This window comes from Alnus glutinosa, chromosome 13 (assembly GCF_958979055.1).
Source record: "Alnus glutinosa chromosome 13, dhAlnGlut1.1, whole genome shotgun sequence".
In the NCBI taxonomy this organism is placed as follows: Eukaryota; Viridiplantae; Streptophyta; class Magnoliopsida; order Fagales; family Betulaceae; genus Alnus; species Alnus glutinosa.
Window position 1 is genome coordinate 12,637,991 of NC_084898.1, and position 64,424 is coordinate 12,702,414.

The following is a 64,424-nucleotide window of genomic DNA, read 5'->3' on the forward strand; positions in this document are numbered from 1 at the left end:
CTAGAATGTTCTATTAATTTCGATGCTAAAGGAGTGGGTTCTAGCCGACTTAGGAGTAAGAAGTTGGGGGTTTGATGTAGATTTTCTTTTTTTCTTTTTTTCTTTTTTTATGGTGTCCTTTTTGTATACTCCATGTATGCTTAGGGGCGCCTTTTACGCTTTTCTAATATATTCTGCCTATTACTTATCAAAAAAAAATATATATTGCAATATATGAAACTAGTTCTTCAGGAACTATCCATGATTCTTCTCTATTATTGTGTGCTTTTACTTACAACTCAATACTCTTTTTTACAAACAGAATCATAATGGAAGGTTAAAGAATATGAAATGATAGTACATAAATTAAAATGCTACATCAATGTATTACATGAATGTTATGAAGTTCTAACCCAATGCATGAATGCATTCATAACATATATCGCCATTGATTTATTAATTTGTTACAATTATCAAGAGAAGGAACATTTGTAACTGCCTGAGTGCCAAAAAAAAAATGCAAATATCATAGGAAGTCGTGTCCGATGATGAGTTCACCATTGGAGGCGTCAAAAGATGCTTCAATCACAGTAGAAAGATAATCACCCATATTTCTTGATTCATGGATCCCAACTGCAACAGGTTGGGCTAGAAGCTTTACTCCTTGCTTCCAATATCTCTTATCTGAAACAACATGTCACGTCAGATATACAAGCAAGAGAGTCGCTTTACTTGCTGAAGGTTGCTTAACAAAGATATAGCGGAAAACGAAGTTGCCATTTAACCACTTCTAAATTGAATTATGCCGTACCTGGCCCCGTAGATAACACAATGGAATTCTTTGAATCCATCACCCAATCAATCCATAATGCAAAGCCATGGCAAATCCCAGGCTCAGTAAATTCAACCTGCAACAAACACTTTCAACAATCAATTAAGCAAGACAATTTGATCCTTCAAATGTAATAAAATATTTATGGCAGCCATATATACATACTCTTACAAAAGCATTAGATTTCAACAGAAATAATAAAATTGATTATTTGTGTAAAGTACCTATTGTAGTTTTATTACTGATGCGCAAAACAAAACTACAGCCATTTTGACTGCCACAAAGTGAATTCAAAATGTAAAAGAATGTTCTAATGGGAAAGCAAGAAAAATTCAGTAGTTTTTAGTCTGGGGATGTTACATAATGACCAAAAGTTTTTGCCGATCTGATGCCATACATGAGCTCAATAACTACTTCAATCAGTAGGCTAGGTCATGGTTATGACTTAAAACCATTAAATTCCAATGACCAGGTTTTACTGAGCACATTAAATTGTTTAATTATTGGTGCCTAGGAAACAGCTATGCATCCGTTCACCATGTCTGATGCCTAAACATGCCATATACCATGGATATGCATTTCACAACCATAGATTAATCTATCATTGGTGCTCAGACATAAGAATGAGGCAATGGTTAGCAATGTCTGATGCCAGACTATAACATGGGAATTTTTTTTAGATGTCTGAGATGCCTCTCACTCTCTCTCCCTATCTCTCTAATGACGACGCGTGTAGGCATGTCCCGTCATTGCTAGTCTTGCTGGTTGGTTTTCCGGATGTGGGTGGGGTTTTTTCTTCGTTGTTAGGCTCCTCTGGTTCTTGGCTGGTTGAGATGGCTTCTTCCAGTGGGTTCCCCGTCGAAGCTAAATCTTTCAAATTTGTTTGGGTGGAGGGAGTACCTGATTTACGAGTCTATAAAAGAAGTAGAGGGCTCATCCGATCAATAGCAATGGGGAAGGCTACTATGTCACGGTTGCTAGACACCATGAAGGCTCTCCTTCATGCAGAGAGTTCTAAGGAGTTTGTGAAGTCATCGTGGGTGGGGGCTAATGCTTTTATTGCTCAACGTGGCCCAAACCGGTGTAGCCGTTTTGTCTCGATAGATGTTACCTTTTTTGAGTTGCAACTATATTTTTTATCCACCCACACTTCGTTTTAGGGAAGAGTCTGAATGAAAAGAAGTTTTCTATGAGTAGTCCTTCACCTATTCCTACTCCAGTGCCAAGCATGACAAACAACAACCGCTTGTTGATGAGTCTCCTACTGATGAGTCGTATGTGCTACCGCCAGTGGATGAGCTGAGAGTTTACTCCAAAAGCCAAAAAAATAAGGCTATTCCTGATGCCACTTGCCGAACATCTGACCCTGACTCAGGTAATAGTACTTCGACCCCTAATTTAAATTCTTCAATACCTTTTGTTGACGGTATGAATCTACCTATTGCTCAACTAAGGAGCTAGATCTTGTACTCAGCATCCTATATCTAACTGAGTATCCAATTAGCATCTTTCACCCTTGTATCGTTTCTTTATATCCAAATTGTCTTCCGTGTTTATTCCTCAAAATTTACAAGAGGCAAATAGCGATCCAAAGTGGAGGGAAGCGATGCAGGAAGAGATGAGAGCCCTACACAAAACTAACACATAGGAGCTAGTCGAGTACCAAGTGGAAAAAATGCAGTTGGATGCAAATGGGTGTTTACAGTGAAGCATAAGGCCGAGGGATAGTGGAAAGATATAAAGCCATATTGGTTGCTTAAGGCTTTACTCAAACGTATGTGATAGACCACGAGGAGACCTTTGTCCCGGTAGCAAAGATGAATTATATTCAAGTCCTACTTTCTTTGGCAACAAATTTAGATTGACCGCTTCAGCAGCTTGATGTGAAGAATGCATTTCTTCATGGAGATCTAGAGGAAGAGGTTTACATGAAACTCCCTCTCCTGGTCCTCAATTCTCCTCAACCAAAGGTAAAGCATGTAAATTGAAAAAGGCCCTATATAGACTGAAAGAGTCTCTGAGGGCTTGGTTTGAGAGATTCTCTTGAGCTATACAAAGATTTGGCTATAACCAAAGTCAAGCAAATCACACATTGTTCATCAAACATTCGTCATAGGGAAAAGTAACTGCCTAGATTGTTTATGTAGGACAATATCGTGTCGAATAATAATTGTCTTGCCACACACTCTCTCTCTACCCGCGGCTCCCAACCCCTCTTTCATTCATTGTCAAGGTGGTTCTCCGCCGATTTTTGTTGGCGACACCTTGGAGAATGGTTATGTGAGCGGTGCGTGGTGGCGCATTTGTTTCGATCCCCTTTGGGGGTTGACACCTGCAGTTGGGTACGTAGAGCTGGTTCTATGTGCAAGCTAAATCTTTTTTGTTCTCAGTGGGGCAAGGGCCTGTAGAGCTCATGGTAGCGGAAAGCTTTCGCAGGGGTAGTCCTTTTGGGCTCACGTTGTACTGCATGGCTGTTGTCTATGGAGGAAGAAGTTTTGCGAAATTCTTGGGGTTGAAGATTTCGTCAAGTCTTTTAAGGAGGGGTCTAAAGTGACCATTGTGCAGAGAGGTGGGAATAGGTCTGGTCATTTCTTGGAGGTGGTGGTCTACGCCATGGGTGGATGGAGAGGTCTGGTTCTATTTCCCAAAGAACATGATGGGCGGGGTTGGAGCCGTGTTTCAGGCAAGCTATCTAAAGTCTTGGCATTTCTTGAAGATGATGAGAAGATGGGTAAGGCAGTTGAGTCTATGTCGTTCGTGGAGGTGGTGCGTACGATGGCTCCTGTCTCTATCAAGGGCTGCAGGAAGAAGCGCGTTGGTGCGTCCGGTGTGTCTGAGATGGAAACGCAGCAGGCAATGGCTTGGGGCATTTTGGAGGAGAATTTTCCAATGGGTCAGGACTGCTCTGCGGTGGTTCGGCAGCCAGTGGATTGTTTTGCTTTGGAGAAGCAATCGTTTTGTCCCCTAGGTAATATCCTTCATGTTTCTGATGACTCCAGGTGCAGTTCGACGAGTTGCCGGGTTACAGAGGGTGATGTTGACCCCTTGGCTAAGGAAAATGATGGAGTTAGCAAGAAGCTTCTTGATCTATTTCGGGAGAGGATCGATTGGGCTTGCATGCTTACGCCGATATTGGGCCTTAAGTGTTTTGGGCTTAAGCGCGCAAGGCGGGCCGGATGCTCAAGAGGGCTAAGGTTGTTTTAAGAAGGGCCCGGTTTCGGGTAGGGTCTAGTAGCTTGGGTTCCAAGTCCATTACCAAGAAGGTTGTTTTGGTGGTTTCTGACACTGTTGTGGATTCAAGCTTGGTGTCTTCATCGAGTTTTGGGTTTTGTGGGCTGGTTCCTGTTGGGATGTTTGGGTTTCCTTCTGTTTTTGGGTTTTGCGGGTGTTTTATCTTTTTCTTTTTAATGTTTTGGTGTCATTTTTGTATACTTCATGTATGCTTAGGGGTGCCTTATATTTTTTATAAATTTATCTACTTACCTATAAAAATAAAAAATAAAATAAAAAAATCATTTTGATTGGTAATGATAATAAGTATAGAGGTTGAAAAAATATCTAGTCAGCGGATTTGAGATAAAAGACATGGGCAATTTGAAATACTTTTTGGGCATTGAGGTAGCAAGATCGAGATATAGTATCTTCCTCTCCTAGCGAAAAATATGTTCTTGATCTACTCAATGAAACAGGGATGCTCGATTGTGAATCCAATAGAGCAAAATAAAAAGTTAAAAGAAAGCGATGAGAGTTCTCTAGTGGATAAAGGTAGATACCAATGATTGGTTGGAAGGTTAATATATTTTTCACACACTTGTCCAGACATTGCCTCTGTAGTAAGTGTAACGAGCTAGTTTATGCATTCACCCCAGGAGTCTCATATGGAAGCAATTTACAGAATACATCAATATTTGAAATCTTCATCAGGGAAAGGGATGTTGTTTGCCTGACATGATCATCTAAAAGTAGAAGGTTATAAAGATGTAGATTTGGTTGGGTCAGTCACCGATTGAAGACCTACTTCGGGATACTACATTATTAGAGGAGTAAATCTAGTTTTCTGGCATAGTAACTAGAAAGAAACAGTCAATGGTTACTAAATCTAGTGCATAAGCTGAATTTCGAGCCATGGTCCAAGGGATACGTGAATTATTATAGTTGAAGGTTCTACTGAAAGAACTTGGATATGATTGTAAGGAGCCTATATTGCGCCAACAAGGCTGCGATTAATATCACTCATAATTCAATTCAACATAATCAAACTAAACACATTGAAATTGATAGACATTTTATCAAGGAAAAATTGCAAGCAGGGTTGATTTTTACTACACCTTATGTGAAGACAGGGAAGCAACTTGCAAATATTTTAGCAAAGGGAGTGTTTAGTAGTGTTGTTCATCTAGCCTCGGGCAAGCTGGGCATGCAAGATATCTTCGCCACAGCTTGAGGGGGAGTGTTGAAGATATACGACTAATATGATTTGATTTTATTCTAGGATTTGATTTCCTTTCCGCACATTTTCTCATTTATTGTAATACCATATTAGTATGTTGCTTCATATATAAACAAGTGTAGATGTATCATTGTATCATCGCGAAATAATAAATTCTTCCTTCTTATCTTTCATCTAAGCAAACATATTTGTTCTGGATGTGAAGGATTTTGGGTTCGCAGGTATGGTTCTTCCTACAAGTAATGGTAGATTTAATTCTTTGTTGGATTCTCGGGTGGATGGTTCAGGTTGTGGGGCTGTTACAAAGAACATGAGTTGGTCGATGAAGAGGGTCCTAGTTTAGACCATCAAGCCTTATTTCCTCCTTCTGTATGAGGGTGGAGGGGTCTGTAGTGCAGGGCAGAAGTAGGATGAGGAGGGATCTGCTCAGCTAGAGGTTGGTGAGGCTTGTTCAGGGTTGATCCGGGGCAACACCAATGCTGCTCCAACCCAGACTCTTCTTCGTTGGGAGGGGAGCAACGATGTGGCTTTTGTTGTGATTTCTTCATTGGCTGAGCAAGAGAGATTAGCAACCCTAGAAAGGAAATGTTTCCTACAATGGAATTGAGGGTTACAGAGGGTTGTGGGCTTGATTGTGAGAAGGAATTACTGGCCTTGGATATCTTTCCTTGGGGTGAGCTTGTTCTTTATGAGCCAAATATTGTTATGGAAGCTCTTCACAGAACGATGTCTACCGCATTGACTGGGGGATTTATCTCTGGCTTTTCTGAGGGGCGAGGAATGATGATACACTTTCTGTCTCTTATCTTCTTTTTGTAGATAATACCCTTTTTTCCATGGGATTGCTTTGGATAATCTTCGGTATTTGTGATGCGTTCTTCTTTGTTTTGAGGTTGTCTCAGGGTTAAAGATTAATTTGGCCAAATCTGAATTGCTTCCTATGGGTGATGCGCTGAATGTGGATGCTTTGGCTCGTATTCTGGGTTGTAGGGTATCATCTTTGCCTTTAAAATATTTGGGCCTTCCTTTAAGGCCAAATTTATATGAGATACAATTATTGAGAAAATGGAGAGAAGATTAGTGGGGTGGAAAAAACTTTATCTATCCAGGGGCGGTCAATTAGCGTTGATAAAGAGCACATTTCCCAATTTGCCTGCTTATTACTTTTTTCTTTTCCCTATCTTGATCAAATAGAAAAGCCGTAGAGGGATTTCTTGTGGGGTGGTTTGGATAACGAGTCTTAGTTCCATCTTGTTAACTGGAAGAAGGTTTGTACTCCCCTTAGTCTAAGAGATTTGACAATTAGGAGTTTGCTCACCTTCAATCAGGCTTTGTTGGGAAAGTGGTTATGGAGGTATGCCATGGAGAGAGGCTTTTTGGCAACAAGTTGTGGATAAAAAATATGGTAGTTTGGCAAGCGGATGGTGATCTAAAGTTGTCACAGGTCCTTACGGAGGTGAGTCTACAGAAATATATTAGGAGGGGCTAGGATGCCTTCTCTAGTTTCATTTCTATCGACGTGGTGATGGCTTTCGAACCAAGTTTTGGCATAAAGGATCATCAATTAAAGTACTCCTTTCCAGAGTTATTTTGCATTGCAAGGAACACGGATGCTCTAGTGGCAGACCATATGTTTACTCACAATGGCGAGATGCATTGGGATATGAATTCTATTAGATTGGTCCATGATTGGGAGGTGGAATTTGTTTCTTCTTTTTTCAATACTCTATATTATGTGATGAGTCAATAAGTGAAAGATAAGTATTGTTGGGTTCCCTCCGAAAGACAATCTTTTGAAGTCAACATTTTACAAAGCTCTCCTCCCCAATGCTGACAACTCTTTTCTTAGGAAGAGCGTCTGGAGGTCAAAGGCTCCTTAAATCTCCGCAAGTATCACATCATAGTGATAGATTGGTGTTGTATGTACAAAAAGAGTGGGGGAAACTTCTGATCACCTCCTTCACTTTGACATTGATCACCTCCTCCATTTAGACATTGAGAGACTTGTGGGTTTTGGTTTTTAAGATGCTTGAAGTAGAGTGGGTTACGCCTAGACAGGTGGTGGAGCTCCTGGCGTGTTGGAAAAGAAGGTTTAATCGAAAGGATTTGAATGTTATTTTGAATGTAATCCCTTCTTGTCTAATGTGGTACGTTTGGCGAGAAAGGAATGCTCGAAGTTTCAATGATTGTGAGAAGACAAGCTCGGATAGCTTTGTTTCCTTAAATCCCTCAATGAGTGGATCTCTATTAACGCCTTTCTTGATGTCTCTAACTTTGTAGATTTTCCTTTCTTGATGTCTCTAACTTTGTAGATTTTTATACTATCTTTCCTTGTTCTTGATCTTACTAGGTATTTTTCTCGTGTACATCATGTGTACTAGGGTTGTATCTCTTGTGCTTTTTAATAAATTTGCTTTACTTGTTAGAAAAAAAAAAAAAAAAAAAAAAAAAAAAAAAAAAAAAATCAAATGCCATAATGCAAAACATGCAATATATCCCAGATGTACTTTTCAAATAAATTAAAGTATATAAACCAGCATAAAACACTTAAAACATGTTTACAGAGCCGAGCAGGAACTATTTGTTACCAAGATTAGCTAACAGATGACCAAATTCTTATAAGTATATATCTAAGACTAATACCACTTTGGTACAAAGTGCAATTGGAATACCTGGGCTTTTCCATAACATGGTCTTATTGGTTTTGAAAAATCAAACTCCATGACTGTAAATATCTCAGTGAGTTCCTGCAACGTTTTTCATGCAGCATCATCAGTGTCAGTGGTAATATTTTCATCCAGAATGAAATTGTACTTCCTTCTGCCTCAGAAATATTCTCTTCGCAAAACATGAATTCTATGTACATTCACTACCTTAATTTCCCCACACTGCCAGATATAAAAAGGCAAACAGGGACCCTCTTCTGGTGCAGGTAATTCACCACATGCCCCTAAGGTAGTATTTACAACTGAATGGTCGAAACCTTCAATCTTACTCAAGCAGCGCCGACTGCTCCAGAGATCCTGAATAAAAGTTTTTCCAATCCCATGCTCTAATAATCAGCTAATGGGTTCAAACAAATAAGATACAATGAAACAAGTACAATACTAACTTACAGGGAGAGACATTGCACAAGCCTTCAGTATTCCTTTACAAGGCATTATTAGTACATCTTCTGAGAGAACAGGACCAAGCACAGTCCTCTCCTTCCTTAAACCAAACCAAAACAAAAAGGAATTAAAAGACCAAAAAACAAAAATAGAAGAAGAAGAAGAAGTAAATATGCAATATCTGAACTATCAATGGACCACCTTCATTTAAACACTTCCAACACTGCACTAAGCTCATTTGGACAAAGCAAATATTTACATACACGAAATATCCCTGAAAACATCTTAATGGTGGATCAAATTCATGTATAGGTGAATCATTCACATAAATTGATGGGCAGTGTGTATTAGTCCGTAGGAATACCAAACATCTAAAGGACACTTTATGTTAAACAGTTCAGACTAATGCACAAAGTAATCAATCTTTAGAACCTTCATAGGCTCACCAGAACTATTAATAGTAATATTTTACAAATCCACCTTTATGAAAATCTTTTATATATATATATAAGTAATTGAAATATCATTAAAAGTGGGAAAAAAAAAAAAAAAAAAAAAAAAAAAAAAAAAAAGAAGTTGGCCAATAACAACTAGTGCTTTTGAGTTGACCACAAAAAATACACCTCTTATGAACCACAATTATATTAGGATCTGATGCTTCAAAGAGAAAGCATATGTTCACATGAAACTTTTTTGATAGGTAATAAACAGAATATAATAAAAACGAAAAAGGCGCCCCTAAGCATACAGGGAGTATACAAAAAGGACACACACAAAAAAAAAAAAAAAAAAAAAAAAAGGAAACATCCGAAAAACCCAAAAAAAGAAAATTACATCAAACCCCCATCTTCTTGCCCCTGTCCCGACTAGAACTCATTCCCCTAGCATCGAAATTGATAGAACATTCTAGATTCTTGACCTCTCTTTTCCCCTTTTTCCTTTTTATCTCCTTATCCTTCTTAGGAGAGGATCAAAGTCAAAGCGCTCATCCTCGATCAAAGCCAAAAAATCTAGAAATCCCTTCTGATCAGATCCCACGAACGAAACCCCCATCGTGCGAAAACACGACTTGCTCTCTTTCACATGAAACTTACACCTCTAATGTTTGAGAGGTAATAGTTGATGCCAGAACTAGACTTATATTCAGGGTATATCTAAACTAAAATTAAACGTTTTGACACACACAAACATGATCATTAAGATCGATGCAAATGGAGGTCAGTATCGCTGATGCTTTAAGGAGAAAGCATATATTCACACTACTAACATTTTTTGGGAGGAAATTGCAGATGGCTACAATCACTTATTGAGTGTCAACAGACATGTGCCTAATCTACATCTTATCAGTGCCAAGTACACAACAACATAATCCCAAACCCACAAGTTCCATGTGGGCATAAGTTTGGCACATCTTAAATATGTCAACTGGCTTATTGAATGCTATTATTTGACACAAACTGTAGATCTTAGCTGTCAGAACAGGTTTTTAGGCTTGTCAATTTTTCAATATCTAGTGTAAAATGAGCCATATATTGATGCCTTGGAAATGCAATTTATCAAAAGGGAAAATTGCACCATTAATCCTTGTGGTGAACCTAATTACATATCATTACATGTGGTATAAAAAATAATTTTAAGCTCCTTGTGGTAGGCTAAAATTACAAACTACTCCCGGAAGTCGTTTTTCGTCTATAAATTTAATAGAGACCGTTAGGTTGCCACGTCAGTCCCCATAAAAACGCGACATGTGTCACTCTTAATAAAAAAAATACATTTAAAAATTAAAAACTTAAAATACTACTAAAAAAAACAAGGGTTTTGGGGGTGGTAGCCACCTCCTTTGGGGAGGGGGCCACCCTCCAAAGGTGGCCGGCGCTACCTCTAGGGTGGCTCACCACTACCACTATGGGCTGGGGGTGGCTGCGGTGACACCGGCCACCCTAAAACCAAACCCTTGTTTTTCTTTTCTTTCTTTTTGTCAAAAAATAATAATATTTTAAGTATTTAATTTTTAATATATTAATATTTTTTTTATTAAGAGTGACATGTGTCGCGTTTTTATTAGGACTGACGTGGCAACCTAATAGTCTTTGTTAAGTTTGTAGACGGAAAACAACTTCAGGGAGTAATTTGTAATTTTTGCCTACCACAAGGACCTTAAAACTATTTTTATACCACAGTGAGTGATTTGTAATTTAGGCCAACCACAAGGACCAGTTGTGCAATTTTCCCTTATAAAAAAGATACATGATGCCGTGCTGCCCATTACAAAAAGTAGAGTTGTAAGGCCTTTGGTCCTTGATTCTTCATGACTGATAATTGTTTGTTAAAAAATGAAGATATTAAATCCATTATAGAATATAACATAGAAATATAGACGGACACATTACTTTACAATGTTCAGGGCCAAATAAAGTAGGCATGTTTACAAGATCCAAAGAAGTGTTGCTAACATGTAGAAACTCTAAGCTATGTTTATAAGTCACACTGGCTGCCACCAGGATCCACATGTTGTCTTGTAGATATTCATTAAAGGATAAAATACTGCAAGATCAAATAACAATTGGATTTACCAAAACCGCAGGTTCTGCCATGGAAGCATGCCATCATTTCCATAATAGAATGGTTCTCCAATCAATAGATCAACCTACGGATGAAGCACACAATAACAAATTGTTTATATTCAAAATGTAATTGGTTAATACTAGCTTGGAGTAATATATTTAATTGAAACAAAATTTATCAAAGAAAAGTGGAAAAATGTCATAATGCTCAACCAAACATCTACTTCTACTATAAATAACATTCAACTGGATATGACCACATGGTTCAGCTACTATAACTTTGGCATCTCAAACCACCTGTTCGGTCCCAAATGTGAGAAAAAAGAAAAAGAAAAAAAAAATTCAAATGCATGTCATAGAGGAATCCTAGCTAAATTAGGACGGAATTACCTTTTTCTGATGCGTATCATGCATAGTCAAATATGTTTTCCTCTTTTCAAGAACTTCTACACGATCCATTGAAAAACCATTTGCATCAGCAACAGCTTGCAAATATTGGGCACCCTTGTCTCGCAGCCCCGGAAACAATGCTATTACATGTGATGTTCTTGAAAGATGTGCAACGAGAAGAGTTAAGAAAAGACTATCATCCGCAACAACGCATAGTGAGTTAACTCTTTCCTGCAACTGTAGAAAGCACCTCTGATTTAAAAGAAGTAAAAGATGTGGACAAATAGAATGAGGATGAGAAAAGGTTTGTGTATAAGAACATGCATGTCAGAGCGAGAGAGGTATCTTACAGCATTTCTCATGGATTTCAACATGGAATCCCTCCATTCACTGTCTCCATAAATTGCTATTCTTTCTGGTGACAGTATGAGCTGCGAATCCCCACTGTTGAAGCTATACTGCATAACCTCAGTTCTTGGGGCTTGGGTCTTAAGATTATAAGAGATGCTAGTTTCAGTATGAACAGCATGCAAATGAATCTCTTCGTCCTTGGAAATGGACATACCTTCGCCTGGAACAAACCAAACACACTGTTTCCAGTGGTCACACCAATGCCTGGCACCTGGAGAAGCATCAAACCAAAGCATGAACTACAAAGTTTTTCTAAGGAACTCATGTGTTAGTTGAAAGCCCCAAGTGTATTTCTGAAATTCTTTAGGGTGAATTTGAAAGCAGCATCAGGCATGAAACAATGCCGTACAATTTAACTAGTGAGAAAAACTTTCTTGAGCATGTTCTAACAGAAAAGCTATGTAGCTTATCATCGACATAGTTACTGAAAGACATGGATGCCACAAACGTTTGGTAAAGATTGGTTAAGAGGTAGCAAAATTTATTTTTCAGGTACTATATTTCACATAAAAATTATAAACTTATATAGGGTAAATATTCATTAACTTCCTCTAGGTCACTTAAAAATACACTTCTTTATCAAGGTGCCTAACTTCCTAAGCACAGTAAGTGCATCACTACAGCGGAAAGTAGAATGAAAATGATTATCACTCACAAGAGAATCCTATATATAACCACCTGAGTCTTTTGTTGAGCTTATCCATGCAGGGGCAGTAGAATAAAAGAAGTTCCCTTCACAATCAAGCTGAAGTATCCACCTGAATAAATACAAAAAGATACACACACGGAGTTGTCAGAACCATCCTGAAAGGATGCATTTGCAGGAAATTAATATTGCAACACAGATGTGATTACCATGAAACTATAGCATTAACTCTTCCATCATTAGTTGCCTTTATGTGCAGCTCAGTTTCTCGATGACTCTCTGGCCGTTTCCAAAAATCAAATTCAAAAATTTTGAAGGGTTCTGACAGCTGGATGAATCTTAATTTGAGTAGGTATTAAAACACTAGTATTTTTCAAGATGGTTTGATGAAGAGTAATTCATATCATTACCAGCTTTATTTCTTTTATTGCATCACAACGCATGGCATATTGCTGGGGTTTCACATGTAAAATACTATCCAACCCACTTGGAATAAGATGGATGCCATCACATGCTTCAGCTTCATTATTTCGTAAATCATGCAGCTTCCACAAAAATGAGCTTTCAACCAGCTGAGGGAGGGCAAGAAGAGAGGGGGAAAAAAGAATCAACCCTGGTTAGCCTGGAAATGATTAAATGAATCCAATCTCAACCTAGAAAAACAATAAATATATAAATAAATAAACTTAACAGATAGCATAATAGTTCACCACCAATTAGTGAAATAAAATTCCATATGTTAAGTAGCTAGTAACACAAAAGTTTAGAGGAAGCACCATAAGACCATTAAGTGCAATTACATAAAAAGAGAGGATAAGAATAGAAAATCGGAAGAAAGACACAAACATAGGGGCGGTCAATTTTCGGAGGAGAAGCAAATTGCATCTCATAACACAAACTTAGGGTTGGCCAGAAAGCATTTTAGAAACATTGGCTTTTGCAAAAGGCTAAGATCACTCTTAAAGGACAAATGCAATACCAGAACATGCATACCATAAGTGCATAACATGTAAACTCTTATTTATTTAGAAGATAAAAAAAAAGTAAAATAAATAAATAAATAACAGAAAGAACAAAAGGTAAAATTATATGCCAAACCAATTTCACAATTGAGAACATAACAAAGAAAAGTAAAAGGGATCTGTGAACACCTGACCATAAGTAGTAGCTCGATAGGGGACCGTTTGTGGATTTTCCACCAACAACGTGTCATGTGCATGTTGTAGAGTTGGTATTAGCCCCTCACCCAGTAATTCAGAATCTAGTATCTCACTAACCTGCAATATAGATTGCAAGACCCAATAAACCAAGGAACCAACCAAAGCAGTCCGTGCTCAAAATGGAAACATTTTAATGAAATCCAAGAATCCATCTTTATACAACCAACTGTGGCTTGTGGTGATGGATCCCATATTCATCAATGGCCTTCATCTCATCTTAAATAATGGATATTTTAAACTTTTCAGCCTAAAAAGCTACATGAAACAGAATAGGAACATTTTCAGTTTTCACTTCCACAAGCCATCCAAAGAGTATTTTAGTTTCTTTATGATTAAAACTACGGGAAAATATACTCTCTTTTTTTTGAATAATTCTGATATTATTGAGGGAAAAAGGGGCAAAACCCTTGTACACTTTTCGTGTACAAGAGGGACTTAACCCTATAAGCTACTACAATGTAAAAAGCAAATCAAATCAACCAGATTTGCTAAGACAAAGTTAGGAACATTTACAAGACCCCATCCCAAGAGAGATCTCAAAAAAGAAAATTTTAGAAAGAGCACGTTGGTCTCACTATCCTCAAAGAGACAACTATTCATTTATCTCCAAATGCTCCACATTAAGAGAGCAGGAATAAGTTTTTTGCACTTAACCCCATGAACTGACAACTTTATTGCACTTACCCCGTCAAACTACCATTTGTGACACTTTGACCCCCTCCAACTACCATATATATATGCAAAGAGCCCCCTTCATTTGTTGAGGGAGTTAAACCCATCGGAAAAGTGAGCACGTGACATGCATGTGCTCATTTTTTACCAAAAATAACAAAAAGTGCTCTCCAAGTAAAAAATATACAAAAAGAACTTTAAAAACTTTAAAAACACACACACACACACTCTTTAAAATCTTACTAAAAAAAAAGTGTCAATATTTGGGGTGGTTCGGTCATTCCTTAATCACTGGGGGTGACTTGGTGTAACAACTCAGAGAAAGCGTTAGCCACATCTACACTATCACTCTAAAAAGACTAATCAATTTGGAGATTCCTTAGAATCACTTATAAAGCTCAGGCTCACCTAATAAGGAACCAATGTGAGACTTAGCACTCATGCATATCTTTATAAATTACTCACTTTATGTGAGCTACTCATCTTCTCAATATGAGATTGGGATGTCACAATCTCCCCCCCCCCCCCCCCCCAAAAAAAAAAACCCACTCACCCCTTAAATCCGTAACATTCTCGTCAGGGCCACATCATGCAATATACTCCCCAGTACCGCATAGTTTTACTAGGTTGCTCTGACAATATTTGTAACGACTCAAGAAAAGAGTCAGCCACATCCACACTATCACTTCAAAAGGACTAGTCAATTTGAAGCTTCTTTAAAATGCTAAAATCACTTATAAGCCAAGTATCAATTAGTAAGGAACCAATATGAAACTTAACACTCATAAGTGTCTCTATAAACCACTTACTCTATGTGAGTTACACATCTTCTCAATATAAGACTAGGGTGTTACACTTAGCCACCTACAGGACATGGTTCGGCCACCCTCGAATTACTTAGGGGTGGTTGAGCACCCCTAAGCAATTTCAAGGGTGGCTTGGCCACCCAACAAGAGATGTTTCAACTACCCCACAAGGGTGTTTTAGCCACTCCCAAACCACCTGGGGGTGGCCAAGCTACCTATACGAGGTTTCAGGGGTAGCTTAGCCATCCCCCTGGGGGTTCGGCCACCCCGAAAGAGGAGTCTTCATCAGAGCAAGTGTATTTTCTCCTTAAAACTATCACATATTAGTTGTTTTAGCATTTATTTGGGTTAACAGTTTCAAAATGTGCAATTTGAACAAAAGTGATTTAAAAATGCAATTTTAATAAACACAGTTAAGCGGTTGTTAAATGCCGTAAAAACCTTTTGTTTCTGTCAATTGAGCCTCCTGTGTTTTCAAAATATGAATTTTTACACATTTTCAAACCGTTATTTTTTTCAAACGAGCTCTCAAACAAACGGGACAATTTTCCCAATTTTTGTTTAAAAACGGACATTTGCCCCACGAACTATTGCAGCATCGTTTTCATCATTATCGCTAGCTTAAGTGAAAATCAAGGATCAAACTCAAAGAAAAAAAGAAATAAAAGGCTACCCACAAGAATATCTGCGAGCGAAGGGATATCCACGCCAACTTTGAGTTCATCAGAGCGCTTGTTGATAACCGTTATCTTGCTTTCCATACCATTGAGGCACAGAACTTTGCGCATCAACTTCACCATTGGCAGGTAAGACTCACATGCCGTTACGATCCCCTCGGTTCCACGACGGGTCGTTGAGTCCCCGGAGCCCATTGCCCGTGCAGCCATCATCGATAGCAGCCCAGTTCCAGCACTGCGCAGTCATTGTATCACAACCATAACGCGCGCGCGCGCACACACACACACATATATATATATATTGAGAGAGAGAGAGAGAGGCTTGGGCCAATGAGAAAATGGTAGGACATACCCGATATCGAGGACGTGACAAGGTTTCGATACGGTCTTGTCGATGGCTTGGCGGAAGGCTGTGTTTCTTGGAGAGTCATTGAGCATGTCTAAATACGACGTCGTAGCCAAGAGGGGTTTCTGGGAACATTCTGGCAATTGTTCTTCTTGGTCTTGTTCGTCGATGACGACCCATTCTGAGTTGCCGGTGAGTGGGTCGAGTTTGAGCTGGAAGATGCGCTGGGTCGACCCGGAGCTCATGGCTCGGGTGCCCGTTCCCTTTAAGCGAGCCAGCGATCGAGGGGTCAGGGACATGACGAGGGCTACTGAACGATGGCGTTTGTAGTGACTCTGGGTTTTCTCTTCCTTTTGTGGTTTGAATCGTTTGATATTAAAATCTGCGTGCTACAAGTTGCTTCTTTTTCTTCTTCTTAGAAATACCTTCAAAAAATAATTTAATAAAAAATATCAATACTAAAAACTTAAAATTAAATTAAAAATTAATTAATTAAAAAAATTAAAAATTAAAAACAAAAACAAAAATTAAAATTAAAACAAAATTAAACTTAAAAAAATGGATAAATGCAAAATTAGCTCATGTGTTTGGCCTAAATTACAAATCGCTTACTACGGTATAGAAAAATAAAAAATAATTCTAATGTCTTCGGGTTAGGCCAAAATAACAATTTGCCAAGTTGGAGTAGATATTAAGACACCCAATTTGCCAAGGGATGGAATAGTATTGTATTAAGAGCATTAGTGAATAGATCGGTAGGTTGCTGATTTGTAGGCACATGAAAAGTTTGGATCAATCTGACTTGGAGTTTTTCTCAAATAAGGTGATAGACAATCCCTATATACTTTCTTCCCTCGTGGAATATTGGATTCGAGGCTATATGGATGGTTGCCTTCTTGTCACAATATAGCTTGACCGGTTGTGGATGTGCCACATTAAGATATGTCAATGCATGTTTTAACCAAGTAATCTCACAACAAGTAGAAGCCATGGTTATATTTTACTTCAGCTGAAGAATGTGACACCGTTGTTTGCTTCTTAGTCTTCCATAAAATAGGTGAATCTCCAAGTAGTATACAACACCTTGTGACTGATCTTCGAGTATCTCTGCATTGTACCTAATCCGCATCACAAAATACATGTAATTGAATATTACTTATGGTTGAAAAGAGAATTCCTTGTCCTGGAGACTGCTTGATGTATCGTACCACTCTATGTGTTGCATCTAAATGGGATGTGTGTGGCTTGTCCATAAACTTACTCAACACATGCACTGCATAGGCCAAGTCTGGTCTAGTGATGGTTAAATCAATCAAGGGGGAACTTCACAAAACCCACTAAACTTCTATGCGTTTTGAAATTACTCCCCAAAGTTCAAAAACTCTCAATTTAAGCCATCAAACTTCTAATTTTTTGCAATGTCCCTCCTCTGTTATGATTTTCTGTTAAATCCTAATGGTTTGGTCAACACGTGCGTTGCACGTGATTTTTTAACCCTTCTCTCCACGTTATACCCCTCACACTCACATGTGAAAAGTTTAAAATGCAACATGTGGCACTAAAGGATAATGAAATGTGTGGCTCTATTTCTTAGTTCACAATAGTTTACTAAAGATGCTTTCTTCTTCTCAACCTCTCGACCAGCAGCAACGGTCGATCTTACTCTGAACTAGCAGCGCACGTGTATCATGAACGATGAAGCCCTTCGACTAGGCCTGTACAAACGAAGCAGTTATAACCACTAACCACATAACTGCTTTTGAAGGCGGTTATAAATAATCGTTAACCACCTATAGCAAGGCGGTTAGTGGTTTTAGGGTAGACGAAGGTGGTTAACAACCGCTAACTACCTACCCTTATATATATAATTAAAATATAAAAAATATGTATGTTTTGTTGTTTACCAGTAGGCATCGTTTTGGTATTAAAAATACCAAAACGACACCGTTTCATTACTTATGTACTTCAATATTTTAGGGTTTCTATCTCAGTATCTCACTCTCTCTGATTCTCTCATTCGACTCATTCTCTCTACCATGCTGCGCCGCAAGTCTCAAGAGTCAAGACTCAAATTCTCAACTCTCAATCTTAGTTGGTCATTCTCACGCCGCTGTTGTCATTGCAATAGTCCATTTGTGACAGGAAATATTTATATGAGAAACTCTAATAGAGGTTCTTGTTCTCGGGATGCAATATTCCAAGTTGTAGCTACAATATTCCATTTGGGTAATGTTGAGTTTGCAAAGGGGAAAGAAATAGATTCTTCTATACCCAAAGATGATAAATCTCGGTTCCATCTCAAAACAGCAGCTGAACTTTTCATGTACGTGATTCTTCATCACTAGTGAGTAGTGGCAATGAAGTTCTTGGTAATTTCTAAGGGGATAATTGTTTCAAGTAATGTCTGGAATGTGAAATGATAATCCTTAATCTGCATTTTTTTGTTTAGAAGTGATGAGAAGTCTCTTGAAGAGTCGCTATGCAAACGTGTGATTGTGACTTGCGATGAGGCCATAACAAAATGGATTGATCTCTGTCAAACTGATTTTATGTTTTTTAATGATTTGGATTTGAAATGTTGTTGGATTAATTTTAGATTTATAATGTGTGATGTACTAATGGTTGGATTTGTATTTAGATTTGTTAGATTTGAACTAATATTTTGGATTTGTATCTAGAAAAATCGGCTCAAAAGGTCCAAAAAGCCTTATTAAATTTTTCTAGAAAAAATTAAAATCGGCCCAAAATGTCCAAAAATCCACTTATAAAAAATGGTTTTCAAATCGCTAGTTATAAGTTTTAATAACCGCTAACCGCCTAAGCGGAGCAGTTGCGATTGTTAAATTCAATAAACTGCTAACCATAACCTCTTGTACAGGCCTACCTCTGACGATGAAGTTAGTGAATCAGGATTGAGCTATCCGATTTGCAGATGTGGAGCAAGACACGAATCAAAACAGCATTCACAAGACCTAATTTCAGTAAAAGGTTTATGCTTGTGTAAATTATGTGGTAAGATGTGTTTGTTAATTTAATTGAATTTAAAGTTATTTGTTTGGAATTTTTCTCAGTGTTGTATAAATCCTTGAAGGATGGGTTAAACCCAATGTTGTTGTTTTTTCTGTTTTTTTTTTATTATTATTATTATTATTTTATTTTATTGTGATTGTCCAAAATGAAAGAAACCATGGTTGTGATAATTTTTTTTTTTAATGACTTGATCCCAAAATTTGTCTATATGGTGATCAAGTGGTGTCAATGTTGAGGGATTGGCACGAGAATCTAAAGTCTAACGGGCACTAATTGAAACAACCATCTTGAATGAAGAATCGAAATGCAAGATTGAAGTTGCTGAATACAAGTCGAAAATGGAAGTTGAAGCTGCTAATTTTGCCTTAAAACTAGAAAGACAGAAGAATAAGTTTCATTCAATGCAGATGAAGAACCGATTTGTACTTGCATGTTCATGGGGTCTTGTTGTTGTGTTAATGTTATATCCATCTTCTAACATACTTGCGTCATGATGTTGCCTTGATCATCTTTTCAAGAGTTTGCAAGATTGATTTGTAACCATTTGTAATGTGAATTTGTTCACATTCACTCAGTTGAAGCTGCAGTGATTCGCTATTTGCAATGTCCACGTATTTTTAACAAAGCATGTTGAAACACAAGCATCAATCACAATCTGGTTAATTTAAAAGGTTGTGGGTTGAAACATAAGCACATCCAAAGCAAGTTGGACCAAACACATCCAGTATACATCCAATATATAATACTCAATATATTTACATTCAGGGGCGGAGCCAGGAATTAGTTTGTGGGGGGGGGGGGGGGGGGGGGGGGGGGCGAACCTAAATAAATAAATATATATATATATATATATAGTCCAATGTGCGCCCACTTGTAAAATAATAATAATAAAAAAAAAAAGTCTTAATAAACAGTTAAACTTAACTTCATAGTAAACCATAAGTTATAACTGTATACAAAAGTTACATGTCTATAAAATCATATTTAAAAATAACTTTTCTTCCGAATACAAAAGCGTTCTAGTTTGCTATAGACATGTACAAAAAAAAAAAAAAATCCAAAAAAGAACTTCATATCTCCTTCGAATTGTGCTCAATGTCGTCGGTCTTTCATGGAATAAAACTCATCCATTATCATCTCTGTAGTGAAATCCTTAGCAATTTCTTTCTCGATATAAACTACCAAATTATCTGCTAGAAACTCATCTTCCATTCTACTACGTAATCTAGTTTTTACAAGTTTCATGGCAGAAAATGCTCGTTCAGTAGTAGCGGTAGAAACAGGGAGAGTCAACACTAGACGAATCAACCTGTCAATCAAATTATAAATCTTCGATTTTCCTGAAATTGCTAATCCTCTACACAACTCAGATAAAGTGGACATATTTTGAAAATCTGAATGTTTTGGCACATCAAGCTTATAATGATCCAATTGAAATCTCAAAATGATTTTCTCTTGCTCGGTAAAATCTTGAGGATAGAACTTCTCAACTAAGCTGCATATATCATCGATCTTAAATGATTTGTATGCATCTTGAGGGCTTAAAGCGGCACTAAGACAAAGAAGTTCCACTGCATGCTCACTAAATCTATTATCCAGTTCTTGCAATTGGAAGTCTATTGCAGCAATAAATACATCAATTCTAAAATGATGCTCCATTGTCATGAAAGATTCTTCATTTTGGCGACATGATCTACCTCGAGCTCTAGTATAACGAGCATTCATATCAGGAACATCAATTTCATTTTTTTTAACAAAATGATTTAACAGTATCAAGGAAATGCTCCCACTTTTCATTTCTCAAATTCTAAAGAAGTGATTTTGTAGTTGAAACCAATTTCATGGCATTTAAAATGTCTTGAGAATTTTGCTGCAAAGCTTGACAAAGACAATTAGTAAATCCCATAATCTCTTTCATCAAATGCAATATCAAAATAAATTCAAATGATGTTAATACCATATAAGCCGCTTCAGCATCACCGCGCTGAGAATAGTTGGTTCCCTCCTTTGAGATAGTGTCGAGAACTGAACAAGTAGCATGAAACATTCTTATCAAACTACAAACAGAATTAAAATGAGAAGACCATCGAGTATCTACAGGTCGTTGCAAAGTACCAATTTGGTTGGCCCCCCTTCCAGTCTCAATTTCATTAGAAGCAATCATACTTTCAATCTCAGCAACTTGAGCAGATTGCAATTCATCATTGCGTTTTGAAGAACCAACAACAATGTTGATAATAAAATTCAAATTCTCAAAGAATTGATGAACAGATTTTGCTTCTCTAGATGTTGCAACCAAAGCTAATTGTAGCTTATGAGCAAAGCAATGCACATAATATGCATATGGACATTCTCTAAGAAATAAAGCTTGTAGCCCATTTCATTCTCCACGCATATTACTACCTCCATCATATCCCTGACCACGAATATTCTGAATTTTGAGGTCGTTAAAAGAAAGGAAATCACACATCTTCTTTTTTAAAAGTTAATGCAGTAGTATCTTTGACATGGACAATATGAAAGAATCTCTCTCGAATAAAACCATCTTTATCAACAAATCTCAAAATGATTGCCATTTGCTCCCTTTTTGACTCATCCCGAGCTTCATCAACAAGAATGCAAAATTTAGCATCCCCAATTTCTTTGCGAATCACATCTCGTACTTTAGTTGCAAAGATATGCAAAATTTCTTTTTGAATTTGGAGTGATGTATATTTGGCATTTCGTGAAGCATTTGTCAACACATCTCCATCAACTTTATCATTAAAAGTTGCTAAAAACTTTATCAATTCAATGAAGTTACCTTTATTTTTTGAGTCGGAGCTTTCATCATGACCTCTGAATGCACATGCTTGAAATGCTAGCCATCGAACACTATCTATTGAGGTTTTGAGCCGCAATCGATTATTCTCTATTTCTTGTTATGATTGTTTTTCAATCAACTTGCCAATATGCCGTGAATAATTCTTTAGATCTTCACAACATTTCACAGCAATTTTATGTGGTGAATTTGGATCTGTCCCCACATGCCCCATTAAAGGACAATTCATTCCATCGTTCACCTTTTTCCAATTCTTAAAACCTTTCACTGTAAATGCATCTGATCCTGGACGGCCTGTTGATTTCTTAGCAAAAATGTAACATGGATGACAAAAGATAGCATCCTTTGATTTCGAATATTCCAACCAAGTTGAGTATGTCTGAAACCAAAAAGCTTGAAATCGATGACGATGATTTTCCGGTCCTAAAACTGGATATTCTGTAGGTTTAAGAATAGGTTGACATGGGCCAGCTCTAAGATAAGCACGTCCCATTTCATCTTGTAAGTTTACAGGAAATTCCCATATTTGCGGACGTTTTCCTGGATCACGTTGCAAAGAGGTGGCATCAATTTCTTCAGGAAGGATTCTTGGACATTTGGAAGGCCGTTCATCAGTCACTGAAGCATTAAGATCCGTTGCTAACGGTCTATTTAAAGGTGTATCACTATTAACCTCTGAATGACTCGCATATTTTTTCTTAAAGAATGAATTGATTGTTTTTTGTCTGCTCATATTTTTCTAAGCTGTAAGAAAAATTTATAGATTAATAAATTAACCAAAAAGTACATAGGAATATAAGATTTTTATTAGAATTTTTTTTACTTATAATAGTTCTTATTAGCATTAACAACTAAAAAAGCAACGAAAAATTAACTAAATCAAAAAACCCATCAAATTATAAGGAAAAAAAAAATTCAATAATCAAAGTAACTATTAAAAATCTTAATTTAGCCAAAATAGCAAACACAAAAAAAATTTAAACTACTTGACAAATAAACTAAGCACAATTAATAGGGTACAAGAAAAATGAGTACCATTCAGTGAAGCAATGTTATCTTGAGCTTAAGGAGTTTCTTAAAAACAAATCAAAGACAATAATGTGCTAGCTGAATGTTGCAAACCAATAATAAAAAAATAAATAAATTATGGAACACAATAAAAAAGAAAAAAAAAAAAGGCATACTTAATTTTCTTTTTTTTTTTTGTGTATTTATTTTGTAAGCTTCTTAAGAATTCTATCTAGACTAAATATTGGAAAAAAAAAAAACAAATTAAATAATAAAAATAAATATAAAATTTTTTTATCATTCAAAGATAAATATTAACAAAGCATATTTGATTAATTGATTATGTTTTTACATTAATCACATAATCATATTTGAAATTTTAATCATTTGATTCTTAAAGAAATAAAAAAAAAATAAAAAATCTCACATCTAAAATCAAAACCTTCCAGAACGTCTAACAAATCTATTGGTCTTTTTTGAAAAAATCTATTGGTCTCTTTTGAAAAAATCTCTCCATGTCTCCCCAGTCCTCACGGTTCCACCCATGGTTAATGGTTTGATAGTCCCACGCATGACGCATCAGAGCATTGAAATCATTCGGTCAAAGTGGGTTTTTCAGTTTTTCTAATTTACACTTTCTACGACGTTCTAAGCTCTATCCTTCTGGCTTCCACAAAAGACAAATCCACAATATTCCTCATTTGAGTCATTTTCTCAATTTCATTTCTCCCCTACGCCTCCCTCAAAGTGTCAGACTCTCAAACTATCAAACACAACATTTCCTCATCTCACGCCTCTCTCAAACACATCATAGAAAAAAAATGGCATACATACTAGAGCTGATAACTGACGTTTGTGACGTCTCAGTGTTTCACAGTGATAGAAGAAAATGTCTCGAGGCTAGATGGACAGCCTGGACCACGCGTTGGACGTTGGTGGTGGTGCGACGCAGCGTCGGGTGTGTGGAAGACGATGGATGCACAGCCTCTCAGTCTCAGATCTCAGTTCTCTCCCCTCTAAGCCTCGATATTTTCAGGACTGAACCACAACATTTTTTTTTTCTTATTTTTGGGGTTTGGGTGATACTTTTGACAGAAAGTTAGTGAGAAAAATTTGAGGGAGTTAGAAAACTGAAAGCCAATTTGGTTTGCCCCCTTTTCTCTTGTGGAGTGTGAATTTTTTTTTATTGACATTTCAGTGATTACACATTTGCCGTGTGGAGAGGATTTGATTGCTGTCTCATGTCTGATTATTTTTTTTCCCTAGGACCTATCTGCTGCGTACTGCGTAGCTGTGGTTTTTTTTTTTTTTTTTTTTTTCCTTGTTTTTGGTATGGTTTGCTGCTGTTGTTGGTTTTTTTTTTTTTTTTAATTATTATTATTATGATTTTTTTTTTTTAAGATTTAAGTGCCAGAACTACAAGCTTGAGGAAAATTTTTTTTTTTTAAGAAAAAAAAAATTAGGGGGGGTTGAATTCATTTTTTGCAGAGGCCATTAGTGCATTAATAAAAAATAAAAAATAATAAAAAAAAAAAAAACAATTTAGAAGTCAATTTTTTTTTTTTTTTTTGGGGGGGGGGGGGGGGGGGGGGCATGGCCATGGCCCCCCCACCCTCCAACGTGCCTCCGCCCCTGTTTACATTCATTCACAAAGAGCATTAACAAGTAACAATTTTTATATAATACTCAATAATGTATCCTCCAAATATGGACCAAACACAATTTGCAATGAGAAATAAGAACCAGTTCCAATTACCAAATGTGGTCGACTCAACATACTATATACACATCAAAATTGTGGCCAATTCCCCATACAAAACTATCCCCAAATTTAGAGAGAAGCATAAATACATTATATTGTCGCTACAAATGCATAATAAACCCTAATTTCAATGTCTTCAAAAGGTAGCACAAAAAGTTACGTTGTAGTACAGTTTCAAAGGGTAGCACAAAATGTTTATAAAAAGTAACCCAAATCACCACGGTTGAAGCAAAAAAAAAAAAATGTCAAAATCAGGGCGGCAACCCTAAAGGTTATACCAGCAACACGAGGAGGACCCCAAGAGCATACTGGTCCACCCCTTGGAATTGGGGGCAGCCCAATAGGGTCCATAGTCAGATCAAGTACAAGCTTCCCCTTTCTGTTAGGGTCCATAACACTTCAAACACATGCCTTTAACCTACCAGATATCCTTGACCTTGTGGCCAACCCTAGAGATGTCTTCTTTTTAGTAGTAATTGTAGAAGATGCTTGTAGGTTGAAAAACAAGTTCTTAGTTATAACGACTCACCTCCAATGACACAATATTGTCCGCTTTTGGCTTCCTGGAACCAAACTTCTCAGGAAGTCACCCGTCCTGGTACTACTCTCGCAGAAGCATACTTAACTGCAAAGTTCTGATTAGTACATGGCCATCACGGCTTTAAAACGCGTTTGTGTCAAGAATGATGCATTTATACATATAAGCACATCCCTATTCTCAAGCGATGTGAAACGTCACAATCACCCCTTCTTGGGACCCAGCGTCCCCGCTGGTGACCTCATGGGATCACCCCATTCTTGGCATCCCAGGGAGTGTTCGCTGGCGACCCTTGTGGACTTGTGCACGCTCCCCCCATCTCAGGCTGAGCAATGGCTCTAATACCATTTATAACGACCCACCTCCAATGACACAATATTGTTCGCTTTTAGCTCCTTCGAACCATACTTTCCAGGAGGTCACCCATCCTGATACTACTCTCGTAGAAGCACGCTTAGTTGCGGAGATCTGATTGATTCATAGCTATCACGGCTTTAAAACGCGGTGTCAAGAAGGGTGCAGTTATACATATAAGCACATCCACATTCCCAAGCGATGTGGGACGTCACATTAGTTTTATCAACATATCACTCCAACACAATTTTTATTTGAAAAGAAGCACTCACATTTGATTGGGCTGGAAGATGTTGAGTTGTTGTCATGCCTGATTGGGCTGTAAGAGGTTGAGTTGGAAAACTTTTCCTGGTTGATTTTGCAGCAATTGGTTGAGTTGGTTGACTTTTCTTAGTTGATTCAGCAACAGTTGTTTGAGTTTTCATGGTTGACTGAGCACTAGATTGTTGTATTGTTTGACTACTACCATGTCCCTCTCTACCTTGTCTTGATGTTGACTAGTCTGCAGTAGGTTGAGTTCTTGTGACTTTCCTTGCACTTTTTGCACCCCTGGTTGGTGTGTCAGGGTTTTTTCCGGGGATTGTAACTCTCCTTCCCCTTTTTCATGTGCTTGATGTGGCAGTTGATGAGCCATCCAACTACAAAAGGGAAAAAACTAGAACAATTGACACAGGCAACTAGTATTGAAAAAACTAACACTAAACTAACACAATCAACTATAAGGATGAATAAACACTTAACACAATCTATTATTATGAATAATAAACACTTAACACCTAACACAACCAACTTTAAGGAATTGTACAACACTTACCATATTCAAATCCAAATAGTGGCTTCATTTTCTCTATAGTAAGATCTCACATCCTGTCTCTTCCTATCAGGGCATGTTCTTTTGTTGGTTATTGTAGCCCCCCTTTCTCATGGTATAGAGATTTCTTGGTTTTTCAACTCCTCTTTGTCTTATCATTTTAAGTCTACCAAGAGTTGCCCTCGTCTTGGGTGGTTCAATATTCGGTTGATTACTTCTAGCCCATTGTTCTTCACTTGGCACAAAGTAAATGATGAGTTGATATGTCTTCAAATACTTATTCTTACTATAATATTCACTCAAAAAAAATCAAGGTTGCAACCATGGTATAAAATGGCTGATATGGCATGACCACATGGGATACCAATAACATCCTATTTTCTGCATCCACAAGTTCTGACTTGCACATCGACTGCAAAACGTTTCCCTTGGCACTCAACCTCAAAAATACCCTCACCAGCATATGTGCACCAACAATTTTCGGCATAATTTTCTTCTTTTTCCAACTTGGCCAGTATTTTTTGCCCTAAATTTCCCTCCATTGAACTTATCAACTCCCTCTTCCTCACATACCTTTGCATTAACTTATTTCTAATCCCTTCAAACATGTTCAATATTGTCTAGTCACAAAATTTTTTAATACAAGAGTTGGAACTTTCACAGGTGGTGTTGTTTAGGAGGTTAGATTTTGTAGTAGTACTAAACCATCCTCTACACCAAGTGATCAGGTCCACCTTTGAAAGATAAGCATGTGCATCCTTACTAATCTTCTTAATATCTTCCATTATAGCATGAAACTTGGCCTTAGTGTAAGACGAGGCAGCTTGCCAAAGTAGATCTTTAAGTAGCACCTCTCAATACCTTCATTTTTGAAATTTGCATACACTTCCTTACACGTGTGCGATGCTCAGATGAAGGACACAGTTTCTGCAGGCTTGGTATGAGGCCATGCACAATAGTTGAAAACATGAACAGGTATTAGCATGATAGTATTAAATGAGCAATCACTAAGTATAATCCAACCTTTTGTCGATCTGAAATGAAAGTCCACCCATGTGGACCACTTGGGCCAAAATCTGCGCCAAGTGCCTCGAGGAACCAGGTCCAGTTATCTTTCGTCTTTGCCTCTACCACAATCATGGAAATTGGGTACATATTGTTGTTGGTATCCCTCCCAACATCAGCCATTACTTGCCCCATGTACATTCCCTTCAAGAAACATTCATCAACACCTATGACAAGTCTACACCCTTCCTTGAATCCATTCTTCATGGTTGCCAAGAACATGAATAAGCTTTGAAATCTATAAGGGACCTCTGGCATTGGTCTATCGACCATAAGAAGGACACAACTCCCCACATTAGTACTCCTAACTATGGAACAAATTGTCTCAAAAACGATGGCACTGCTTACTCAATTTCCCATATATTCTATATTGTGCCCTTTTCCTTGCCATTTACAAAGAACTCACATGGGTGTCAACATTCCATTTAGCTTTCACCTTTTTTTGTAAGACCTCTATGGGCATGTTTGGTTGTTCTCTGAATGAATCCATAAACCAATCAGCAATCCAAGTTGAAGTAATCGTTTAATTTTTATATCTCTAATGAGTGCCAAATATTGTATATTTGGATCCCTTAATTTGCATTTGTTAAACCTTTAGCTTTGTTATTTTTTGATTTCTTGGTTAGTTTAGGTGTTTCAGTTTTTTGCAGGACTTTGAGATAAAATTGAGGTATTTTTGTGGGATTTGCAAAGAAGCAGGAGAAGAAGTCTTTAGAGCCATTCAAAATACGGGGTGTTAGGGCTGACGTGGCATGCGCGAATTTCAATGCTCTGACGGCTGCTGACACCCTAAACCCTAACATACTTTTCTCCTATTAGGGTTTTGAGGGATAGAAGTGTCATTTTGAAAATATCACCCTAAACCCTAGCATTCTTTTCTCCTATTAAGGTTTTGAGAGGTAGGGGTGTCATTTTGTAAAAATTGGGTTTAACCTAATTTTCTGCTATAAATACCCCATACTAGGCACCACTTAGATAATCAATTTTCTTCAGAGCATTGTTTTAGCTCTTGTCTTGTTCTTTTCTTTTGTAATAAGTTTTCCCTCCGCCTATGACGGTAAAGGGTATAAGAAGTTTTCTAGGGCATGCCGGATTTTATAGAAGATTCATCAAGGATTTCTCCAAGATTTCTAGACCCCTCTGCGCATTGTTGGCCAAAGATGCAAAGTTTGTATGGACTGAAGAGTGCATGGATGCTTTCAATTTATTGAAAAAACTACTTACATCTGCACCAATCATGATAGCACCAAATTGGAACCTCCCATTCGAACTTATGTGTGATGCCAGTGATTTTTCCTTGGGAGCTGTTTTAGGCCAGGGAGTTGATAAGGTACCTCATGCTATTTATTATGCTTCTAGAACCTTAAATGATGCTCAGCTAAATTATTCCACCACTGAAAAAGAGCTGTTAGCAGTCAACTTTGCATTGGAAAAGTTTAGATCATATCTGATTGGATCTAAAGTCATCATCTTCACTGATCATGCTGCTCTCAAATACTTGTTTGCAAAGAAGGATGCAAAACCTAGGTTGATTCGATGGGTTTTGCTACTGCAAGAATTTGATCTAGAAATAAGGGATAAAAAAGGTAGTGAAAATGTGGTTGCAGATCATTTGTCTAGATTGCTTCATGAAGAAGAAGGGAGTGAGCTCCCCTTAGGCGAACAATTTCTGGACGAGCAATTATTTGCCATCAATGTCCACCCTCCTTGGTATGCAGACATTGTGAACTACATCACTAAAAAGGTTTTTTCCCCAAGTATGTCCAATCAAGAAAGGAAGAGATTAATATCAATATCTAGACAATACCATTGGAATGAACCTTATCTATTCAAATTCTACCCTGATTAAATTATCCGGAGATGTGTACCTGAGGAAGAGCGTACCAGCATTTTACAGCATTGCCATCAGCTTGCCTGTGGAGGACACTTCAGAGCAAAGAAGACAGCACTTAAGGTATTACAAGCAGGTTTCTTTTGGCCTACTATATTTAAAGATGCTTTTGGGTTTTGCAGTGCTTGTGACAGATGCCAAAGGACAGGGAATATCTCTTCCCGAAATCAAATGCCATTATAGAATATTCAAGAGGTCGAACTCTTTGACGTATGGCGTATTGATTTCATGGGCCCTTTCCCTAACTCCTTTGGATTTTTATATATTCTAGTGGGGGTTGATTATGTGTCCAAATGGGTCGAGGTTGTCCCCTCTAAAACTAATGATCATCAAGTTGTTGTGAAGTTCTTGCAGGAATATATTTTCACTCGATTTGGGACACCAAGAGCGATCATCAGTGATGGAGGAAGCCATTTTAACAATCACCCTTTTGCTTCTTTGCTAAAGAAGTACGGGATCACACATAAGGTAGGTACTCCATATCATCCCCAGACCAGTGGACAGGTGGAGATTAGCAATAGAGAAATCAAGAGCATCCTGGAGAAAGACGGTGAACACTAACAGAAAGGATTGGTCTTTGCGCTTAAATGATGCACTATGGGCTTATCGGACTGCTTACAAGACCCCAATTGGTATGTCACCATATCGGTTAGTCTTCGGGAAGGCCTGCCATTTACCTGTGGAGCTGGAGCATCGAGCATATTGGGCAATAAAGCAACTCAATTTCAATATGAAGCAAGTAGGTGAAAAGCGGAAATTGCAGCTGGTTGAGCTTGAAGAATTGAGACATGATGCCTATGAAAATGCGAAGATCTACAAGGGATGGACTAAGGCATATCATGACAAGCAACTTGTCAGAAAAGAGTTTCATGTAGGCCAAAAGGTATTGCTATACAATTCTAGATTACGACTTTTTCCAAGTAAGCTTAAATCTCGGTGGTATGGTCCTTACACTGTTAGTAAGGTTTTCTCTCATGGAGCACTAGAAGTTCATAACAAAGAAAAAAAAGCATACTTTCATGGTGAATGGGCATAGAGTGAAACCTTACTTTGAGATTGACTTTCGGCCTCAAGACGAAGATCTGGAATTACATCCAGTTCAAAACACTGCCTAACCTACTCTCGAGCAAAATTCAAACTAAGCTCGAGCACATCTACCCCAATTAGTGATACTGAGGCCACATCCTGCACTGACACTGCCATATCCTTTACACTTTTTTTTTTTTTTTTTTTTTTTTTTATTTTTCTTTGTTTGGCTGAAGACGTTAAACTTAGCGCTTATGGGAGGCAACCCATCTTGTCACAATTTTTTTTCCCCCCTTCATAGTTTTGTTTTTCAGGAAAAGTGTGTCTGCATTCAAGTTTGGGGGTATGCTATAAGCCATACCTAGTCCAACCAATTTTCTCATCTCTCGGGTATGATCTTTCCATTCTATCTATACATTGAGGACAATGTGTAATTTAAGTTTAGGGGTATGGGACACACACACATTTTTTGTTTAAAAAAAGAAAAAGAAAAAGAAATGATAATTGAATTGCATGCTCATGTTATTTTTAAGACTTTGGTTGATCTAAAAATTGTGATTTGAATTTCATTGGTAAGCTTAGAATGTTGAACACATGATCATTTGAAATTGATTCTAAAGTCCTACTACTTACTTTTGGAATCTAAGGATTCATTTGTTTCAATCTAAACTATCACACGCACATTAGCATATAATTTGTGAGGTATGATAAATGAACCTAATTGTGTATTTTTCAATGTCTTGGTTGAAGTTGGGTGACTTGTTGGATGGATACCTGGGCATATATAATAATAATAATAATAATAATAATAATAATAATAATAATAATAATTAAAAAAAAAAAACCACTTTTGAAGCTTTCACTAAGTAACTGGACTTCTTGCCTCATTAAGCATTGAATGTTCACGTCAAAAAGTGAGAAATTCGGATTGGTTAAAGTCATGACTAGTTTGTAGCCTTTTTTACTCGAGTTAGCAAGCTCTTAGGGGTGTTTCCACACCTAGTGCCTTAAAGCCATCTGGTTTGGGAGCATTAGCTTAATACTCGTTACATGGGTCAATTAGAAAGCTTAAGAGAACTAAGCATTGCACAGTTTGACCCCAAAAAAAAAAAAAAAAAAAAAAAAAAAAGAGAGAGAATAAAACTCTTGCTATTATGCCTTGGTTATTCAATTTAATGGGGATCCCAGTGAGTTTTGAGATATTGAGTCATTGCACATTGGAATTAATTTGAAGCCTCATGATTATGTGTTAGTTCACCTTACACTGAACTAAATTGAACTGAACTGAACTGTGATGCTTCAGCTTGTCGTTTGTAAGTGGTTAGACTTTGGAATTCTATTTTATATTGAAGATGGAGTTTATCTTTCTAAGCTTGCTAATGAATGAGAATCATAATTTTGGTGACACTTAACTCTTTGGAATAAACTTGAATTTTTGCATAATGTTTGTGGGTATCATTCATGGCAAACCCTCACGAGACTTCACTCATCCACTAAGGAGTCCTAGGGGTTTAAAAGGCTTATTGCATACGCTAAATGCAATCGTGTTTCCCGCGACAGATGAGGTAGAATAGTTATTGTTTTAGTTTTCTTTTTATTTTCAATTCTGCATTGCTAAGGGACTAGCAATATGTAAGTTTGAGGGTGTGATAAGTGTTGAATGTTACACATTCAAGCCCCTTAATTTACATATGTTAAGCTCTTAGTTTTGTTATAGTTTGATGTTTTGTGTTGTTTTTGTGTTTTCTTATATTTTATAGGTTTTGGAAGTAAATCCATCAAATTCCAAGATTATAACGAAATTGGAAAACTCACTTTTGGATAGATTCAAACTCCAAATCAATTTTGAATTTAAGGAAAGAGAAGTTGGCAAAAAAATTGTTATTTTTGGAAAGAATCCAGAATGAGTACGTCTCAATAATTTAATCATAACTTTCGGATCAAGTATCTGATTGCGACAAAATTTATGGCGTTGGAAAGATAAGACAAAATGAAACAAATATGTCAGAAATATGTTTTTCCTAATTCGGACGTTTACCATGCCAAAATTTTCCCGCCATAAAAGACCGCAAATCTGTACGAATTTTGGAATCCTTTTCCTACTTGGATGGAAATTTCAGAAAACGAAAAGACTTGTAATTATTCTATTTGGACTAGAAGACCTATTTATAATTGTTCTAGGATTTCTAGAGCATCTAGAGCTTCTCTAATCCCTATAAATAGACCTCTAGCCTTTGAAGAAAAACACACAAGCTTTGAGGAAGAATCAAAGGCTACATCAAGAATGAGGTTTTTTATAGTTTTTATTTTCTTTATTTTCCTTTATTATTTTCTTATGAGGATGATTTTCATCCAATTTATGTGTAACTAATACTTTAGTTAGGGCTCGATTGAAGCCCTAATCATGTCTCTTTAAGTTTTTCAATTTGTCTTGCTACAATTTATATATTGATGCTTAATTTGATTAATTCTAGTTTCTTGAATTTCTCGCATGTTTATGTTTAGCTAGCATATTCTTGTGGTATGGATTTGTTATTTATGTCAATTTGGATGACCGAGTCCTGGGCATAATAGAGTAACGAAAGAACCCCGACACAGGTTCTTGGATTAATCAACATAAAAACAACTAGAATAGATACCATATTCCAATCTGAGTGTGTTTACTGATTTCCATAGATTTATGCTTTTTGGAAGAACAATTTAGTAGATACCATGGTAAATCCTTCAAGGAAGAAAAGAGTTAGAGTAGATATCATACCTAACTTGTTGTTTAGGGAAATCAATAGCTTTAGGAGAAGATATCATTCCCTTGTGGCTGGTAAACATTAAGCATTATGTTATGATTGTAGCATTGTGCATATTGCGAATCTTAATTGAGTACGATTAGCGGTGGATATTGAAGCCCTACCTTATCTCCTATTATATTTCTTCAATATTTTTTGTCCTTTCTTTTATTAGATCTTATTAATATTTTTATTTATTTTCACTCATCATAATTATTTAGGAACTCTTTTTAAGCATAAGTTACCAATTCTCATGGGAATGATCTCGTATTTGCCTACTATACTATCATTTTGATCTTGTGCACTTGCAAGTAAAACGTACAAATATTTGCCTATTTATTTAGGTAGATATTTGCACAACATAATCCCGTTTTCTTTTTATCAAAATATTGTTCAAGTCCAAATTCAATTGATTGATGTATGTTTTTTGATTGAATAATTACTTATTTAAAGTTGGATATTCGATGTGTTTCAATCAATGAATACATCGAATCATTCGATTGAAAGAGGATATCATTGTGATTTGTTTGTCGAAACGTATACATTGGATGATTTAATTTCAATTGGGTATTCGTTGTGATTTATTTAATGGTTGGATTCATTGAATGATCTAATATGCATTTTTTTTTTCGGACTTTGAACAATCAATAAGGCATAATTGTTTATCGGGTGTATGCAAAAAATATAAGAATGTATTGTTTGATATGGCGAGGTAGATTCTAAAACCTTAGTGTTTTTTTTTTTTTTTAATTGTTCTTATTCAATTTTAATTTAGTTTATTATTTTGCTTTATAAAAATCCCAAAAATTCGGTACTATGTTAAAATAGGATTAATTTAATTAGAAATTTATTTTTGCAACGCAATTTCCTGTGGATTCAACCTTGCACTTGCACACACTATATTGCAAACGACTCATGCGCTTTCGAGTACAATTAAAACTCACAACATTCTCCTAGTGCAAGTGTGTTTTGGTCTCAATGATACTAGAATAAGTGTCAATCGTCACAAAAGGTATCTCGGTCCCATACACAAAAAGTAAAAAGGGACCACATTGCTCCCGTATTTCACTTCAGACTAGCCACAAAACAATCAATACCAACTTGACAAAAATAATAAAAACCCACCAATGAGCATTTACTTTACAATAGACACAAAATAAACAAGGGCCCTGTTGTACATTAAAGTAAAGCAACCAAACAAATACAAAGTGTAAGGATCTGTCCCCAACAACACAATATTGTTCGCTTTTGGCTTCCTGGAACCAAATTTCCTAAAAGGTCACCCATCCTGGTACTATTATTGTATAAGCACGCTTTAATTGCGGAGTTCTGATAAGTTCATGGCCATCACGACTTTAAAATGCTTTGTGTCAAGAATAGTGTAAATATACATGTAACGACCCGCTTTTTACAAAAGAGCGTAAGTAATTATATCTGGATAATTACGTGTCATTAACCTTTCAGAGACGATAAATCTCGCAGCGGAAAGTATGAATATCTTCTTCTTTTTTTCTTTTAAACCAACAAGGACAATTCCCTTTCAACACATATAGAGCTTTGATTGAAATACCTCGATTTGCATTATAATAATAAAAATGTCTTATAAATAAATACACACAAAAGTGATAACATAAGAGCCACATACGGCTCGTATCCTACGTAATTGTAGTCATATTACAAACCACAAGATAAAATATAAGTTGGTTAGGAAGTGCATAAAGTAAAACCTAATATCAACATAGAAGATAGACTATTCAGCAAGTCCATTACAAAAAGGAGACATTAGATAGTCTCATCTATGAAATCAGGATCATTAAAAGGATCCTGATAATCCTGATACTCATCAGTGTCAGTACCTACAGAATCATCTATGAGATAGTGGTTATTACCACAAACCCATAGTTCCATTAGTGAGCTAACTGTCATTCAATAATATCAATGATTTATGCATTATTTAAGGAACAAAGATAACATAATGATGTAGTGACAGTTTTCTATGCAAAGTTTAACAATTCAATATAGTCATTACACTCCTCTCGTTTAGAGCCGTTACCCGTCAATGCGCCTTGTTTGAGACGTTCGACGACGTGTCTCCTACATTACATTTTGATTGGCTTATTTTTGCACTAGCAGAGTACGTTCTACGCTTTTGCTACTAGTACTTTGAGAGACGTTGACTCCAATATGAATTATTAGGGTTTTCGGTTTTAGGCACTATTCCCATCCTGAACCTTTGGGAAACGTTGCTCCCGATATTAATAGGTTGATTATTCTCAATATGCAATAATCATTCACACGCATCCAATTAAAATAAAACATAAACACAACACTATTGAAATCCAGTACTACACTCAGTAAGTAATTTATACTTACAGTCCTTTGCTTCCACGGGGTCCACAAAAATATCAATTATATTCATGAAATAGTAGATCAGCAAATAGTGCTAAGAAAATTATCATCTATCACTATCTCTTCTAGTATTTTATTAGATGAAATCATTATTTGTTTGTATATCTCAATAACTACATTTTATTTACAACAAATGAGATCATATATATATATATATATATATATATATATATGCATACATTCATTCATATCAAGAGTATACATATACATACATAACTATATATTATTTTTAGTACTTAGTTATGCAACCCGTGGACTTGCCCATTTGATTAATCTCTTTAATACTCTTCACCCATTGCCACTTTTGTATTTTTTTTTCATCCCTTTTGGTACAGGTTTAATCACCCAATTACTGCACTACTCGAACACCTACTTACCACAAGGCATTTTTTGGCATTTACCCACATGTTTTACTCTAACCTCCTTTAATTTCTCTTCACTGTTTTCCACTAAATTCTGTACACTAATACCGAACCACAGCACTGCCACTCACACTCACACACGTTCACTTCTTTTGTTAACACAAATCACACTCACACTTTTTATCAAACACTAACAGCATGTGCACATCTAAAATAGGCCCACATATTTGCCACACATGTACACACACGGCTTCCACAACAAAGTGAACAATATATATATATATATATATATATATATATATATATATATATATATATATATATATTATCTCTCAATCTTACACATACACGTTTTACCACAAAAACACAACATATGCCTATCTAAAACACCCTCACATGCAGCACTTTACACATAAACACACACCTGTACACTATCACAGCACACACGTCCATTTCTTTTGGATACAGCATACACGGACACACTTTTTTGTTTTATGAAAACACCTTTTCTGTTTCAGCACCTCATACACGTCCACAACACCTACATCTATCAGTCATTCACACTTTCCAACTCACACATTTCAGTTCTTTAGTATACTGGTTCTGTTTCATCACAACAGACACGTGCTTCGGTTCAATACAGCACATCTATATCATATTTCGGTTCTTCTAAGTACATATATATATATATATATATATATATATATATATATATATATATATATATATATATATATATATATATATATATATATATAAAACAAAACATGCCTATCACTCCTTCACCTAAACATTTATCTACATATACATATTATGTTATTTTTCTGTTTTAGGAAGCTTACCGGTTTCTTCTTGGATGAAATAAGTGCTGCACTTATCCCTTTTTCTGCTGGTATCAACCGGATTCAAGAGTCTAGCAACCATATAAATGAAGAACAAGTGAGGACATGGTTATATGGTGAAAAAGAGAGTGTGAAAACCAAGAGTTGCTGTCCGAAAATTAAAGGTTGGATTGAGAGTTCAAGTTGAGCTCTTCTTTGTCTTTTAAAAACTACTAACCGAATGAGTGAGGAAGGAAACCAAAGCCAAGTTTCATAGTCCCTTTTGTTGTTGTATACCGAACATACAGTGGAGGAATAAGGTACAAAGTGTATCTCTTGTCCTTCGAAAACCTCAAACGGCAAGGTGAAAAGGAATGTAAAACAGAGAGTTGAAGTTCTGTTTTTCTGTTTGTTTTGCTACTGGCCGGTTCATATTATAATAAAGAAAAGATGTGTACAAATCAACTGGGCTCTTCTCCATGTTTTAATAACAGAAACAATAAGGAATGGGTAGTTTCAGTTCTGATCTTTCTACTCTAACCGTAGGTAGGGAAGGTTGCAGAAATTTCGATACAAGGATGGAGTTTCGATTGATTTTTCTGAAATGGGCTGGAGCACGTCTTCATTTCTATAGAGAACCTGAGGGGTCTAGATTCACTTAAGCAAAATGATCTATGGTTAGGGAGCAAACAAGTGTTCGGTGAAGACTTGATAGGATAGAAAACCATTATTAGATTTCTTAAATATCTCTTATCCCTTCTAACTATAATTTAAATTCCAACTAATTGAGCTAACTAACTATTATCTGGTTTCACCCGAACTAAGACCTCTCTCACTCATTTTTAAACTCATATATCACCTCAAAATATCCCATTAGCAGTGATGATTACTTAACACAAATATCACTTCCAACTATGCGTTCAATACTGTTCACTTAGTAACTTCCAACTTGTTAACTCTTGCATCCTTCAACCATAAATTCTAGTTCATCTCTCTTGCCGAGAACATTGTATGGCTTGGGTTTGTTTCTATTTAAACTTAGTTTTATGGTGCCTATAATAGTGATTCTCACATACAAAATTACCTTAATAGCTAGTGCTTCTTACCAAGTCTACTTAAGCTGGAAAAATCGGTGGCTCTAGGAGCCATCTTCTTTATGTTGAGGTTTATTAACATCCGAGTGGTCAGACACACACACACACACACACACACACACACACACACATATATATAGGTCAATTAAGTCTAATATTCTCACATGTGCATATTCACGTTTATCAAAGATATATACATATATACATGTATTAACTAAACTTTCATTTAACTAATATTTCAATACATTTTTATTTCAACCAATTTATTTTTCTTGGGCATTACAATACATATAAGCACATCCTCATTCCCTTTCCCAGGCGATGTGGGACGTCACAATCAACCCCTCTTGAGACCCAGCGCCCCCATTGGCGACCCTCATGGGATCACTCCATTCTTGGCGTCCCAACGAGTGCCCGTTGGTGACCCTCATAGGCTTGTGCACGCTCCATTCATCTCAAGCTGGGCAATAACTCTGATTCCATTTGTATGGACATACCCCCAACGACACAATATTATCCGCTTTTGGATCCCCCGAACCAGACTTCTCAGGAGGTCACCCATCCTAGTACTACTATCGCAGAAGCATTCTTAACTGCAGAGTTCTGATAGATTTATGGCAATCGCGGCTTAAAAACATATTGTGTCAAGAATGGTGCGAATATATATATAAGCACATCTTCATTCTCATGCCCAGGTACCTACGCAATGTGGGACGTCACAAGTTGTATCAAGAAGGGTGCAACTATATATATAAGCACATTTTCATTCCCATACCCAGGCAATATGGGACGTCACACAAAGTTATGAAATGGGCCACTTTATTCCAACTATAATACTAAACAAAAGGTAGTAGAAAAAATAACTCGATCATCATGTGTCCTACACAGACAATAAAGAAAGGAACACATTGGTCCTGCAAAATAGGTAACAAAAAATTGACAAAAAAAAATGTCAACTAATCAAGAGAAAAAAATATTTTATACCAGCACAAGGCCCCATGAAATGCACAAGGTTCAACCTTCCGTCAACATCGAAAAGACCCAGACCAAATACTTAGTACGACAAGAATAGAAATAGAAAACCCAAATCTGTAAAAGAGTTCAGAAAAATTGCTTGCAAAACATTGATAAAAATCCAAAGCCCCAATAAAAATTTAACCAATAACAATGACATAACATCATTACGGAACAACTATAAACCCTAAGAAAGAAATATCGGGATAATGGAAAACTTACTTGATGAGCGAAGTCACTAAGAACGCATTTTAGTGAGAAATAACCGTAAAACAATGCAAATCGTAACAAATTACTGAGAAGTCTTTTCCAGCCCTAGTTCGTCAAGGAATGAAATTGTGGGTCATCTTGGATCTCAATGACGAGAGTGTTTGTTTTTCATCCAACGCGTGATAAGGTTAAAATTGGGCATCAAGCTTGAAAGCATTTTAAACTTTTCACATATAAGCGTGAGGGGTATAACGGGGAGATAAGGGTTAAAAAAATCACGTGCAGTGCACGTGTTGACCCATCCAGGATTTAGTAAAAAATCCTAACGGGGGGGGACAGTGAAAAAAGATTAGAAGTTTGATGGTTTAATTTGAGAGTTTTTGAATTTTGGAGAGGTAATTTCAAATTGCATGGAAATTCATAGGGGTTTTGTGAACTTTTCTCATAAATCAACTTACCAACTAGTCGCTAATATGACAAGGTGTGATGAACCTTTTTATTTTTATTTTTTATTTTTTATTTTTTTATGTACAAACATAAATGAGTCATCACAGTAGTACGACTATTTGTCGCTCAGCCAACTTATGGTACACATCCCATAATATGTACTTGATAATCAGAGTTACATCTATGCAGCGCATAACATAATCAATATGCAGGAGAATACATATCAATAGTGGAAACACATCTATACAAACATAACTATTATACAACAAGAGAGCCATTAACAAGTCTATCTGTTTAAGGCTTCCAATTATAAAACTCTAATTACATACAAAAAGACTGGCTCTACAATACACAAGTGTCACATAGGAAACGAACCACATACAAAACAACTACAAAGTGGGGACTACCCTCGAGTCTATGACATATAACTGTCGCGATGTGCTCTAATCATAGCATGCATACACTAAGCAAACTGATTATCATCTACATCCGCGGAACCTGTAGCCAAAGTATCAATATCTGCACGGTTGTGGGGCTAACCACATCTGCACAGGTGAAAGAATGAGTTCATTGTCTCAATATAAAACATAATGAGACCTTAATAGTATAATAATTACTGAGTTTTCACAAATAACCAATTTTTCCTTTGTCTAACGTTTACAATAACAACTACCCATTGTTACAACATTTATCCTTTAAAAACACATGTAGCTGATACAGTAAACACCAACCTTTAAGAAAACATTAAAGCATACTATGCAGCTGTGAACATATATAGAAGTTCTAGACATCCCACCTTGGGAGCTTCTACATATAGACTCATCTACAATATATTACTTTTGGATTGGTGGCTCAGACTTACGTGCACACAGTTACTCCATTACAGATTCACGCATACACATAGGCCTTAAGTAAGAAAACAATGGAGTCTTGTCTACTATACAGAGATACAAGTATTCCCAGGCTTAGGCAATGCTGGTATCTCGGTACATTGATGCTCAAAGGCATATCTATACAGAGGCACAAGTATTCCCGGGCTTAGGCAATACAAGTATCTAAGTACGTTGAAGCTCAATGCTCTTTAAAACAACAGAACAATCGTATCTTGCTTAACTATACAAAGACCTTAGCATTACTAAAAGTGGTTAATGTCATATTTAGGTACATTGAAGCTTAGTGCTTTTGATGCAATAGTTCGACCATGCATGCACTTGAGTGAAACTCTAAGATACAAGCACGTCTCTGCTGAAGAACAAATGACAGTTTGCCTATTTATACAAAGATACTAACATTTCCAATTCTGAGCAATGTAAACATCCATGTACGTTAAAGCTCAATGCTTTTAAATCATGCAACCAGTCGATAAAAATATATATATGTTCTTGTCCATTAAAACTCATATATATACTAATACGTCTAGCATAAAACTATTGTATATCATATCATGAAAACATCACACTCATAAAGACAATGCTATGCATGTTCATGCAAGTTTCCGTTCATTTTAGGACGTGAGCTCCCAGTTTTACATTGACCAAATAGCATGGGACGTGAACCCCCAATACTACTTGCTGATTAGAGTGGGACGTGAGCTCCCGGTTTTACATCAACCGAATAGCATGGGATGTGAACCTCCAATACTACTTGCCAATTAGATATCTCTAAGTATTCCCAACTCTATAAATAGAGGAGCCTATTAGAGAGTTATTGGCTAATTCACTCACAACTGAGTTGAACTTTGAATATACTCTCTACATAAAAGGGAATTGATTTATCATTCTCTTATGATAGCCCACACTCTTTGGTCACCTCCAGTTATTAAAGGGAAGACTTTGAGGTCTCAGAATTCAAAGCTATAACTGTGTACCAAGAGAAGAGAAAAGGAATTCAGTTTTGCTCAAGCACAAACTAGTAGTCGATTTTTCAACAAGTATGTACCTCTTCTTGTTATTTAATTTTTGTAGCATAATCTCCCTATATTTTTTTTAAAGTTCTAATCCTTGGGATTATTCCGTCGCGCATGTATGATGCACATAAATGATCGATCCCAACAATTTTAGGATCGAATATGCGTATTAAATGTGCCCTTAGTTCCTAGGTTTGAACCTCCTCATCTTTGAAGGAGATGCCCGCATTGTTTGCAAAGCCATGATTATATTTGTAGCCTACTCGCGTTTAGGTTGGATTGGATGTTCGAGAGCCTCCCTAGAAGGGCAAACCAACAAACTCACTCGCTTGCTCAATGGGTAGCTATGTCCCTTCTCACAGGTTGTCTACCCCTCATATTCTTTTGTGTAACGATGTTCATGATCCATTGTGTTAAATTACCACTTTTCCTAAAAGCTTAAACAGACAGGAAGAGGTAAATTTAATCACTTAATCAATACTTTAACACTTCCCCTCACGTGTGGGCTCAAATTCCCTTTTAATAGGTGAGGCCCAACACGTGAATTTAATTTAAATGTGAGGTAAATGAAGGAGACATGGTTCGAACTTAGGACCTTTGATCTGATACCATGTTAAATTACCACTTTTCCTAAAAACTTAAGTTGACAGGAAGAGGTAAATTGAATAACTTAATCAATACTTTAACACATTGTAAGATCACATAATTTAGGGAAGAGTTGAGAATAGGAAAAAGAGACATATAGAATTAAGGTGGTTCGACCTATGGTCCACATCCACACGTTAAAGCCTTTTGTTGGCTACATATTTCCTTGATCATTTGATTGTATATAAGACTCTATTTATAGAGAAACAGTTAAAACGTTAAACATTTCTTCTATTTCTACATTAACAACAATAATTTACACAAACCATCTTGTAATTCTTATCTCTTAAGTTATTGTAACTCTTATCTCAATAGACCCCCACAAACCCAATGGTAGATCACGTATGTTGAGGTTTGATCTTGAACAACAAAGGGCTGAAAAATGGCTACTATGGGCTGAATTGGAACATCGGTTGCTATGACCAAAACTTAGACTTCGGCGATATGGCCGGCATCGGCTACTATGGTTGGGACTTAGACATCTGCTTCTTCGGCCGACAACTATGGCTGGGACTTGGACATCGATGACTGTTTAGCCAGTAACGGCTACAACGGCCGAAATTGGGCCAACTATGACTTAGTAGGTCACATGGGCCAAACATATGCTTTTTTGGGCTCTTTTTTTTTTTTTTTTTTTTTTTTCAATACATAAAAGACCAATATGCTACCAAACAATCATAAAGATGCACATAATTGCCCCTCACTCCTTGAATCTCTCTCTCGTCCTGAAAGATGTGTATCTTGATTTGTTATTTGCTAAAGCAAAACTTGGAGATTAATTGAATAAGTGCGACGTTGAGCAAATAGAGGATTAAACTGATGTTGTCTGGCCTTTAAGGTAATGATCAGCATGTGACATTAGAGAAATCTTCCACAACAACCCTTGATTTGCTAAAACAAAACCAATCCAAAAAAGAATCGAATGCGCCTTTATGACAAATGGATGGATCCTCACTCTGATATACGTGAAAATCATAAGACAAAATGATCAAAGGAGAAAACAAAAGAAAAAAAAAATACTAGATAGAATACTGGCATTAGCCTATAGCTCTGATACCATGTAAGATTACATAATTTAGGGAAGAGTTGAGAACAAGAAAGAGAGACACAGAATTAAGGTAGTTCAGCCTATGACCTACATCCACACGTCAAAGCCTTTTGTTGGCTACATCTTTTCTTGATCATTTGATTATATACAAAACTCTACTTATAGAGAAAGAGTCTGAACGTTACACGTTTCTTCTACATCTATATTAACAACAATAATTTACACAAACCATCTTGTAACTCTTGTCTCTTGAATTTTTGTAACTCTTATTTTTTCAGTGCTTGTAACTCTTGTAACTTTCGTCTCTTGAGTTCTCATAACTTTTGTCTCAATATCCATTGATCAGTCTAGCTTTCGATTTTCTCTTTTAGCTTAAGAAACACACATACACACAAATAGTAATGCTAAATATCAAGGGCCACTAGACCTTGTCACGTCAACATAGTAAGATATTTGTGGGCTACTAGACCCTGTCATGTCAGCGTAGTAAGATATTTATGGGATGTTTATGTAGTAGGTGACATGTTACAATCCTTGTGTCCCACATGAGTTAAGTCTAATCTTAACCATACAAACCGGTTTTCAAGCTCTTGGGCACCCTCCCCTTACAAACCGGTTTTCAATGGTGAGTTCTACCCAAGGTTTGTATCATTTGATATTAGAGCCAACCACATTGTCAAGTATGAGATCGAATGGATTGCAACTTTGTGGTCGAGTCATGGAGAGGACGATCTGTAGGTCGGATTGAAATGTCTTGATACTATGTATATGAGCATAGTATTAATTAAATACTGATAAATAAGTGGAGCCGCAAAAAAAAAAAAAAAGAGCCAACATTGGGTTATTGTCGATAGTGGGCCACTGTGGACATTGACAGTAAAACGTGATGATATATTATGATTCTTGCGTCCCACAATTGTTATTTTAATCACCCCTTGCAAGTAGGTCTTTTGTGTATATAAATAAAGCTTGCTTTCATTTTTTGCTGTCACCCATTGACGCGGCAAAGTCACTTAAAGTCAAGGTCATGATAGTTAGTGGCTGTAAGGAAATGATAGCAATAATGAGGAAAGGGATCAGAAGAAGTATGAAATTGGACTGTGCAGGCGGCTTCCAGAATGAAGTTGGTCTATACGCACATATTGTGAAAGTCAAACATCACTTCATTCTAAATGTTCATGACTTTTTTCTTTTTAATTTTTATAAGTCAATGTTCTGGATTTGTTTGCCAATAAAAATGGGAAGAAAACACAAGGCATTTGATCTAGTTGAGAAGACGGAATTTGGTGTAGGTGAAGTAGTCTTTTTAATGGTTTAGAATATTATTATTATTATTTTTTTTTTTATAATAAAGAGCTTAAAATATACTAGTATGTGCTATGGAAACCTTCAACTTGAGAGAAAAACTCAACAACCATAGCTAATATATAGACTCCTATATGACATTTTCTATGATAATTTATAAATATCCCCTTTTATCTTTACAATCAAAGAATTATTTTTATTTTCTTGGAAGAAAATAATCAAAGAATAATCTCTATATATAGATTATTTTTGTGCAATAAGCTAAAGATTGAAGACTTAAGAAAAGGAATTTGGTTAATTAATTACAAGTAGATGACTTATTTTGAGAAAATCCTTGAGAAATTGACTCCCCACCGTAAAGTGGGCGTCATTGGCGTGACAAAACAAGTGGCGTCCCACATCGAAGCTTCTTCCACCAAAGTCCAAGTCCTCCCACGACTTGAGCCAAACGCTACATAACAATTAACAAGACTTGATTCGCAAAACAACGGCCACCCCAAGCTCCGTAGCATTTTAGGCATTGGGGAGCACAAATTACTGAGAAAACATTATTAGAAATGGCGGGACAAGCGTCAGCGTCGTCGTCGTGTATCTTCTGCCAGATTGCCAGCAAATCCACCTCCACTACCTTCCTCCACAGCGTATCATCTCTCTCTCTCTCTCTCTCTCTCTCTCTCTCTCTCTCTCTCTCTCTCGCTTTTACATTTACGGTTCTGATTGAGTTTCGGGTTTCTGCAGGATGAGAAGGTCCTGGCGTTTCAAGACATTAGCCCAGCGGCTGTCAGGTTTGAATAAACATTTGTTTCGTGGATTCAAATTCTAGATATTGATTCGATTTTTTTTTTTTTTTTGGGTCTCTTGTGCGGGTTTGTTTTAGTGTACTGTTTACTTTGATTGTGTGGTAAAGGAAATGAGAAATATGGGGACCCATCTAAGAGATTGTGGTTGTTTGTGATTGAATTTGGGCATTTGGATTATATTATGTCGATGCTGTGTTGGGATTAAGACTGAAAAAGGTCGATGCTGTCTAGCAAGGAAGGTGGTGATGATTCGGTGGAAAGGGGTTGGAATGTGAGAATGATATGTGTGATTGGATAAGTAGAGCTGAAAATTCATGTCTCTAATCCCAAGGGATAACACAACGGGGACCAACTTTTTTGAATCTTGCGCTCTCACTTCCCTTGGGCCCCTTGGGGACAAACTTATTCATCCAATAAAAGACATTTCATGTTTCCCAGTAGAATTTTGATCGAGGGAATGATGGAAAGTGTGGATCTATTGCAATAAAGAAGGAGAAGGAATTTTCTGAAAGAAGATAGTGCTTGTGCGCGCACGCGATAGAGAGAGAGAGAGAGGATCTTTATGAAGAAGGATTAGGAGCGATTGGAGAATGGAGAGTGATAAGACTCCTTGAAATTTATGGCTATCAGAGTTGATTGGGCTAGTCAGTTGGACAAGGCAGTGAACAGAAGTAGTGGATGGGGGACAAGGTTTGATTTGATATCCTAGTTACGGTCTGGGTTTGCTGCTACTTGAATTGAATTTCAGTGGGAAAAGGCCTACATTTAACCATATAAATTGCAAATGATTTTGATAACTAGTGCGAGTGTGCATCTTGATTAGCTGTAATTAATCAAGTTCAAGTGGCAGAATAAATTATTGGTCAGTTGGTCCAAGCAGGCTTGTGCATATCCATGTTCGTATTAGTATAAAATTATATAGTAACTATTTTTGCTATTGATAGGCTATTGAAATTATATCAATAAGGTACTGAAAAAGTCAGTAAAATCTTTAAGAAACCCCAAAAATGACCAAAAAAAACTTAATATGTAAGGATATCTATCTTTGATTGTAGATTGTTCATTTATATATATGTTGCTTGCTGTTAGTATACTTACATTATGGCAGAGCTAGGACAACTGCTCAAATGACCTTATGTATGCGATTTGGACCATTTGATGCTTTTAATACCAGCATTATCATCTCATGGTGATGGGACCCAGATAGAACAGTTCAAGAACTGGAAAAATAATTCACCAAACAAGCTCCAATTTGGATTGGAACTGTACATCTGTACAATGACTAATTCGTTTTTTTGTTTTTTTTTTTTTTTTTCTTATCCACGCGACACCATGCTTTCCTTTCCTCTTATATCCCAAATAACTACACAAGTCCCTAATCCACTACCCAACTCTTTAGGTCACATATACCCACTTCACACAATTCATGCAATACACACATTCATACAAGACAAGTTAGACACATTACACCCCCCCCAGGAAAAAAAAAAAAACAATAAACTTCCTACTGCTGTATCCAAAGGAGGTGCTCTATCTCACCATCATGCACACACATTATCCTATGTTCAAAACACCCCGATGGAAGTTATGTATTATGCCCTATTTTGCAGGGTGCAAAATAGAGCACATTTGTTTGCCACAACTCACATTGCAAGGACCATTCTATCCAGAACCCCGTCTTCCAATTTTCTACCCCTTCCCCCTCCCTGTGGGAGATGAACCTTGTCTTTAAGGTTTAGATTTGAAAAATAGTTGGAGCGCCAATCTATCAAATTAAGGTCTTCAAAATCTGTCTCTTTTTCCGAAGAAAAGTGCATTCTCAATAAGGATCAGCTCCAAATTCTGGCACCTGTGACCAAGAGTGAAGCATTAATTGAAATTGAAACACTTTCCTCTTCAAGACCTCTTAAAAAGGCACCAATTAGCATCTTCTGAGGCAACCAACCACTTGGTTAGCAAATCATTTTAACTCACGCTGGTATTCTCAAAGTGTCCCCTGCTATTTGATTTGGGACAATACCTTATCAAAGACTTTGTACATGGCAGGGCTGAATCGTGCCAACAGCTCTTTCTCAGAAGTTTTCCATGTTATGACCAACCATCACTCCTTGTGTGTGTATTGTAGTCACTCGAACCACTAGTTAGTCTCACTCTCCACGTGAAAGGAGGCCAAGGTGACTCTCTGTTCAGATGGGATGCCTTAATGCTCAAAAAAGTGAGCCACTCAATTGAGTCACTTTGTCGAGTCCGCCCTCAAATAGCACGGAAATCCCATCTTTATAGTTTTTATATTAGGAAGACAAATTGTGGAGTCACTCTGTCGCCTTCCATAGAAGCTGTTGAAGAACATTTATTTGCAGAGCTCATTGCTGACCAGTCAATTTGATTGCCAGAACCCTTGATCAGTCATATACAACTCTGATTATTCTTGTTGTTCAATGCGCTCAGGGAGTTGCTTCTTCCCTCATCGATTAGCAGCTCCTTTAGGGTGTTCTTCACCCTTTGCAACCTTCCCATAGCAGCTTGGGCCTCCACCCTTGCTGCCACTTCAGGTGGCAAATGCCTTCATTCACACCGTGCACGTATAGTTATAGCTTGTCAATCCTCTTCTTGTTGGTCACCATTGATTCAGATACCAATTAACAAGAACCAAATGGACTAGTTCAAGAAATGGAAAATTAATTACTAAACAAGATCCAAATTTTGATTGGAACCATAGTTAAGAACGATGGAAATGAGGGTTGTTTTTTTGTTTTTTTTTTTTTCCTGATCTACCCAGCACTAGTCCGTAATCCACTATTCAACTCCTTAGCACTCGCACCCACTCTGCACACATCCAGGAAATATTCTTGTACCAACCCCACATCGTTGTCCCCCCCACAATTGGCAAACTTCCCACTACTCTATACCATACACACATAATCCCACATACAAAACATCCCCAGGAAGGTGCTTCATTTTGCCTTGTTTGGACAGCTATGTTTGTAGCTCCCTGGATGCTTAGTTTTTATGATTTTCTTATTCTTTTTTCTTCTACTAGTTAGGTGTTTCTCCTGTATATTCCATGTATACCTAAGTAACGATTCTCTCTTTTAGTAATATTTCGATGAGAAATAATATAAATATATCTTCTACACATCTCATTTTCAAATCCACCATTGAATGTGGGTGTAACAGATTGATTATCTGTTACTGTTCTACTGCAGAATTATGGAAATGGAAATGGATTTAGGAAGAGAGATGAATGGACGAATGAAGAGAAAAGTTGTATTGATAAGGCAGAATTCGAGATCGCCACTCTCCAATGTTCAAAGAACAATCAAATACTTAACAAGCTGCCTCAACGTTCTCTAAGCTGGCCTTATATAATGGCCTACACCGACTTGCACTAAAACGCATAAAAGCAAATATGAAACACAATAATAAAGAGACAACAAAACGACAAAGCCCAAGCCACAAAACACACTGAATAGATGACCCCTCCACACACCGTTTTAGTAACACCCATTGCTGCCCAGCTGTCTTGCACCCTTCTCTAGACTAATCTAAGACTGCCATGTGTATAGGAGATGGTGCCACTTGTCTTGTAAGAATCCACCTGTTACAATACCCCTCTCTTTAGAACACCTTGCCCACAAGGTGTGCAATTGGAAGACTGGATGCCCCTTTACAAGGGTAGACAAGACTACGGAAACACAAAAACAGCCCTTTCAACTGATAAGCTAGCTGAATGTGGGCATCAAAATCAGCCAAGTCAAGCCTCTGATGTGAAGATTTGTCAACTATTTCCTCCAGACTCGCCCTTCTGCAACACTCGCGGCAAGATACCTTGAAGGTTAAACCCCACATACTGCCCAATCTATAAAGCAAAGTCTCTTTCACAAGTAACTTCCCGTCTCTTTCCACTTGCTTTTCTTTCCCATTTCCCCGTCCTCTTTCTCGCAGCCCTCTTTCTCCTCCTGGATCAAAAACCCAGCAGCCGCACCCAATGAAGAAAACACCATTAACCATGCTTACAGATTTTTGGATACTCACCAGACCTCGTTGGGACATTTCATCAATCTTCCTGGTTCGATACATCTGTAAATGGCTTTTGATATGAGCAATGCTAAGGCCCTTGATGTTCATTAATTGCAAAACCAATTTGGGAGTTGCTCTCTCTTGACCCCCAAGTCTCCCTACTGCCTCGACTATGTTGGTGCTCGAGCTTGCACTATTTTGGCTCTTACCTTCAACATTTCCTTCCTCTTTTGAAGATTTTATTTTCAAGAGAGAGGCTTCACGTGTAGCCATCTCATCCACTTCTTTGACACGTAGCAAAAATGACAGACTAAAGCCATTTGGAAAAATTTCTGTGAGGGGTATTAAATCTTCAACTGCCACATAGCAACTAGCTAGACACCACGGCGGCTTCCAGGTTCTTCTACAGCTGGACCTCGAGGCTTTGTTCCAGGTTCTTCCTTGTTCACGTGTCTCTGTAGAGAAAGAAAGATCCTGCAACTTGAGAGTCACTGCTTGGCATCTACCTGGGCTAGGCATTAATTGTCCATTGGCCACCCGAACTTCTACTCCCTTATGCTGCACAGGTTGTAGTCCAAGCAAGGGCACAATTTCTACACCCACAAGGTTATGAGTACTACTCGAATCTATCAAAACATCAACTCTTTGGTACCTCAAAATGCCAATAATCCTCATAGTCTTGGGACTAAGGGATCCTATAATTGCATTGAGTGAGATTTCTGGAAACTCTTCCATGAAAAACTCTCCTGGATCCTCTTCAACAAGATCCAATTCTTGCAGACTCTCCCCTGAATTTTCCCCAACTTTTCTTTGCCTCTCATCCATATGGGCTTGTGTAAGTGTCTGCACAGGCACCAATGCTTGGTTCGGGTTCTGTCCAGCAACCCCTTTACCACCTTGGCTTGCTGCAACCAATGGTTGAGAAGCTTGTTGCAATGGCCCTGGCATCATCCGAGTGCCACCCACATTACTGGACTGAGAAAATTGTCCAAAATTTTGACTCTCCTTCAGGATTTTCAACGACCCACCATGCCACAGGAGATGTATTAACTTGCAGTGCCAATCACCATAGTATGTAATAAAGGCTGTCGAAGCAAGCCAAAGTAAATCCTCTAAAAGCTCAATCCACGTCCATCCTCTCACACTTGCTGGGGATGTAGGGCGTGACCATGAGCATGCGCCAACCTCAAGGTCATCACCACTTGACGCATACCCTCGGTTGTGCCTCTGCCTCATATATCCTTCGCCAATTGGTGTCCCACCCGACATAATGACACTCAAAGGATAACCAAGCAAACAACATGCAACACGAGTCTCCCCCCGACATCAACAAAATCACTCCAATCCCAGGACTAAAAAATGAGACGATCCTCCAGGAACCTCGAAGAAGATAACCAAACTTACAACTCGTAGGCAGCAGTATAAAGATTTTCTTCCTGTGCAGCCGCCCTTCCTTTTCTTCTGGCACTTGCTTCCATCGCCATTTGTGCTTCCCAACCACCAAATCCAACTCATTGTCATATGAATATTGAGATAGAAAGTGTTCTACATACCGATTTGGAAATCAATAATCCAACCCACTCCGCTCTGAAACTAGCTCCTCAGGAGTTTTAGAAATTCGTGGAGGAGGAATTATGTTGAACAGATGGTAGGCGTTGTCAACCGGATCTGCTGCTGTATTTATGGAGTGTTTTGGATCGTTTGCCGGTTCTGTTGCTAGGTCTGTTACGGGAATAAAAGTGGATTTGCCTTTAGTGTCTCTCTTCTCCTCTTCGTCGGTCGTGAATTCCTCTTGGTTTGCTACCTCCATAGGAAACGAATCTGGAAATTGCTTCGCCACTAGAGATTCTGAACTTGGTTGGGAAACTTCGACCGAATCAGTTGCTTCTTCATCTCTTTTCTCCTCTTCTTCTTTCTTGAATTCCTCTTGGTTTTCTACATTCGCAGGAACCGAAAATCGTTCTGGAATAGCCTCAACAAATTCTCCAACCGATTCAGTGGCTCTGTCTTCGCTCTTCTCCTCTTCTCAGTTCTGGACTTGCTCACAGTTTGCCATGAAATCACCGAGTTGCTGACATTGTTGTTCCTCTGATTCTTGTCCAAATCGAAGGTGAATGAGTCGCACAAAATTCTCCCAATCAGCATCCATTGTAAAAACTACACCCCGTTCCATTATTACCAACCAATCGAGAGCCTCACCTTCCATGTGATATGAGGCGAACATGTATTTGTGAAGATCGTTGGGAGTTTTATAATAGATGAAACATTGTTGAAGCTGGAACATCCAAACCGAAAGATTCTTTCCATCAAAGTTGTGAAGATCCATGGATCTATGGCTTTGAACAAGATCAAAACAATTTTCCCTTAGATCTAGGGCTCTGATACCAATTGTAACAGATTGATTATCTGTTACTGTTCTACTGCAGAATTATGGAAATGGAAATGGATTTAGGAAGAGAGATGAATGGACGAATGAAGAGAAAAGTTGTATTGATAAGGCAGAATTCGAGATCGCCACTCTCCAATGTTCAAAGAACAATCAAATACTTAACAAGCTGCCTCAACGTTCTCTAAGCTGGCCTTATATAATGGCCTACACCGACTTGCACTAAAACGCATAAAAGCAAATATGAAACGCAATAATAAAGAGACAACAAAACGACAAAGCCCAAGCCACAAAACACACTGAATAGATGACCCCTCCACACACCGTTTTAGTAACACCCATTGCAGCCCAGCTGTCTTGCACCCTTCTCTAGACTAATCTAAGACTGCCATGTGTATAGGAGATGGTGCCACCTGTCTTGTAAGAATCCACCTGTTACAGTGGGTCCCATAAATCCAAAATAGTTGTATGGGGATATGTAGGGTATGTATGTGTATCACTTCTCTATTTCAATTACTTAAAAAAAAGGTATTTCATTTCACCTTGTTTTGTGGAGTGCAAAACAGACTCTTTTCCCACAACTCACGCTGCATAGACCACTACCCAGGCACCCATTTTCCAGGTTTACTGGGCCTAAGACATGGCATAAGGTCTCTGATTCTTGTGTAATTGTGTCTGCAACATCTTAAACACCTAGATGGGATTCTTCTGCCATATTTGTGTTATTGATAATGTCTAGCTTGTCAATCCCATTTTGGAATTTGGCACTTTTTGGTCCTACCAGCAACCATGTTTAAAACTTCTCTTTTTTAGTTTGACCATGTGGACCTTTTCAATTGGATGACAACTTTATAGGCATTACTTGGTGATTCCTGTGGAGCACATTCCTTCTGTAAAAGATCTCAAGAGGAGAACTGAGGACTACTCCTTAGGTATGGAAAATGTCTAACCATAGCATTTCATTTAATAGTTTGAACCAATTTGGGACTTCCCATTTTGGTACTTTTTTTTTTTTTTTCACAATCTAAGGGTTGGTTTGGCAAAAGTTTAAAAACTCTTGTTAATTTTCAAATACTGAAAACACTTCTCAATTAACAGTTAGCCAAATGGGTTTTTAGATGTGGTCCTCACCACTAATACATTTTTCAAAAAAAAAAATGCTTTTCATAAAACACTTCTTAAACAATAAAACACAAACTCATTTTTTCAGATGTGGAGGTTGCTTGTTACATACAAAAAATTAAAAAAATTGGAGGCTGGCTGTCACGGTTGGAAGCTAGCAGATCCACATGGTGGCCATAATGGTGACCGCCGATCTGTCTGGTGGCCCTATAGTGTCCTTGAGATCTGTTTGGCTGCCAAATCTGCATGGTGATCACCGCAGGGCCGCCACATCTGTCTATCGATCGATGGTGGCTGCCAAACCTACATGGCAGCCACCGATCTGTCTAACCTCCCCAGAGGTGGTGGCCACCTCCCATGGAAGCTACCTCTAGCAAGCCCATATATATATATACCACTTTTTTGTTATTTCTTTTATGTTTTGAAAACACTTCTCAATTTTTTGCTTTTCAAAAACACTTATCAAACAAATTTTCTTTTGTAGATCTTACAAACAACACTTTCAAATGTGGCCTCCACAAATAAACTTCTCAATTTTCACTTTCTCCACAACACTTTTGAAAAAATTCACCAAGATGCGCTAATATGCTGTTTTGCTGTTTTGCTGTTTTGCTGTTTTATCCAGTAAGTCACATGTTAGAGGTAGGGCAAATGCTATTACGCCGAGATGCACCTCAGAGCACGCAGTACAGGTATTGTCTCTTGTTCAAGATTATCTAATGCTAGTTCTATGCAAAGTGATTATTCATTAAAGAGGGATCTCAGTAATTTTGCAGATTTAAAAAGTAGGTCATGATTAGTTTTAATTTGTATATTTTTGTCTAATTGCTTCTGTTATATATGTGTTTTTACCAACCTTTTAGCAGATACATACAATAAATAATATTTTAATGGAAATACTGGCCAGTGAAGGATGCAGATGTTCATATGCTTGCTTGTAATTTTGGGCTACATTAAACAACTTATCCCTTCATTTTATGTTCTTTGACTTCATCTTTTTTCTCTTTTAATTTTATTAATTTTTGGTCTAAGATGTTATCAATTTTAAGATTTTCTTGTGAATATACACAATAAATGAGGCCTATCTCTGCTCATTTACCTCTCAAGTTGTCTGAAGCAAGCCCTTTGAATAAGCCTATCTTCACTGGAGCTTGAGTAGCTCAATTTTTTTGAAAAGTTGAGTGAAAGGCTCAAGATTGAGCCTAGCTGGAGGCTGCTCAAGTGGGTCTTTACACAGTTGATAGCTGAGCTCAAGCTCACCTTGTTTTACAGGGCCAAATTTTGTATATAAGTACGTTTATGAGAACACGACCCTCTCTCTCCTCTTGACAGATTTGGCTTTCATCAACCTCCGTTGAACTCTGTTAAACATCTACACCTTCACTGTCTGGCGCTACCATACACACCCAGGTTAGTTATCTGGTGTTTCTTATGTCATCTGAAAAAGTTTGTTTGTTTGTTTTTTTTTTTTTTAAAATGTTATATATTGTTTTCATTCTTTGTATTTGTTCTTAGAAGTTGCAAACATACATTCTAATTGTGTACGAGCTTGAACAGATGGAAATCTATAAAATTCTTGTCTCTGGGATCCCTTGGGTTTCTTGAAGCCGAGAAGCTGTTGGAGAAGCTGAAGCCTTTACCACCCGTTATTTCAAAAGTGTGATGCTCTTGTAATTGGTTGGCTTTATACAAACTTACAAAGTAAAGATATGGCCTTTGGCAATTAGGTTGGGTATAATATACATTTCTAATGTTGTAAGTTTTTGTCTTGTTCAAATATTTGTGTTCTGTCGTGTTGAATAAAGATGATGTGTAATAGCATAATCAACTCCATATGGATATTCCTATTTATCAATACTTGATATTCCCATTCCAAGGTTGTATATGTTACATCAGAATCCTTGTCAAGAAAGGCCTTGTGAGAGAGATTGCGTAATGCTTTTCTGAGGTGCTTTTTTCAAAAAAAAATAATAAATAAATAAATAAAGTGTGTTTTGATGTGACATAAAGATAAAATTAGTTTTAAATGTGTTGTATTTTTTTTTTTTGTTGTTCATTAATGTTTTTATCTTAAAAAGATAAAACAAAAGAGAGAAAAAAAAAAAAAAAAAAAAAAAAAAAAAAAGAGAGAAGAAAAAAGTTTTTTTTTTTTTTTTTTAACGTAAAAAACCTTCTTCATTGCCGGAACAAACGCCCGGAAAGCACCCAAAGGTTACAAAGATCAAAGAAAGAAGGCATTTACAGATGCCCAAAGGCGAATCTAAGACCAAGGCCGAAGGCCGTAAGCAGCAACTAGAGGTAAAGAACCTCTAATCACAAAGCCAGGAGATACCCTAACTTAAAGCAGCTACCGAAAACCGGTAGACTGTGAAACAAGGGAAGAATTTACAACCAAACAAAAAGAAGCTCAGGAAAACAAGCACAGGAAACAAACAGCCGGAACAACCAGCGCGTGTAGAACACACGTCGTCTCCGGGAACCTCCCCATCGACGGACGACCATCAGAAGTCCAGATCGGCACCTTGCGAAGCCGGAAAAACAAGCCATAACCCGCATGCGCGAGGGCAGGAAGGAAGACCCCCGGCGTGTGCAGATCACGCACCGCACAGGAGAGAGCTACATAATCCCGCCAGGTGACCATCGAGATCGGAGAGGCCCGAATACCGCCACCGGAAGATTCTTGTCGAAAGAGAGCCAACCGAAGTTAATAGATCTAGCTTTGAACAACATCTCCACCGGCCCTTCTCCAACACCCGTCTATCTCCACGAGCCAGAAACCAAAAGCCTCTGCTTGCACCAACAAAGACGAAACAAAACAAAAGAAAGAAAAAAAACAACCAAAACAAAACAAACCTCCACCAGTGAAACACTGGGAGGAAGCAACTCCAACAGCCCTAAAGGCTTGGAGACAAACATCCACCACTGGAAAAACGACCCAGGGGGAACAAAACCCTGGCCCTAACGGCCAAGGGAAACTAAAGCCAAAAAACAAAGCCGGGAGGAGGAGGCGTAAGGCCTCCCCCCTCGGAAGACAAGTTTCGCTCTGAGCCCTCGCTTTCTAGAAAAATCTCAGACTTTCTCTCTCTTCAACAAAGAGAGAAGAAAAAAGTATTATCAAACAAAGTTGTCCACAAGTTTGCTTTTTAATTTAATTTTTTAAAAAAACTAAAAATAAAAATACTTTCCTTTCGTTTTCTATGCTACATGTGCTAACTTCTTAAAGCACTCTGAGCAATTTTCCTTTAACTTTCTCTAAATTTACGGAATGCAATTATTTTTTGTTTTTCTATTCAAATAAATTTCATATATATATATATATATATATTGTATACTATTAAAATACTATTTCTTTACAAAATGCAAGTTTCCTACCCACCCTCATATTTTTAGTAAGACAAAAAGTTTGCTACAAACTGGTTTATAGAAACTCATACAATTAAAAAGACGTGCTAATCACATGCAAATGACACGTGTCGCTTTTAGAGATTGGTTTGTATGAGTTTCCTACAAACCAGTTTGTTGCAAAATTTTGTTATTTTTAATAAAATCACAGCAAAGAGTGGAGAGATAAGAGAAATATTTTTTGTTAAAATAATGGATAAAAAATTGAGTATCACTGTAGTTTACCTAATGTTTAGGAACGTATAGGTATCTGTTACATGTGGCTTTTGAAACAAATTTAAATTTTTTATTATATTTAGGAAACAAAATAGAAATTTTAGAAAAACTGCTGAGAATGCTCGTAAATGTCAAAATTGGGAGGCATATAGTCTTGCTTCTAACATTAGATAAATGATAATTTTTTTCTGTAAAAGCTCATGTTGTTTTCAAATGATCTGTAATCTTCAACATGGATGGATCTTTTGCTAAGTTGCTAACAAACACGTGAATTCTAAACAGAGAGGCATCCTTAGCTAAAAGTTAATATGAGCTGTGGTGAAAGGCAATTGATCATATCCACCCTGTAAACTGCCCTATTCTGCTCCACATGCATTTTGTGTAATGGGATTGCATTGTACCAACACAGCTTCCACAACTTAATTATGATGAACTCCCTCCCTTTCATACTTGATAACTTGTGCCACAATCTTTCATGAAATTTGGTAACAATCTTTCATGAAATTTGGTAGAAGTGGTGGACTTCTCGTCGGATTGAAATTCAAGGCAATTATTTGCTCAAATTGTTAAAGACCTCGTATGGAATTCACCTGTTCAGATAAATAGTTAGACAGCCTAAAATTTAGTTAAGCAGGTGGTCTCATATGAAATCTCTCGCATAACCTGCTTAAATTTTTAGCAATTCAAACAGGTAATTGTTGTGAATCCAATTATTAGAAACCTTATATGGGATCCACCTGCTCCAGTAAATAGCCAGACAATCAAAAACTTATCTAAACAAGTGGTCCCATATAAAATCTATTGCATTAATTACTCAAATTACTAACAATTTAAGCAAGTAATTGCGTTGGAATCCTTATATACTCATTGTGGGTACACTTAAAATATGTTTGTAATGCTTGGAAAGGGAGTAAAAGGGGAAGGTTGAAAGAAATGGAATAAAATGGACAATTTCACTTTACTCATTCTGCAAGCAAAGGAATAACAAAGGTTCATAACGAAGTAATGGATATATGATTTCATTAAGGATTTTGGTCCACACAAATTAATTGTAGGTATGACTTTTGAACTTTCAGATCAATCAATCAGGCCGCCCCATAATATCATAATTTACGGATGGTCCACAAAATTAGTGATTCACTTGGAGATTCATTAGTCAAATCACATCTACCCACAATTAATTAAAATTAATAAAGAGTAGAGAAATGATACATTACACATTTGTTTTATTAGATTGTTGTGATCATGCCCATTATATATATATATTTTGTACATTTCATACGTGGATCCAACGGATTAAATAGTTAATTGAAAAAAAAAATGTATAAAAAATGTAAAAAGATAATTTCTTTACCCATTTGCCCTTGATTTTTTTTTTTTTTTAACAAGAGCTGATAGACACTTTCACATCAGCTCAGTAGGATGAGGTGAGATGTAGGTATAGTATGTAACATTACGCATTAATTAATGCCACTCTTTGGCATTTTTAATCATGGACAAAAATTCTTTCAATTTCATGATCATGATTTAAAGCTATTGCATCTAACGATGAATATGGAATTAATGTTAGCACGTTTTTTTAAAATTTAAATAATATAAAATTATCTACACCATTAAATATACCAGCTTTAAATTCTTATCATAAATTGAATACTACTAATTTCATTTGAAATGAAAAATAATCTTATTCCTTTAATCAAATATTTGATGGCTTAGAACTTATAAGGTATGAAACTGATAAAAACAATTTCACAACGCTAAAATGATAGTTTTAACCAACTCTCAAATAAGTCTTTATGAAAAATAAATAAATTTAAAGATTGATTATAACCGAAATATCAACCTTCTATGATGTTTATAGAATAAGAATACAAGGGTAATGCTAGAGCTCCTTCTAGTGTACTTTTAGGGTCTTTCTATGCTGACATAGCACCCCATATTTTTATTAAAAAAAAAAATTAAAATCATCGAGTTGTATTTTTTTTTATTAAAAATAAGATATCATGTCAACATAAAAAATTAAAAAGAAAAAAGAAAAAAAAAAAGAACTCTCTAACATTTATATATATATATATATATAGCATTAATCAAAACATGCTAATGCTGGAGCACAACATCCTTGATTGCTTATCTGACTACTAATTCTACCAGACAGAATGAGACAACTTTGACCATTTTATAAAGATTGGTATACCATCCCATCCATTGTTTTATATATATATATATATATATATATATATTGATGCATAATAAGTGCACTACCCCAAGATACATTAGAATGAAACAATGTGTAAGTCCCACCACAATGTGTTTTAGGAAAATATCTTTGTTATGTAGTAAAAGTGCATGCATCACTCCCCATATATATATATATATATATATATATATATATAGACTTATAATAGCTGGCAGCTAGAATATATATAAGATGAATAAATGACCAGACTAGGACAGCGGTGTAGGTATGGAAGCCATTATTTGAAAGAACGTCAAAGAAGTATGGCCGGGAGAGATGACGTCGTTTTCAAGCCATGCAATGGTATATATACATATATGCATGGTCGTAGGTTCGCAGCGTATACAGCTGTATGTGCTTTCTGGATCACCCCAAATTATGATGGGGCCTGGGGGCTGCTTTCTTTCTTTCTTTATATTATTTTAATTTGTATGGTTTGAATGCATGCATACATGCACTTGTCTCTCTCTATTATCTACACCTTTCTCTTTGTTTTTATTTTTTAACGAGTATTAATATTATTTAATAAATTGTTATATATGCAACTGCCGGTCAATCAAAAGACAATATTAAAAATATTAACTCTAAAAAATTATTTTACGTCAAAACAAACCGAACACAACTTTAACCATCTCTCCCACTCTAAACTCTAAAGCATGGAAAATGAGCACAAATGTCTTTTTCATTTTATTTTGTGTCATACATGAATAACATTTCATTTTCAATACAACCCCCCCTTTCAGGTTATTTTCAGTAGTTAAGGCCTGCCCATCAATTTTATGTATCTTTCAACGATTATTTTTAACATGGTTTTAATTATATGATCAAAGCAATTTCTGAAAACAACATATATATCCAACATTTTTTTTTTTTTTTAATCTCAATTTCATTTCTTTCTCTGCTTTTGACATTGGAAAAACAAGTTCCTTTTTGGGAAACATAATTTATATATATATATATATATATATATATATATATATATTTTAAAAAAATCATGTTATATATAGGAACTTGGATTAAATGTCTAATTCATATTAAGCATAACGGGGAAATTATTCAAAAAAAAAAAAATCATATTTATCACTGCATAAAGTATCAAGTATTGAGACAATAACCGAGTTTGTTTGTTAATATGTTTTGAAAATATTTTTTGTTTTGATTTTTTATTTTAAAAAGTACTATAATGTAACATAAAAGTGAATAGTTTTAAGTATTTTGTGTTCCGATTATTTGTTAATATTTTTATTTTGAGAAAGGAAAAAAAAAAACAAATATATTTAATTTGTAATTCTTACCAAAATTTACCTATATCAAGTAAAAAAGTATTTAAATTAAAAATGTATTATTTGTACACACTAATATTATTTGATATGAAATTCATACATGTGAGACCTGTGGATCATATTGCTAACCCACCCAGAGTCTAATAAATGCAATGCGAGGTTTGAAACAGGGATAATTCTTTGACCTTGAAATTTTAATTAATTAAAAATATATCTCAAATTTTAAAGAATAAATCAATTAATTTCCTAGGTAAAAGCACATAAGCATATTTTTTTGGCTACAAAATAAGGAGAACCCAGATACATAACAGCATCTCCAATAGAATGGCTATTTTAGCCACTTAAAATATATATATTTTTTATTTTAATTATTAATTTTTTAAATTTTAATACAAACTTCAATAGATTATTTATTCAACTATATATTTTATTTAAATATTACTTTTTAGTATTAGTTTTATTGAAAAAGAGGTAGAGAGAGAGAAAAGATCGAGGGAGAGGAAAAAAAAAAAAAAAGGCTTCAATGTGCTATAGTAACACTTCATATGTAGATGTTTACTGTAGTAATGTTTTTATTTTGAGGCATCTGTTTGAGACTAAAAAGGCTAGTAATAGTTAAATATAGATATTATCAGTCCTGAGCATCAGTTGGAGATGCTCTATGACAGGTACTTTCAAAGGAATGAATGATTGTGAAGATGATAGTAATGGAATTTGAGAAGGTTATTGATAATTTTTCCACTTAAGGTAGAAGACACCGATACACATACGTGTTTGATTAAATCTTTTCTTGTTTCACATTATAACCTCTTGACTCTATAAATAGAAGAACGCTCTCATACTGGGCGTGAACAACTCATTGACCGAAAAACATGACTATTATTGATATATAAATAACTACGATAAATAGAAGCAATAACACTTCTATTAACTTAAACAACTCTTAAAATAAACCAACTGGAAAGATAAAGATAATATCTCATCACTAATGAGATGGACATCAGCTTGAGCTAATCCAAGTACTAGGATTGGAAAAGAACTCCTATCAATTCTGCCCCCTTGACACGACACTTGTCCTTAAGGTCGAACCTAGTAATTTGCTGCTCTTTTCTCAATTCCATCTGGTTCCTCTTTGTCTTCAAAATTCTCCCCATTTTGCCCTTTGTCTCCTCCGGGTTCAGCCTCAATAAAGAACAGTTGCGCAATGGCCTGGTATGAATCGCTCATTGCAGTTGAAACAAAGGCCCTTTTCCCTCTGCTTTTGCATTGCTTCCCACGAGAGTCTCTTTGCCTGAGGTAGGGACACATTAGACCCTTGAATTGGTGGCGGGCTATCTGTTGGTGGTTCTATTTGAACATTCTTGTGACTCCTACTCACCTGTTCCTCCCATATACTTGCTAGTTCGATGGTTTTGCGAAGTGTGCGTGGTTTGAACATCTTGACCTCGTCTGAAATGTCATATTTCAGCCCCCCAAAAACATCCCAACTTCTGGGGCCATCCAACCACCCGGTTAGCCAGCTTCTTGAATTCCTTTTGGTAGTTCCTCAGAGTACCGTCTTGTGTGATGTGTGAAAGGGCCTCATCAAAGTTTTCATATTCCGTTGGCCCAAATTGAGCAAGCAAATCTCGCTCGAATACATCCCAAGTAATGGGTCGGTTTTCCTCTTGGTTGACACTCTTCATCCATTGCCACCACTGATTGGCTTCTCCCTCCAGGTAAAAGGCAGCTAGTGTGACTTTCTGGCTCTCTGCTGTCTGTTGGTAAGCAAAAAATTGTGTTACCCGGTCCAACCATTTAGTGGGCTTGTCACTTGAAGACGAGGAAACTCCATTTTGATGAGTCGGTTTGGATTTGGGTGGTAAGACTCATCCATGTGGTGGCGGTTGTCGCAATGGTGAGTATGGCCTGAGTAGGGGCGTTTGTCATTTGGGTCAGATTCAAACGTCATCGAACTCTCGCTTTTGATGTTGGAAGGATGCTCCATATAAACTTAGTCATCGTGCTTGTTACGCTTGGCTATCCTTCTGTCTCGATTTTGTGCATGCTAGTTTTAATCTCCAAAAACTCAAATTCTAGTTTTTTAATGCGGTTCTTTTGGGTGATAGTAATAGAATTTGAGAAGGTTATTGATAATTTCTCCACTTAAAGTAGAAGACACCGATACACATACATGTTTGATTAAATCTTTTCTTGTTACACATCATAACCTCTTGACTTTATAAATAGAAAAACACATGAACAACCCATCGACCGATAAACATAACTACTACTGATAAATAGCTACGATAAACATAAGTAATAACACTTTTACTAACTTAACAATTTTTAAGATAAACCAACTGAAAAGATAAAGATAATATTTAATCACTAATGAGATGGACATCAGCTTGAGATGTCCAGCTTTAGCTAATCCAAGTACTAGGATTAGAGGAGTGGACTCCTATTAGTCTAAGAAAGTAAATTCACAAATTAACCTAAAGATGAGAAAATTTTAAGGTTGAATTAATGATTATTCTTATTATTTACAAATAAATAAAAAGAAGCATTTTCTAATGCATGCATCCATCAATAACTTTAGAGGCAATCTATGTAGATATTTAGGAGGATTTTCCAAGGAGGTGCATAAGATGAAGGTGGACAATATCAGATGGATGGATTCAATGACCCTTCATGTATGAACAAGGTCCACGAAGTACTCTTGGCGTTAACTTGGTGGCATGGACAAAAGTTCCATAAACTTAGCTCTATGGGACCCATTTCATTTCAGACAAAATATAATTCTCTCCCCTTTATTCCATTTTCTCTAGCAAATTAAGAAAATGAGAAACAAATATGAACATCCCTTTTTCTGAGATGGGCTCAACTCAAGCTTATTTCCAAATTTTTTTAGTCTAGGTTATCATATTTACCTACCACTTTTTTCTCTATAAATATCAACATCCTTTTCTTTTTTTCTTTTTTTTTTTTCTTTTAAATCAATAGGAACATCTTTTGTATTATGTAACATACATCAATATGTAACCTAATGATTTAGAAAAATTTCACTTAATCCCTTTAAACTTTCATCATATTTGCAATTATCCTTTTAAACTTTAAGACCTCTTAATTTAGTGTATCTATTTTTCATTTTTTTTCCAATTTCATCTCTCATTAAAATCATAATGGAATGTTAGCTGTTAAGTTAGTTATAGCACGTGTTAAATGTTGTATTTAGTTTACTTGTTGATCACGTTTCTTCTCTCTGTTATATAAACATATTTCATGCTGTAATAGATACGAGATATCAATACAATCTTACAGAGTACATTTTCTCTCTTCCAGTTTTCCTTTTCTTCTACATTTTCTACTTCCGCAAACACAAGATTACAATACTTGACATGGTATCAGAGCATTTTTTTGCCTGAAATCCACAGTTCTTCGCTTGCTTGATCTTTTTCATTAGGAATCTTTCATCATTTTCTCATGTCAATTCCTTCGGATTCTCCGATTTCTTCCATCACCATTGTTGGCGATGTATCTCATCCTCTGTATCTCCATCACGGCGACAGTCCAGGAACTCTCCTGGTTTCTCAGCCGTTGACTGGAGATAACTACAATTCTTGGAGCCGATCAATGACTATGGCATTCATCGCAAAGAACAAACTTGGACTTGTTGATGGTTCTTTACCTAAACCAGAATCTTCTGATGATCCTTTACTTTCTGCCTGGATCCGATGCAATAATATGGTCCTATCTTGGATCATGAACTCCGTCTCCAAAGAAATTGCTGCAAGTATCATTTACATCACCACAGCTGAAGCTATGTGGAAGGATTTGAAGGAGCGTTTTTCACAAGGTAATGCACCTCGCATTTTTCAATTGCAGAAAACTATATCTGCGTTATCTCAGGGAAATAATAGTGTTAGTGCTTACTACACTCAATTGAAGGGATTATGGGACGAACTTGCTAATTATCGTCCCATCCCTGCTTGTTCCTGTGGTGGCTTGAAGACTGTTGTTGATTATAACCATCAGGAATATGTTTTTCAATTTCTCATGGGGCTGAATGACTCTTTCAGTCACATTAGAGGCCAGATTTTATTATTTGATCCTCTCCCTACCATAAACAAGGCCTTTTCCTTAGTTCTGCAAGAAGAAAGGCAGCGAGCACTAAGTGTTTCTGTTTCTTCATGCTCACTCAATGAAAGCAGTGCTCTTCTTTCCCGAGCATCTGTTTCTGGTCCAACCAAAAATTTCAAACAATCTGGCCGCAAGGATCGTCCTGTGTGCAGTCATTGTGGCATTACAGGACATACTATTGAGAAGTGCTACCGCATTCACGGCTTTCCTCCAGGTTTTCGGTTTACCAAGCCTAAACCAAATGGTGAACATTCTGCTCATTTGGCTATGAATGATGTTCAGTCTGTCACAGCCTCATCTGCTTATTCTGGTGGTTCTGAGAACCAGTCCATGCTTCTTACTCCTGAACAAAGTCAACATCTCCTTAGTCTTCTCAAGCCTCAA

The 64,424-nt window shown here is 36.8% G+C and overlaps 5 protein-coding genes across 5 annotated transcripts; 2 read left to right on the forward strand and 3 right to left on the reverse strand.

The window, feature by feature from the left end:
• Nucleotides 1-396: 396 nt before the first annotated feature.
• LOC133853675 (protein arginine N-methyltransferase 1.6) lies at nucleotides 397-16,478 on the reverse strand. Its single transcript, XM_062289671.1, has 14 exons — nucleotides 16,110-16,478; nucleotides 15,758-15,992; nucleotides 13,534-13,659; nucleotides 12,793-12,954; nucleotides 12,592-12,710; nucleotides 12,415-12,494; nucleotides 11,676-11,947; nucleotides 11,326-11,562; nucleotides 10,945-11,018; nucleotides 8,378-8,471; nucleotides 8,135-8,284; nucleotides 7,934-8,008; nucleotides 791-887; nucleotides 397-663 (listed from the first exon to the last, which is right to left on the reverse strand). The coding sequence occupies exons 1-14, from the start codon at nucleotides 16,400-16,402 to the stop codon at nucleotides 506-508; spliced, it is 2,172 nt and encodes a 723-aa protein (XP_062145655.1). The 5' UTR covers nucleotides 16,403-16,478; the 3' UTR covers nucleotides 397-505.
• Nucleotides 16,479-20,225: 3,747 nt separating this feature from the next.
• Nucleotides 20,226-20,792, reverse strand: LOC133853900 (uncharacterized). The gene has a single exon (XM_062289922.1). It carries the CDS (start codon nucleotides 20,790-20,792, stop codon nucleotides 20,226-20,228), a length of 567 nt encoding a protein of 188 aa, XP_062145906.1.
• A 148-nt stretch (nucleotides 20,793-20,940) lies between these two features.
• LOC133853901 (uncharacterized) lies at nucleotides 20,941-27,750 on the reverse strand. Its single transcript, XM_062289923.1, has 6 exons — nucleotides 27,451-27,750; nucleotides 22,077-22,651; nucleotides 21,676-21,971; nucleotides 21,249-21,434; nucleotides 21,091-21,158; nucleotides 20,941-21,003 (listed from the first exon to the last, which is right to left on the reverse strand). Exons 1-6 carry the CDS (start codon nucleotides 27,748-27,750, stop codon nucleotides 20,941-20,943), a joined length of 1,488 nt encoding a protein of 495 aa, XP_062145907.1.
• Nucleotides 27,751-28,543: 793 nt separating this feature from the next.
• Nucleotides 28,544-30,419, forward strand: LOC133853902 (uncharacterized). Its single transcript, XM_062289924.1, has 3 exons — nucleotides 28,544-29,249; nucleotides 29,506-29,600; nucleotides 29,856-30,419. The coding sequence occupies exons 1-3, from the start codon at nucleotides 28,544-28,546 to the stop codon at nucleotides 30,417-30,419; spliced, it is 1,365 nt and encodes a 454-aa protein (XP_062145908.1).
• Nucleotides 30,420-44,874: 14,455 nt separating this feature from the next.
• Nucleotides 44,875-54,657, forward strand: LOC133854021 (bifunctional adenosine 5'-phosphosulfate phosphorylase/adenylylsulfatase HINT4). The gene is made up of 6 exons (XM_062290042.1): nucleotides 44,875-45,094; nucleotides 45,192-45,238; nucleotides 52,515-52,591; nucleotides 53,407-53,473; nucleotides 54,114-54,191; nucleotides 54,339-54,657. The coding sequence occupies exons 1-6, from the start codon at nucleotides 45,011-45,013 to the stop codon at nucleotides 54,442-54,444; spliced, it is 459 nt and encodes a 152-aa protein (XP_062146026.1). The 5' UTR covers nucleotides 44,875-45,010; the 3' UTR covers nucleotides 54,445-54,657.
• The last annotated feature ends 9,767 nt before the right edge of the window (nucleotides 54,658-64,424 follow it).

What these genes read in the sequence shown, in the direction of transcription:
- LOC133853675 (XM_062289671.1), bottom strand. Translation starts at nt 16,402, where the DNA reads ATGTCCCTGACCCCTCGATCGCTGGCTCGCTTAAAGGGAACGGGCACC. An exon ending in AAGCTCAACAAAAGACTCAG is followed by an intron (nt 11,948 to 12,414) that starts GTGGTTATATAT and finishes ATGCTTCTCCAG; the next exon opens with GTGCCAGGCATTGGTGTGAC. An exon ending in CTTGTGCAATGTCTCTCCCT is followed by an intron (nt 8,285 to 8,377) that starts GTAAGTTAGTAT and finishes ACTTTTATTCAG; the next exon opens with GATCTCTGGAGCAGTCGGCG.
- LOC133853902 (XM_062289924.1), top strand. Translation starts at nt 28,544, where the DNA reads ATGACGGTAAAGGGTATAAGAAGTTTTCTAGGGCATGCCGGATTTTAT. An exon ending in TAAAAAGGTTTTTTCCCCAA is followed by an intron (nt 29,250 to 29,505) that starts GTATGTCCAATC and finishes TGGGTTTTGCAG; the next exon opens with TGCTTGTGACAGATGCCAAA. An exon ending in CGAACTCTTTGACGTATGGC is followed by an intron (nt 29,601 to 29,855) that starts GTATTGATTTCA and finishes CACATAAGGTAG; the next exon opens with GTACTCCATATCATCCCCAG.
- LOC133853900 (XM_062289922.1), bottom strand. Translation starts at nt 20,792, where the DNA reads ATGGAGCATCATTTTAGAATTGATGTATTTATTGCTGCAATAGACTTC.
- LOC133854021 (XM_062290042.1), top strand. Translation starts at nt 45,011, where the DNA reads ATGGCGGGACAAGCGTCAGCGTCGTCGTCGTGTATCTTCTGCCAGATT. An exon ending in AACTGAGGACTACTCCTTAG is followed by an intron (nt 52,592 to 53,406) that starts GTATGGAAAATG and finishes TGTTTTATCCAG; the next exon opens with TAAGTCACATGTTAGAGGTA. An exon ending in CCTCAGAGCACGCAGTACAG is followed by an intron (nt 53,474 to 54,113) that starts GTATTGTCTCTT and finishes TCCTCTTGACAG; the next exon opens with ATTTGGCTTTCATCAACCTC.
- LOC133853901 (XM_062289923.1), bottom strand. Translation starts at nt 27,750, where the DNA reads ATGCCAGAGGTCCCTTATAGATTTCAAAGCTTATTCATGTTCTTGGCA. An exon ending in TCATTTCAGATCGACAAAAG is followed by an intron (nt 22,652 to 27,450) that starts GTTGGATTATAC and finishes TCATTCTTTAAG; the next exon opens with AAAAAATATGCGAGTCATTC. An exon ending in GAGATTTGTTGATAAAGATG is followed by an intron (nt 21,435 to 21,675) that starts GTTTTATTCGAG and finishes AGCTACAATTAG; the next exon opens with CTTTGGTTGCAACATCTAGA.